This window comes from Sinocyclocheilus anshuiensis, unplaced genomic scaffold (assembly GCF_001515605.1).
Source record: "Sinocyclocheilus anshuiensis isolate Anshui unplaced genomic scaffold, SAMN03320099.WGS_v1.1 scaffold840, whole genome shotgun sequence".
Lineage (NCBI taxonomy): Eukaryota > Metazoa > Chordata > Actinopteri > Cypriniformes > Cyprinidae > Sinocyclocheilus > Sinocyclocheilus anshuiensis.
In genome coordinates, this window is record NW_015552598.1 from 1,004,458 (window position 1) to 1,057,174 (window position 52,717).

The 52,717-nt window shown below is 36.4% G+C and overlaps 4 protein-coding genes across 6 annotated transcripts in view; 3 read left to right on the plus strand and 1 right to left on the minus strand.

Moving 5' to 3' along the window:
• LOC107665728 (lactadherin-like) overlaps window positions 1–6,110 on the plus strand; it is a 24,944-nt gene extending 18,834 nt beyond the window's left edge. Inside the window, exons 8-10 of one of the 2 annotated variants that reach the window (XM_016456735.1) lie at window positions 998–1,200; window positions 2,146–2,301; window positions 4,416–6,110. In XM_016456735.1, the coding sequence (XP_016312221.1) occupies window positions 998–1,200; window positions 2,146–2,301; window positions 4,416–4,559 (503 nt within the window). In that variant the 3' untranslated portion in view covers window positions 4,560–6,110. The remainder of the gene's footprint in view (window positions 1–997; window positions 1,201–2,145; window positions 2,302–4,415) is intronic. The other variant, XM_016456736.1, reaches the window with a different exon arrangement.
• A 3,825-nt stretch (window positions 6,111–9,935) lies between these two features.
• On the plus strand, window positions 9,936–14,122 carry LOC107665688 (hyaluronan and proteoglycan link protein 3-like). The gene is made up of 5 exons (XM_016456671.1): window positions 9,936–9,994; window positions 10,428–10,603; window positions 11,601–11,972; window positions 12,316–12,618; window positions 13,104–14,122. The coding sequence occupies exons 2-5, from the start codon at window positions 10,471–10,473 to the stop codon at window positions 13,388–13,390; spliced, it is 1,095 nt and encodes a 364-aa protein (XP_016312157.1). The 5' UTR covers window positions 9,936–9,994; window positions 10,428–10,470; the 3' UTR covers window positions 13,391–14,122.
• A 4,933-nt stretch (window positions 14,123–19,055) lies between these two features.
• On the minus strand, window positions 19,056–26,140 carry LOC107665744 (aggrecan core protein-like). The gene is made up of 17 exons (XM_016456757.1): window positions 26,064–26,140; window positions 25,602–25,985; window positions 25,315–25,489; window positions 25,013–25,140; window positions 24,630–24,923; window positions 24,093–24,389; window positions 23,679–23,862; window positions 23,427–23,554; window positions 23,051–23,344; window positions 22,867–22,962; window positions 21,615–22,769; window positions 21,403–21,516; window positions 20,875–21,033; window positions 20,705–20,787; window positions 20,457–20,601; window positions 20,024–20,206; window positions 19,056–19,914 (listed from the first exon to the last, which is right to left on the minus strand). The coding sequence occupies exons 1-17, from the start codon at window positions 26,137–26,139 to the stop codon at window positions 19,829–19,831; spliced, it is 3,981 nt and encodes a 1,326-aa protein (XP_016312243.1). The 5' UTR covers window position 26,140; the 3' UTR covers window positions 19,056–19,828.
• Window positions 26,141–35,493: 9,353 nt separating this feature from the next.
• Window positions 35,494–50,118, plus strand: LOC107665739 (inositol hexakisphosphate and diphosphoinositol-pentakisphosphate kinase 2-like). 2 transcript variants are annotated; one of them, XM_016456751.1, is made up of 16 exons: window positions 35,494–35,585; window positions 39,728–40,135; window positions 40,216–40,408; window positions 40,747–40,837; window positions 40,928–41,013; window positions 42,078–42,232; window positions 42,302–42,403; window positions 42,476–42,637; window positions 42,737–42,858; window positions 43,775–43,876; window positions 44,007–44,093; window positions 44,377–44,452; window positions 44,854–44,963; window positions 47,609–47,694; window positions 48,817–48,942; window positions 49,701–50,118. In XM_016456751.1, the coding sequence occupies exons 2-16, from the start codon at window positions 39,983–39,985 to the stop codon at window positions 49,820–49,822; spliced, it is 1,773 nt and encodes a 590-aa protein (XP_016312237.1). In that variant the 5' UTR covers window positions 35,494–35,585; window positions 39,728–39,982; the 3' UTR covers window positions 49,823–50,118. The 2 variants fall into 2 exon arrangements, with proteins under 2 accessions (XP_016312237.1, XP_016312238.1); XM_016456752.1 differs by lacking the exons at window positions 47,609–47,694; window positions 48,817–48,942; window positions 49,701–50,118 and adding an exon at window positions 46,289–47,010.
• Window positions 50,119–52,717: the final 2,599 nt, after the last annotated feature.

Genomic DNA, 52,717 nt, shown 5'->3' on the forward strand with positions numbered 1-52,717 from the left:
GGTATCTGCTTAGTACATTTCGTTCCTGTTTTCTGCAAGCGTTTAAGAAAGATCAAGTCTTTTTTTTGATTGTTTGTTTAAAATATTATTTTATATTATATTATATTGTATTATATTATTCTTATATCGTAAAAGTAGGGGTGCACTGATACATTAGAATATTTTGGCTGATATGATAAACTGATAATTATTTTAATGTTTTGGCCAATAAATTAGTGAATAATTATACAATTTATTTTAAAATGATAATATTTATTTATAATAAATATAAAATTATTTTTTAAAAATTTATACAATTTAATAAATTAATAAAAACTGCATAATGAATTAGAAAATTTAAATGTATAAATTATGTAATTGGCCAATTTTTATATTATATTATGTAAAAAACATAACTAGTTTAATATTATAATAATATACTAAACCACTGTATACAATTATGATCTCAATTGGCATCTCAATATTATAATGTACAGTATGAACAATAGATATTCACTTTCAGATTAAACATTTATCAGTGTTATTAAATTATTACTGTTTTTAAAGTTTAACTTAAGCGAGTTTTACATCATGGAAATGGTCATCTAAATGTAAAAACAGAGGAAATTAGCAAGAACGATTAAATATTGAATATCAATGATACTTATAATTTAAAAAAAAGTCCAATATCAGCCGATATGGTACGTTATATTATGCATCCCTACATGAAAGTCTAATTTCTAATCACTGAAATGGTGCAGATGTCAATGTTTCATTCACTGTTCCATCTGTGTCTCTCAGGCTGTCCATCACAGCACGCTTCACACACCGCCGGCTCTCGCCAGCATGCGCTTCACACACACCCCATCACACACAGTGTCTTGCCACACCTGCTCACCTGCATGAAACTTGCTCAGCGCTGATGTGGTTTGTGCCGCTTGTGCTGACACGCTTCCCATCCATCTCTCTGCCACTTCCTGTCCCGTCCCCTCCCTCTTTCTGTTGTCTCACTTCACAGTCTATTTGAACACGACAGGTTGCTCCGAGCTGCTAGGTATCAAGTCACGGCTGATCGATGACAGGCAGATGACAGCTTCCAGCACTTTTCGCACCTGGGGGATCGAGTCGTTCACCTGGCACCCGCATTACGCTCGTCTGGACAAGCAGGGCAAGACCAACGCCTGGACAGCAGCCAGCAATAACCGCTCCGAGTGGCTGCAGGTGAGATAACAAACTTGTAAGCCTGTGAAGTGACAGAATCACTTCAGATATTTACATTTACAGTCATGTGTAACATCTGGAGTGAGTCTTTAACTGAATGAAGTTGCATTTTTCTGTAGTCTTATATTTTGTAAAGAGGCAATGCAAAGGCAATAATAGTATGGAATATTATTACAATTTAAAATAACTCTTTTCTATTTGATTATATTTTAAAATGTAATTTATTCCTTTGATGCAAAGCTGAATTTTCAGCATCATTACTCCAGTTTTCAGTGTCATGTGATCCTTCAGAAATCATTCTGATATGCTGATTGTTGCACAAGAACATTTCAATTTATTCATATCAGTGTTAAAAACAGCTGCTTAATATTTTTGTGCAAATCGTGATACATTTACAAAAAGTGAAATAAAAGTGGCATAGATTTAAAGTAGAAATCCTTTGTAACATTATAAATGTCTTTACTGTCACTTTTGATCAGTTTAATGTCCATGATAAATTTCATTTCTTTAATTCATTTTTTTTTTTTATTAACCTCAAATTTTGAACAATAGTGTATATATCACTCCAACTTTAACCAAAGTCATTTTTATTAAGCGGGAGTATTGCCTGGATACTGTCCAAGATGAGTTTGAGTGTCTTCCCTTCTGTTAACGTCTGGCAGTGTTTACATAGGAAATGAATTAATTCTTGATCGTTGCTTTGGGATCCTAGCACATTTACACATTGGATGACCTTTCAGGGGCTGAACGCAGTCAGATCGCCCTGATTTTCAATCTGAACTGTCCTGAGAGGCTATCATTTACAAACAGCAAACCTCTTACAATTATGCAATTATCTGGAGGCCAGTAGTGAATCTGTCATAACATGGATCATTATAACTAAATGCCAGTTTTTTGATGCAAGACCACTTGCTGAGTTGTTATTTTTTTTCTTCTTTCTTTTAGGTGGACCTGCTCAGACCAAAGCGCATCACAGGGATCATCACGCAAGGGGCCAAAGACTTTGGCAACGTGCAGTTTGTCTCCGCCTTTAAAGTGGCTCACAGTGATGATGGCAAGTACTGGACCATACTCAAAGACGACAAGAAAAAAACAGATAAGGTTGGTTTTTAACCATGATTTGATTCCTCACTTGAATTGAAATCAAAATTGACCCCTAATTACCTAGTTCCTTTTGAATCAAGTCTTATCCTGACCTACAAATTGAAGGTTTCACTCAGAACACAAATGGGTTGAAAATCTTTGTCGATTTAACTGACATTTTTGTTTTTATGTTTTAGTGGCTGTGATCAGTGTTTTATTAAATAAAATAGTTTTTGTTAAAAAAACATTTAAAGTAATAGTATAAGAATACTTATTATTTTAATATTCCAACGATGGAAAAACTTACGTAACATAATTTTAGTCAAGACAACTCTCGGGATAGATTTATTAGTGTAAATAGGTTTGGTTTTGGCAGACTAGATCTTAAAGGGTTAATTCACCCAAAAATGAAAATTCTGTCATTAATTACTCACCCTAATGTTGTTCCAAACCCGCAAGACCTCCGATCATCTTTGGAACACAAATTAAGATATTTTTGATGCATCCCGTTAGCTCTCTGACCCTCCCATAGACAGCAAGGACCCTTACACGATACGTGCCATTTTGGAGAGTATCCACTGAACGTAAACAACGTATGCTATTCTGTGTCAGCTGTGTCACACGGATATGTTGTTTTCGTTCAAATCAACGCGTAAACAACGTAGAAAACAGTGAGCAGCTGACACAGAACAGCATACACACAAAAAGTATTCTCGTAGCATTGTAAAATTACAGTTGAACCTCTGATGTCACATGGATTATCTTACAGATCTCCTTGCTACATTTCTGGACTTGGGAACATTTCAGTTGCGTTGCTGTCTATGCAGGGTCAGACAGCTCTCAGATTCCATCAGAAATATCTTAATTTGTGTTCCGAAGAAGAATGAAGGTCTTACGGGTTTGAAACGACATGAGGGTGAGTAATTAATGACAGAATTTTCATTTTTGGGTGACCTATCCCTTTAAGTTTATGATCTGAGCATTTAGCAGATTTGCTTCTGCTAAATGTTCAGATCATAAAATGAAAAAGAAACATGCTGCAGCTAGAGAGAGGAAGATCCCCCGTAGCAGATCTAGACAGGTGGTGCTGGGGAAGAGGTGGGCTAAGATGAGGACCTACATAGCACGCAAACATAGTATTCATTGAATATGTCCTGGTTATATAGGTAAACAGTAATGAGTATGTAAATCCGATTGGCTGGAAACAGTGAATCGAATGAACCAATTATAATGCAAGTAAAATTTCATGGCTGAACTATTGATTAAATATTATGTTTCATACTATGTTTGTTTGTATGTTTTAGTGCCAGTTTTCTGTGTTGTTAACCTAAACTATTAAAAATTGTCAAAAAATAAATAAAATATAAATATTTAATGAAAAACTTGGGAAAAAAAGGAAATTTAAGAAATTAAATTTAAGAAATATTGCCTTGATTGAAATAACTGAAATAAAATGTGTTTAAGTTGAAGTGCTAAAATTACTAAAAGTAAAAATAAATAAATAATTTAGTTTAAGAATAAAACTAACAAAAATGTAAGCACTAAATTACTTAAAAAAATGAAAATATTAAAATGAAAGCAATTTCAAACTATAAATACATACTATAATAGCATATAACTAATAAAATAAAACAACTCTACGATGTTTATGTGCTCAGCATTGGTCTACTTTTAGGATCTGTGAATTCAGTATGTCAATATGGAACTGTGAATTCTATATCAATATACCGATCAATTAAATATGTCAACTATTATAAAACTTAAAGGGATAGTTCCCATAAAAATGAAAATTCTGTCAGTTTATTCACCCTCATGTCATTCCAAACCTGTATGACTATCTTTCTTCTGTGGAACATAAAAGAATATATTTTGAGGAAATGTAGTTTTTTAAATGGACAAAAAAGTTGAAACATTCCTCAAAATATCATCTTTTGCATTCCACAGACGAAAGTAAGTCTCTCAGGTTTGGAACGACATGACGGTGACAGAATTGTCTTTTAACAGATTCTGAACTTCCCCCACATCTTTTCAACTGGCCGCACATCTTGTGTACATTATGCTTTTTTCCCCCCCTATCCGTCTGTCACGTCCTTGTCTCACCACATCTTTATTTCCTTCTGCTTCACCTGCAGATTTTCCCTGGCAACAGCGACAACAACGTGCACAAAAAGAACGTGTTCGAGCCCCCCTTCTACGCACGATTGGTCCGCATCCTGCCGTGGGCGTGGCATGAACGCATCACCCTGCGAATGGAGCTGCTGGGCTGCGATGAGTAGAACTCCTCCATCTCTCTCTCTCTCTCCTTCTCCTCTTTTATACTTGCCTCCATTCCTTCTTCCCTCAACCACGCCTGCACCGCCTCACTCTTAGCAACAGAGGGCACCATCGCCACACCACCCTGCACAGCTGGGGACCCATGTCACAGCGGCCAGCAGCAAATGAAGCTCAAACTCACAGCGTGACGCATTTAGCATTAATTATTTTGTACTAAAGATAGTCTGATGCAATGGCCATTTGAAGATGAAGTCAATGCTAATGTATATTAATGTTTATTTACCCTAGATGACCATATTAGGAAATAGCTTAAGTTTTTAGAACTTTATTGTGTTACAAATGAGTTGTAACAATTTTATTTCGTTTTCTGTCAGATAAAACTCAAACTCAATAACAATCAATTGGAAAAAAGACTGTACATATTTATTTATTTACACAGGAATCAGTGTGTTAGATTGGTTGTAAATGCAGTCAAGCTGTTTTATATCTTATCTTATGAAGTAGTTTAAATTAGCAAGTGATGAAGTCACAAAATATGGTTGTGCTTTATGCTAATTTGTATATTATGTAATGAAAGTAGCCATTTGATCATTTGTTTCTTGTATAAAATATTTGGTTTAAATCAATTACATTTTTTTTAACTAGGCTAATGCATTTTTTACCTAAGTATAAAATGTGACAGTCAATCATTTATTATTATTTGATTACTTTTGTTTAATTTGAATGGCCACGGATCTCAGGTGCAGTTCAATCATTTGCAGTGTGCTACTGAATTAAAAAAAAAAAATTTATTCCATCATAATTCTGTAATAAACCACCTTTTTATAGTACAAAAATACTTAAAAGCCAAAGTGGTCTCATGTTTTTCTTATTATGATGTCAGCAAATGTGTAATATTTTTTTTAAATGGGGCCACACTTGCGTTATAAGCTTTGACGTACCCTGTCACAAGCTTGGTCGCATAATGAGATTCAGGATGGGTGCAAATCTAATTTAGAATAATTTTTACGGTGGCACTGAATCTCTGACATGACCATCCAATCTACATAATGTTTTCAAAATGATGCATTGTGACCCCCTCCCCCCAACCCATCCACTCGAATAAATTTACAATTTTGGGCTTGTGCAATATGATACGAGTATTAATATGAATTAATATTAATAGAGCTTTAGGAGAAAATATATGGGCAGTATTTCTCCGAGATATTTTCTGAGAAGAATTGAAGTGGTAACAAACACTGAAGAATATTCTAATAATCCAGCATGATCTCTGCATTTAGGCTGCATGCATTTTGATTTTCTCTGGTATGGATTCTGTACTGATGTTAGCATTTGATTTTTCTCAGAGAGTTGTTTACATTGCAGTAAAGACACATTGACTTTGTTATTTCTATTCAGTGTGCTCTTAAACGTTTTGTCTTTTGTCATTTTTTAATGCCTCATACTGTAGCACTCTTCTTGTGTTCAGATTGTTTAGACTAGATGCATTTCCTTAGTATTTCTTGAAATATTTTCCTCATGTTTTCAACTGTAGAAACAAATAAAGAATATAATAGATACTTATGGCCTATCAAGCATGTTGTGTCTTGTTATGAAACCTCCATAATATGCTTTTATTAAAAAAAAAGTTCAAATCTTTGGATATTTCCCCAACTAAACAAACTGGAAATTCTCGACATTCTCGAGTCTTCTATTAACCACAAAAAAAGTCACAAATTAAATATAAAATATGAATATTTTTCATATTAAATAATATTATATTTTATAATAATGATGTATTTATCATAATAGAATTATTAATAATGATATCAGTAATAATAATATAATGAACATAATATATAAAATAATATAATTAAAAAATATATAATTATGTGTGTTTATGTATTTATTTGTACCCTAATAATAGTATAAAATAACAATGAAATATATTTAAAAATAATTATTTTAATAACACGTTTAATATTTTATTTTAAGTGTGTATATTGAAAAAAAAATATTTGAGAATTGTATTATTATTATCATTTATTTGTATCTTTGCCAAATAGGCCCTTAATACACAACTCCCTTTAGTTCTGATTGACTGGGACACACTAATATACAGGGCTTTAGAGGCTCAAAGCAGGAAGGCAGGAGAGAATCAAGTGATAGTCTAAAGAATGGCAGGAAAACAGCAGCGCCCAATGGGCAAAGCCAGGAAGGATTCTTTTCTGGAAAAACAAGGCTATTTTGGATGAGGTATTGTGGCAAATATTTTGTCAGGAGCAAACATTCTTTGCTTTCTAATAACATCTCTACAAAGGAAATCTCGCCTCGTTCGCCTCATTGCTTGACAAGTTTATGAGGGGTTGTAAACTGGATCAACATTTTTTAAATTCACCCTCGCTGTCAAAATCATCAGTATAAAAAGAAGTATTACTAGAGTTTCACTGCAAGCTTTTTTGATGGAAACTGCCAACATAAATCAAAAACCCACAAAACTGTGTGGCTGAATTCCATTCATTCACATGCATACAGTCATTCAGAAGATGATGTTTGGAAGCACTTACATATATTGTTCAAGCCCTTTCAGCGCAGTTATTCATAGGGAACACAATCTCTTAATATTTTATTTTAAGTGTGTATATTGAAAAAAAAAAATGTGAGAATTGTATTATTATTATCATTTATTTGTATCTTTGCCAAATAGGCCCTTAATACACAACTCCCTTTAGTTCTGATTGACTGGGACACACTAATATACAGGGCTTTAGAGGCTCAAAGCAGGAAGGCAGGAGAGAATCAAGTGATAGTCTAAAGAATGGCAGGAAAACAGCAGCGCCCAATGGGCAAAGCCAGGAAGGATTCTTTTCTGGAAAAACAAGGCTATTTTGGATGAGGTATTGTGGCAAATATTTTGTCAGGAGCAAACATTCTTTGCTTTCTAATAACATCTCTACAAAGGAAATCTCGCCTCGTTCGCCTCATTGCTTGACAAGTTTATGAGGGGTTGTAAACTGGATCAACATTTTTTAAATTCACCCTCGCTGTCAAAATCATCAGTATAAAAAGAAGTATTACTAGAGTTTCACTGCAAGCTTTTTTGATGGAAACTGCCAACATAAATCAAAAACCCACAAAACTGTGTGGCTGAATTCCATTCATTCACATGCATACAGTCATTCAGAAGATGATGTTTGGAAGCACTTACATATATTGTTCAAGCCCTTTCAGCGCAGTTATTCATAGGGAACACAATCTCAAAGAAACACCCTTTTAAAAAAATGTAATAAAAAAATATGCCACTGATTCTGCACATCGAGTGTAATTTGTGTCCCTCATATACTGTACATGTCTGTAGAAAAAAACTAAAAAAAACTTTATATAGATTCACTAGTTTGGAAGTTTGGGATAAGTACTTTTTTTGTTCATTTTATTTTTATTTAAAGAAATTAATACTTTTATTCAGGAGGTATGCATCAACAAAGGTTAAGTAACGATTTCTATTTCAGTTAAATGCTGTTATTTTGAACTTTCTATTAATCAAAGGATCTTGAAAGACACAAAACTATTTTAAATATTGATAATAAATGTTTCTTGAGCAGCAGATCAGCATATTAACTTATGAATGATCATGTGACACTGAAGCCTGGAGTACTGATGCTGAAAATTCACTACATAAAAAAAAAATATTAGTTTTATTTTTTTTATTAAATACAGTGGCAAGTAGAAGAAACATCTTTCAAAAACATTTTACTTTTAAAATGTATTAATTTTTCTGGAAAATGCACAGTGCAGCTAATTAACATTTAAACGCTTTATTTGTGTGATATATTTAAAATCTTAAAAATTGTTCATTTTCCAATAACCTTTTAAAATGAAGAGAGTTTTTTTTCTCAGGCAGGCTGCAGTAACTACTGACAAGTGCGTCAGGAGAATCTAAAACCTTTACATCCAGCCAGTTTAGACCCATTCATTTTGGGCAAACAATTAGAGTACAATGTTCTTCCAAATGATAGCTGCCAAAATCATGCTTCTGTGAAACCCACAGCTATTCAAAGGGTCTCGGCGTTCCTTGCCTAAGGCGACGGCTTTCATCTTGGCTGTGGGGACTAATTGACGGGGATCTTCAAATGCGTCGCTAATGTTGTGAGCATCTGTGAGAGAGACGATGTAAATGTGCTCACTCTTGCCTTTTAAAGTCCATGATGTATGATGAAGAACAGCTCACATAGAAGTTACTTTCAAACCAAGCAGCGTTTTGTTGGTCAACAGGGTGAATTCACGTAAGCAACTTGAACATGATGTGAACAAATGCCTCCCTGTGTCGATTTCTATTGAAATGACTGGATTTTGCCTGAGAAAATTCGCCGAACAAAAGTAAATGTGACCGAGAAAGAGAAAGGGTGGCACAGTTTGGGGTCATAATATTGAGTGATTCTGTCAGTACAACATCCTGGTCCCTCCAAAGGCCGCCTACCAGTCTTTTCCTCTTTAAATATTGTGATTTAGAGTTTACATCAACTGTATCGCTAAATAACAGGGACAAAAGGTCAGCATTTTGGAAGAGAGAGATAAAAGATGAACACTATAGCTACTGGCTGCTGCACAGAGGTGTGCTGACAGAGAACAACAAACTTTTGAATCCCTGGCGGTCACGAGTAAGAGGAAAATTTCACATCTGCAAGGCTATGGATACTTTCCTGTGCTATTGACTTTGGAAAATTAGCACACTTTGGGGGTTTTCGCTGAGGAGAAGAGGAATTTCGACCGCTGACTTTCCCATAGTAATCTTTTTTGAGACTTCGGTCAAAGGTCAAGTCATGTTTCTGGTGTGTAATTTCATATGCAGTGGTAATTTTTTGTTTTATTTTAACGCCCGTGAAAATATCCGGTCATACTATTATTAATATTTTTGATTGTACAGATTTTAGGGTTTGTTTTCTACCTAAAAGGACATAATTTATAACACAGTGCATTCGGAATGTAAAAGAAAAATAGGTATGTGACAATCTATTATTACCAACTGTGTTATTAGGCCAGGCAGCCTCTGAGGCCATTAAGAATTGTTGTTTTTTTTGTGACAAACCCTCGTAACAAGAGACCTGGGTGGAATATATTCTCGCTGACACCGTGAACACAAGCTCTAGTTTCAGTTTTGGGAAATTATCAACACACCTTATGCTGTAAAATTATACCGTGATGATGGACAGCAGCCCTTGACTGCTTAGTAGACCCCACAATTATTATTGTTCGCGAGCTGGAGAACTTCAAAAGAGATGCCTGAGTGACGTCACCTCACGGTCCCACAATATTATTACAGAGAGAGAGAGAGAGAGAGAGTGAGAGAGTGAGAGTGAGAGTGAGAGAGAGAGAGAGAGAGAGAGAGCTTTTATTCCTCATCTCGGACGATGAACAGAGTAGTTGTAGCAAAAGGAGCCTGAGAACGTATTTTACATTGGTAAGTTGCGAAAATGCTTTTATTATTTAATGAATGTGCATATTAGCAGACTCTTTGCATGCCACAATTAACTAGTTGACAACAACAAACGCGTTTGCGACTTTAAATCTGTTTTTGTATAAATCTGATAACTTTTTATTACATACGTTTTACCATAGTCGTTAAACTACTTTTTATGTGGCTTAATTGTATAGCTAGTTGTATCCTTTTGACTTACGCCTCTGCAATCGTTTAACCAGCAACTTAATGCAGTTCTTGTAGAATAGCTAGCCTATCTGATGATTATGTCGTTTATGGCGAGCAAGTCAAACTATTTTTTTTTTTGAATAAATCAGACTTAAAAAGTGCTAAAAGCTAAATATATGTTGGGTTATATTTGATTGCTGAACTCCTTGCTGATCTTTACTCATCTTGGGTTGTCTTCAAATTCAAGGACGCTGCTGGAAAGCTGTGGGATACAGGGAATCATCGTGAATATGTGGATTTTACGCCATCTGCTGGTGCTTTTAATGCACCTGGTCCTCGGAAGCCTTGCACAGCGATTCTCCAATGGCTATTATTATCAGGACATAGTTAATGGAAATGGAAATGGAAATGGCAATGGGGAGAGTAAGTTAGCCTAATCATTTCATGTTTTCATGTGTGCAAAATACTGTAACAAACCAGCAAACAAAAGCTAGTTTGCTGATACTATAGTATGACATGTAGCCTACGTAGAATCAACAACATTCTAACTTTTGTCACTTATCATAGAATAAAATTGATATAAATTGTAAAGTTTTTGTATATATTTTTTAATTGTTTAAAATTTCTGAACAAGCATATTTGTTATAAACTCAGTGGGAATTATAGTTATACAGTATATATTTGTATAGTAATAATCAGTGTTGGAGAGTAACTATAGTTAGCCTACATACAAAAATTATTTTAAGATTAACTATTTTTTCCAAGGCATTGTTAGATGCCAGTGTTACCAGCTGTAGCTATACAAAGATTTGATTTAAAAAATCATAACTATTAAACTATATCTTATGATTTTAAATCTGTAGCCTATTTAACCTCGGAACAATCTCAAAGTAAAAAGAAGTGTGACTAAAGTCCAATTTTGTGGTGGCTGTGCTTTAAAATTAAATTATTATAATTTTAATTCAAGTGATGAAGGATTTTGTGTGTTGAGTACTACTGTAATGTTTACCCTGCCTGATTTAAATGTTTGAAAATGATGAACATTAAATGATGAATGAACAGTTAAAAACATTCTAATTTTAGAAAAGCAATCAAAAAGTAATCAAATGTAATTAGTTACATTATTTTGATAAAGTAATTGAAATAGTTACAGTACTTATTACATTTGAAATAGGTAACTTGTAATCTGTAACCTATTAGCCTACATTTCCAAAGTAACCTTCCCAACACTGGTAATAACATAGTTTTAATATACATTTAGGATGGTTAAGACATCACAAAAATGTGAACTCTATCACAAATCCATCAAAAATTCACTTTTGCATAGTTGAACAAACAAACATAGCCTACAATATAACAAATAATAGCCTACTTTACTCTCTTTGAAGAGTTTATTCACTTACTTAATGTTTATTTTTAGTCTACTTCCACAAGATCCGTCTTCACGTTGAGTCTCCTGAAACTCTAGTGTCGGCTGTCCAGGGGAGTAACGCTACACTGCCGTGTCATTACCGCTACGAGCCTGCGCTCAGCGCGCCGCGCAAAACGCGGGTCAAGTGGTTCTGGCAGCCGGTGAGCGGCGAGGGGCAGGAGCGTGACGTCATGGTGGCCATCGGCACACGTCACCGGAGTTACGGAGACTTCAAAGGACGAGTGCGGCTCCGCCGAAGCGCCCCGGGCGATGCGTCTCTCGTCATCAACCCGCTACAGTCCGACGACACCGGCCGTTACCGGTGTGAAATTATTGATGGTCTAGAAGACGAGAGCGTGACGGTGCAGCTGAAGTTTCGAGGTGCGTCACAGATTAACTCCTATCTAAAGCAAAGTGCGTTACAGCTACCTAAACACTATCATTTTATTACTTTAAGATGTAGTATTATATTATCAATTATATATTGTATTAATATAGTATTTTATATAGTATTTATATAAAATGTTTATATTAACAATTTATTGTCTGATATTAACAACTACAAAATCTATGTAGGCCTATATTTGTAGCCTAGCCTACTTTATTTATTTATTATATAATTTATCCCCCCAAAAATTGGCAAACCCTAATTATCTAATTATATTTAATGATCTTTTATCTTTAACAAAATTTTGCTAATCTTCAGTGCTCTTGTGCTCCACAGGTGTGGTGTTCCCCTATCACTCCTCTAGGGGGCGCTATCTGATGAACTTTCATGAGGCTAAGGAGGCATGTGAGAAGCAGGATGCACACCTGGCTACTTTTGAACAGCTCTACGCTTCTTGGGATGAAGGGCTGGACTGGTGTAACGCTGGGTGGCTCATGGATGGGACGGCACAATATCCCGTCGTAGAGCCACGAGAGGCTTGTGGTGGCACCGAACTGGCACCTGGTGTACGGAGCTACGGCGTTCGGGACAAAAGTCTGGACCGGTTTGATGCCTTCTGCTTCACTTCGTCCATTAGAGGTAATAACGTTTGTATATATTTAGTGGAGTTTTTATGTATCCTCATATAACTTCATCTAGTCCTGGCTTATGCTGATTGGTTTCCGTGAAATCTGGTCAGACAAACATTTAAAATTTTCCATAGCTGTGCTTTAACAGGTGTTTTACTTTTTTAATTCGGACAAAGATGAATTAATGGTAATTTCGGCTCAGGATACAGTACATGTGGCTGCAATTGCTCATTCTGGAAAATGTTCCTATTTTAAAAATACAAGTTGAGGATGACAAGTTGGGTGAACCTGGCAACAAGGATTAATTATAAAATGGCCGTCTTCCTTGTTTTCATCAGTCATGCATATGTTTTAAAGCTGTTTGCCTTGATATGTCAGTCGTATTTTGTTACCTTGGGTCAATTATTGGCATTAATTTCTGAGGTTAAGTCATATTTATTTTTAAGTTGCCAAATATGATGTGACAAGTTACTTTATGTCTTTCTTCAATGTCAGGAGAGGTCTACTTCCTGCAACATCACTTCAAACTAAATTTCACAGAGGCGGTGGAGGCTTGTCAGAGCGATGGAGGTCGTATTGCTAAAGTTGGCCAGTTATACGCAGCCTGGAGGTTTGTGGGATTGGACCAGTGTGATGCAGGCTGGTTGGCTGACGGTAGTGTACGTTACCCAATCATCCAACCCAGGATGAACTGTGGTACATCAGAACCAGGGGTGCGCAGCTTTGGCTTCCCTCCAAAGCATTTAAAACATGGCGTGTTTTGCTACAAAGTCCGCTGGTAAAATATACAATTCATTTTAAATGTATAAACACTTTTGTGAAAACCACAGTGAATAGTACTTCTTTTTCTACACTATTGATTTTCAAATCATAATAATGTGTTTGTATTGTGTCTTGTTTTGATTTGAAATGTCCTGGAATTCCTACCAAATTTACACTGCAAAGCTGGCACAGAGGTGCTTCTGAAGTGGCATTTACACAGTTTAATGCTGCTCAGAGGTGGCATAAATGCATTTACACAGCAAATACAATTGTATGCTTGGTATTAAGAGCTGAGGTAGGTCAGAGCCAGCTTAATTTAGTCTTTAGTTTTATGCAGCATTATGTCTTTACACACAATTTTGAGCAGGCACAGAACAGCCCTAACTCAGCTGTGTAAAGATGCCTAAAATGTTCTGTTGGAAAATTTAATTTCAAGTGCTAACTTGGATATTTACACTTTAAAACTTAAAACAGAATGAAGGTTAAAACTAACTTTGTGTGGTCATCACTTTTTATACAGCATGTACAGTTCTACTATGTTTTAGGCCTAAATCCTGAAATTGATGGTGGGTGATTCTTTAAACACTTTTGTGATCTGATTGCTTGTATTATGTAGCATTTTAATGCAAATAATCAGTTAGTCGGTGCCATCTGCTGGTATGCATGTATGCATGACTTCTTACTATTATCTGAGACGTCGTAATCCAAAAAGCCAAATTTCATGTCAATAAATATTTTTTCCTAAATAAACTATTCTGTACGTGTTTACTTTAGTCATTTCAAATGTTCAGACAACTCAATAAATCAGTGCGTATTTGTGTTTTGGAACAAGTCAGCCTTGTCCCCATAGATAAGCATGATATTCAAGTAAGTTTCTTATCCTGACCAGCAGGCGCACCAAAGTGAGTCAGCGGAATCCTGCCAAAGCCACTAGAAGGCAAGCCTGCAACCAACCATTAGCCGAAAAAGCGTAACGGCTAAAGCTAACGCTTCCGGTCTGGCAGTAGGTGAGAAAGGAGATCAGAGGCCCTTTTTTAATGGATGCCAATGGAGGAGAGGCTTCACTACGCTGAATAAACTGCTTTTAGAGGAAACGGCTTATCATGTAATGAATCGACAGCCTATCTGCTAATCTTCAACATGTTTTACACGAAATAATACTTTTGGATTGAACTATTTTTAGAGTTTACCACAAAAAAAAAATCAGTTTTATAAGAGAAGTCACTGACTTTTTGCGACAGGTGGGATTCAGCTTACGGCACTTCTCATTCATTCCTATAGAGCTCCGGACGTCACGAGACCCATTCTGTTTACACCACCATGCTGGCAGGCAGGGACAGCCGGGAGCGAGTGAATATGAAATGAATGGCGCCAGCATGAGTTTCAAGGCAACAGAGTTCACTGCATACTTTAATTCAAAAGACATAGACCTGTACATAGCATAACAGATCCCTATAATGCCCCTGTGGTGCTTTTAACGTGTTTCAATAAAGTAATGGATAGATTTCCTGACCAGTATCCTGATATCTACAACCTCATCAACTTTCCCTCCTAACGTTACTCCGGAGACTCGTTAAAAGCCTACAAAAGCCTGGAGGGGTACAAATGGATGCAATCTAATTTTTCGATGAATATTCAACCTGCTATGTCGTCACTGGAAGGGTAAGTCAACTGTGTTGTTAGCTAACGTAATCGACCCTAGCTGTCCTTGTAGGAAGCCAGCATAGCTATATCACTGTGAGTACAGTAGACATCATAAATGTCATGAAATCTTACCCGTTTAATCCCAAATTTTGTGTTGGTTAGCATGTTTTATTGCAGTGAACCATTTTAGTCGTCTATCGGGATCCTTAGGAATACGATAAAATGATTTCCCCTTTGCTTTATTGGACAATCGCGTATATATATATAAAAATACGACATTGCGAAAATTGCGACATTGGCGTATTATATATATGAAAATGTGTATTTTTGAATTAAAGATAAGTTATAGATTTAATATGGGCTGCTTTTGGTGCTTGACACTTTTTTTATTGGTCATTTTGTGTGTTTTACGAATAAGAGTAAGAGAATAAGACTATAAGGTTAAGAAGCTTACATTTTACGTAAATGTAAATTGTTATTTCTCTATTTTGCAATAAAAGACGGCTTCCCTGATTGATCACGTCTCGGGTAGATTGCATGTTTTCTTGCGCGGCTGGATGTTGGACTCATGAAAAATAATCACGTAGTTTGTATTTGCCAAAACTGATTTACTGAAGTCAAAACATGGACGGAATTGGCGTTAGCGCGAGCTCTGCTTAATTGTGAAGTGGGAGCGACCAGCCAGCAGAGGATTCTGCAGCCTTCCTCAAACAGTTATGTTCAGGATTTTCTGATTTACTTAACGAATACTGCGTGAGGGGGCAAGAAACAGGCCAAGGGAGGTCACGTACGGGACACATAAATTAAGCCCAATTATACGGGATGGTTGGCAACCCTAGCCCCTGGCATCCTTGCGCCCAGCAGCTGTCCACCATGTTGAAATAGTAAGGTTTGTAAGGTCTAAATAGTCTGGTTTTAAATTATTGTTGTACAACTGTCGATACCAATGCTACAGCCGCTCTAGCGCTCTCCTGATGGCCTGCCAAAATGGCGGAGTTTAGATTGCGTGACGTCAACCTCCGGAGCTCTATGGTATCCGTAAACGGCGATTGAGTGTCGCACAACTCTGACTGAAATTCAATGGCGTCAAGGCTGTAATGTGATCTGTTATTAAGGGACACGTGATCCAAGTTAGCCGTTATGCTTTCTCCAATAGTAAGTAATACAGACCCTCTCATCTCCCTATAGTAAGATAATCTCTGATCCCGCCGCCCCGCGTCAAAGAAGTAAAACAACAACAACACACACTCGGTTTAAGAGCAACTCAACATCCTTCATGCCGGTGTCACTGAGTTTCTCTTTAGCCTTAAGCCAGTTATGGGAGGGGATATGATTACCCCACCCTTTCCACAGGATTTCATGATCCCTTGGCGTCAAAGTTGTTCTTTATTTACACCTGCTTCCCAAACATGAATGGAAGGCAGGGGAGGAATAGCACATGAAAAGCTAGCAGTGTTCCTCAGTCTGGCTTTTTCACTCTGCTAACTGCTCATAAAAGATGCACAGTGTTAGGTAAGAGAGGTATATAAAGAACTTTTAGTTTTTTTCTTATCCCTTGAGAAAATGTCATGAAGTAGGCACTGTTTTGTTTGCCGTATAATTGAGGTCTTGGATGTTGAGTAAATGTTGGGTCATGTTCACATATACTGTCCTTTTTTTGACCCGTCTCAACAATATACGTTCGATAGATACTATGTATGTAGTATATAAAAGGCTCTATGTGTATATGGTGTAAATACATATATGCAGTGGCCACAAAAAGTATTTGGACATTTAAATTAATCATGCATCATTTGTTGCAAATGCCACTTGATTTGATAGGCTATATTCTATCTAAAGCAATGATGTACTTGTCTAAACATTATTTGGGTGCACAATGTACAGCATGAAAATTTAACATTTCCTAATTTTGTAAATATTTTTTCCAGGCATGGAAACAGTGACAATCAATGAAAGTGTTAAAAAATAATTGAAAAGTCATGTAAATTTGTGTTGATATTGCCATTGTTTGTTCAGTCTCCATAAAATCTGTATCTAATCACAAATAATTGAAAATGTCATGCCGGAGAAGTTATGTAAATACATTGGTCAGGTTGTGGGAACCCTGAATAGAGTAAACATTCAACTTAATCCTTATGATAATTTGGGGTAGAATTACTGTTTATATATTGACTAAATAGAGGCTAAGTTCCAAGCATAAGTTTCTCTTAACATTTCTCTTTCTCTCACACAAACTCACCATACAACCACTTAAATATTAAGTGCATTGTTTTTTGTTATGCTAAAATGTTTTCCATCCCAGTTTAATATGCAGAAAGAACTACAAGTCAGTCGCTGATATGTTTATTTCCCAGAAAAGTGTGAACAGTGTGGCTCTGTGTGTTTAAGCATCCCGATCAGCCCGACAACAGCAACATTGGCTCATCCAATAGCAGACATTTTGGGTGGGACTGTCTGTTTGTTTGACCAATGGCAGAGGGAGAGAATGTTTGGAAAAGCTTTTTGAAAACAGCCATTAATTTTGCAATGCAGTTTGTTGATGCTAGTGGCAAAGAAATTACACATTTCAGCTTTAATACCACTCTCTGGTATTAAAAGAAAAATGACTTTATTCACACATTTAGTCTGTTTATTTTAAGGGTACTAAGACAGATATGAGCTCAGCGTAGAGCTGACAGTGACAGAGTGCAAAATGAATGAGAAATTGCTCTATTGGAAACGATTGACTCTGTCAATCAACATTGCGGCACACACTATGTGTGTTGGCTTTTTAGTATGGACTTTTAAACTCTTTTAGGCAATTTTAAAATTCCCATCTTGTAATCCTGTCTCATTTGAAAATGTATGTTTGTCTCTATAGGCAATATTAGAGCTTAAATCTGTTATGGAGGCCAAGCCGAATCATATGAACTTGTGAATTAATAAATCTTTCTAATCTGAGTAAACATTTGTATACTATTGCAAGTTGACCTAGAATCAGAAGCAAAAAGCTGGGGAATTTATCTTTCACAGTTTCACAGAAACACAACTAGACATTTAAACTACAACAAACAACAAAACACATAAAAAGACACATCTAAATAATTTGAAATACTAATGTACTTAAATGTAATTGTGTCCAGCTGTGGTCATTAAAGCCTTTTGTCTTGTTCTGAACTTTATTGTTACCCAGAGGTACACAGACAGTATTACCTTTGTGCTATCTAATGCACAGATGTTCACTTCGCATACTGTCTGCCCTAAATAGTATGCCAGGTAAGGATTTTTTTTGCATCCCAAATCATAATATGTTGAAAAAAAGTATGCCAAAGGTGCCAGGATGGTACACTATTTCTGGCAGATTTCCAAAGTTCATCTGTGCTCTTTGGGCTAATATTGCCCACAATCCCTTGTGTCCTCCTTTTAAACTGTATAAAATAAAAAGGAATGCAAGGCCAATGTTGCCACATGTAAATGTATGAACCTAAAAGTTAAGCTAAGGTAATTATGGAGCTCGATACAAACGCTTACATTCAAATGGAAACGGTATGCGACAATACTAAACACTAAAAAATGTCCAAAAACTGTTATTGTGTTTCTACATATTTAAAAATGTGCATTTTCCAATCATCAATGTAGAAAAAAAAAGTGTCTCATACGGCTCCGGGGGGTGAACAAAGGCCTTCTGTAGCGAATCGATGCACAAAGCCGACCTCCATACGTCATCCGCCCGGAACTTCTTCCCTTTACAACAGTGAGCGCAAGCTACATTAAAGTCATTATTACGTTTTAAATATGGATATTTTTCTTTCAAAAATGCATCGATTCGCTACAGAAGGCCTTTGTTCACCCCCCGGAGCCGTGTGAGACACTTTTTTTATGGATGGGCGCTTTTTATTTAATTTGTTTTGGACTGAAGCATGCAACACCTGCCGAGTGCCATGAAACAGCTTGAAAGATCAAAGACAGATTTTTATATAACTCCGACTGGATTCGTCTGAAAGAAGAAAGTCATATACACCTAGGATGACTTGAGGGTGAGTAATTTATGGGCTAATTTTCATTTTTGGGTGAACTAACCTTTTAAGTATGAAATAGGGGCGAAATTGGGGATTGTAGAGGCAATGTTTATTCTGCATAATTCTGCACTACCTTTACTATTGCTGCAGTATGTAGTATGTATACTGTGCAGAGTATGCAAATTTTGTCACCTTTGCTCATATGCCGAGTAATAGGTCATGTGATGGTCATGTCAATGCCTACTCTTTCACTTATTTTTATTTATTTTTTTAAATGGTAGGCAGTATACTGTGCCATATTCACTAAGTAGTAAGCTAGTCTTCCATTCTGAACATACATAGCCACATCACAGTTTTGGATTGTGCCAATTGTTAGAGAGAAAGTGGGAAAATGTCCACACAAGTAAGCATTAGTGTTACCTTGTGGCCTGGAGGAAAACTTTTAAGACTTGCACTAATGGTAAAGTAAATTCCTGTGCTTTGCTTTTATTTTAGGGACTAAGTGGTGATTATGTAATAATTAAAGTGAAAACTCAAGGGGGGCTCTGTGAAATGTAGTCTATTCTTTTTAGATTAGATTATCTCCTGTGGCCCAGGAGTTACGTAAGCGGGAGGAATAAAATCCTATTTAAATAAATTTAAATAAACCCAGATATCTTTCTTTTCCCCAAAACATAGCTCTGAGTAGCACTTGTAAACCAATCAGCCAGACAGACTAAGTAAAGTTTGTCATTACATAAGTTATTCCCTTGTCTTTGAGATGATCTTTATTAATAACAGTCCTCTGGATGTTTTGAGGTGTGTTTTTTGTCTTGTTTAGAGGACTTTCCTCCACGTTCGACTATTGACTGCTTTGGGACGTGTCTTGAGGGATCTTTTCCGTAGCCTGTGGTTTGTTTTGCCTGTTGAGGGAGGTAATAACATTGACACAAATACTGTTGTTGTTGGAACTTTACACTACAGAGCATAACATAGTAACTGTGCCATCTAGTGTCTGTGGTGTATACTTACCTCCTATGCATTCCACTTTAGGCTCCTCCCACTGACCGTCAGGTAAGCAACGTACCACTGAAAGGTGGCGCTGTGTGAATCCACTGTCACACTGGTATCGAATGATGGAATTAACAGGGTAGCGATCTTTGCTGTTGCCTAACATCCTGGCACTCTTCACTTCAGGAGGCGATGGACATGTGACTACAGTAAAAAGAGTAAAACAGCAAAAACATTTCTCTTCCTATTAAAACAAGAAAATAGAAGTTCCTTTAAGTTTATAGTATTCATGGTCTATTGATAATTACACAAAAGTATCTTGATGTAGCTGCACTATACTTTCCGTAAATTAACACAATAAATTAAATAGCTATTGTGATAGGCTAATAGATCACTTAGCTAATTGGGTAGGGCTGACTTGGTGCTGAAGTTAATGTCTGTCACCTCTTCTTACCAGGTCCACTCTTGCAAGTAAAAGGAAGATGATAGTTGCAGGGTACATCATTCCACTGGCCATCCTCATGCCATATCATTACAACACAGTCTTCTCCAGTGCTGAAGTAATTATCTGGCTGATTGGGTCTCCAGTTTTCATATTCCTGCAGAGAAATTAGCACTGGTTGAAACAGTGACTTACTGCAAATGCCTCAGAACACAGTCGGCGCTCAATTTGAAAAGAATCTCAGAGGAAGGTGTTCTTACCAAAGGGCTTCCGTCTGTCCAGCGAAACTGATTTTGCACATCCTTGTCATTTAGTCCAATCCATTGATAGTCATGAGCTTGATCTAGGTCATTTAGAAATGTATAAGCACTTTCATTTAGATCAACAAGCAGGTACATGTCTTTTATTCAGATTATCAGATCAAACTCACTTTTTACAAACTCTTGTTCTTGTTGGGAGGAAATGCTAACCAGGTGAGAGTTTAGCTCTTGACAGTGCTTCTCCGCACTGGTCCAGGTCTCACGCTCATCAAAATGGATATAACAGCTGCCCATGAACTCCATCCACCCTTCAGTACATCCCTGTACCGCTGACAACACAGAAGATACAATTAATTTTACTAGTTTTTATTATGTGTTCTTTAAGGGTGGCTAGTTATAGAAGACTAGCAAGACTGACAGGCTCCCTACCTACTGAACAGGGTATGTCTGTATACTTCATTTGGCAAAAAATATTCCTTTCAAATGGCCTAGAAAATCCTCATTCATAAACGTACCCTACGATTTATAATTTCATGCAAGATAATCAAAAACCCTGTGATGTCCAGTTTGATTATTCCATTACTTGCCAGTAGGAAGTAACAAGGCATTCAAGACAAAGGTGGTTAAAACTGTCCTTAAGTCACAATAAATGCATAGCATGATATCTTTGTTAAAATGCTCCATGACTTTTCACTTACGTGTTAAGCAGTTTTCCCCGCTGAATCCTAAATGACACTGACATACTGCAATGCCACCTTGTAGAGAGCATAAACCTTGACCACAGGGGTTTGGATTGCAGGAATTGGCAGAAGCTGTTAAAGACATATTCAACTTAATTAAAAATGTTAAAAAGTATGTTGTTGTACACCAGTTAAATAACATCAAAATTATAGTTTTGTTCAGCTATTACCATCAGTTAAAGATAGCTCCATAGCTTTTGGTGTTTGTAGTAAAGCTGAAGGTGAAGTAATGATTATAGAAGTGGTTGGCGGTGTTGTGTTCAGTGGTGACTGATCAGTCACATCAAATGCTTCAGTGATGACATTAAGTTGCATATGTCTTTCTGGTAGGAGATCAACAGTTTCATTGACACTCCAATAATCTTCATATGAAGTACTATTAGAAAGAGATATGGAGAGGTCCTCAGCATAATGTTCTTGACTACTGCCCTCTCCACTGATCTCCACTGATCCACGACCCTGTTCTGTTCCGATTGTAGGCCTAAACGTCAACTCGACCTCATCGTCCGTTAGAATGACAATCTTTCCATCCTGACTCTGAATGTGGCCAGATACCTCACCTGAGGGATGACTGGGATAACCTGAAGCTCCGGAAGCAGAGCCAAATCCAAAGCTAATGGCAGAGCCAAATGCAAAGTCAATGATGGTGCCAGATCCAAATCCAGAGGCAGAGCCAGATCCAATAGCAGGGCCGGAAGCAGAGCCGAAACCACTAACATCAGTCAAGTCAAACGGAGAAACCCCAGACAATTCCTGTTCTCCAGAAGGACTTGCAGTCAGATCTATAATTTCTGTGTTTATAAATGATACACCAGAGAAGCCTGACCCACTCGATTCCTCACCACTGAAGAATCCACTTGTTCCTAAACCACTGGATCCACTGCCAAGTCCTGATGGACGGCTTGATTCCTCACCACTGAAGAATCCACTTGTTCCTGAACCACTAGATCCACTGTCAAGTCCCGATGGAAGGCCTCTAGCTCCACTTTGTTCATAAAAGAGTCCAGATTTCTCTCCAGATTCTTGATCCCCTGATGATACTGAAGTAATGATAACACCACTGCCACTGCCACTACCTTCTCTTGCCTCCATAGAGCTGCCCGAGGCAGAAGTCTGCCACATGAGTGTATCTGCACCTTCTTGGTACCTCAGAAGGTGACCTGATCCATCACCACTTTGGCCAGAACCGGATATGCTCCCACTGGGTATGCCACTCCCTGACATGTACCCAGAACTGGAATTAGGATCACCTGATGCTGATGCTGAGCCTGAGCCCGATCCAGATTCAGACAGGTCCACAAGCAAGGGAGGTACAATTGGACGAACTGTAACACACATCACAGAAAGTTATCATACTTAAATAAGACAATAATGCAGTAAAGATTAGCAGTAGCAAGTGGTGATATCCAACATATCTCATACCAGGTCTCAGCAGCTCTGTTATGTCCGTCATGTTAAGATCCTTCCCCATCTTTGTAGTGTTCAACATATCTTCATCAAGCAGCATAGACAGATTTGCTGAAAAATAATCAAGAATCTCCCAGATCAAAACCCAGTCTTGCCTTTCATTGCAAACTCATACATACAGGCTTAAAAGCTGCTATACCTTTGATGCAATATGCATCATATCTGGAGTATGGGTTTGGGAAGCCTGTTTGGTTTGGTTGAGCATAAATAGTATGCACTCCTGTCTTGTTTTCACCACAACCAAAGCCTGGGTTGCGGACAGGATAGCGGACACTGCGATCAGACAGCCAGCCTGGACTGCACTTGTGGAAACCCTGATTCCATGAGGCGTACAGTTCTCCAGTTGAAGCAAGAGTAGAACCCAGTTTTCTGCAATAGGCAACAGCTTCATAGTAGGTGAAGCCTGCTAATGAGCTCACATGGAAGATCTCCCCTAAGGGATAGAGACTGAACAGTGAGATCATAGAGGATTAAATAAGCGTTAATTTTTATGTCATGAATTAATCTTTACTCACCCTTTATCTGGTCCATATAACAGTACACATCGTACCGCTCATGTGCAGGCCTAACATTGTAAGAGCGTATACCAGGGAGGTCCTTCTGATCTCCAGAGCACTTCTTTTGAGGATGCACAATTGGATATCTGAAAACAGTGTTGAATGCTAAATAAGGTGTCAACAATATTTGATCCAGGATTCCAGTTAATTCAACAGAAACAAATGCAGTTAGGAACATATAGGGCAGCACTTTGTAAAAAATAAGCTTACCTGACAGTCTGGTCCTGTATCCAACCTGCACTGCATTGATGAAGGCCAGCTTCATAAGCCACCTGAAGAAGCTCAGGGGTGGCTATGACTGCTCCCAGCTTCTGACATGCCACTTGTGCTTCCTCAAAGGTGTAAGCATAGTGTCTGGAGTCAGCGCGATAGTGGAATACCACTCCCTTAGTTTCTAGGGCAAAGAAAGGTTTGGCCATATTTAAACTCTACTGTTTGCACATGGTATTAACATCTGCTTTGAAAATCAGTTGATACACCATTGATTTTGTCCCTGTAACTCTTGCAAATCCTTGTTTTTGCTCAATTACTTTGGCTCAGTTACCTTCAGTGGTGTTTGGGTGTTTACACTGCTAATTTGATGTGGTTTGATGTCATACACTGGATCCAGTTTAGTTTACTTACCAGCAGTGACATTGTCCATGGGAATCTCATATCCCAAGTAAGGCATAGCCGTGGCCACATTAATAATGTCCTCCTCAACCTCAGTTATGTTGGGAGGTAAAGGTAGAGGACTCTCTATGCTTGTGGTGTTAAGAGGCTCTTCTGTCACTAGCTGGCCACGGACCTCCCCTTCTGTGGTCACCTCTTCAGTATAGTCTGAAGGGCTTGAGGTGACTGTAGCCACACTGAACATGGAATCCGTGGTAGTGTATATTTTAGGAAATGGTGAGGTCTTTGTTGAAACCTTATCGTCTTTTTCTGAAAAATAATTAACAAAGTTTGTGAGAATTGACAGTCTTTTGAATCATAAGAGGACACAGACCTCCTTGAATGCTGAAGTTTGGAACAATAAAATGGTGAGTAAATAAGTTTTTATTTTTTGAGTTTCTGTTCCTTTAGTGACATTATGATATGATTGTTCTGAGGTGTGTAAATGTGAAGTGATTTAGCAAACAAAGTCCAAAAAGCTAAAATATGAATTACATTCTCTGTGCTTACCTGCATAACAGATTGCATCATAGCGGGAGTCTGGGTATGGATAACCAGTCTGATTTGGAAACAGGTAAACCGTTCGCACTCCCAAAAGCCCCCCACCACACTGGGGTCGAGCTATGTTAATGGGGTACCTCACACTCCTGTCTGCTAGCCAGCCAGCATTGCACACATCCATACCAGCCATCCATGCTAGGTAGAGTTGCCCTGTGGTGGCCAGTTGGGCTCCCAACTTTGCACACTGGTCTTCAGCCTCTGCAAAGGTGAACTTCTCCACAGACATAGAGTAGAACACACCGCCTGGGTGATGATTAGAATCCATAAAGTAAAAACACAGCAAAAATGCACCAACTAGTTACATTTCAGTTTGTAAACACTGCCTGAGGTACCTGACATTTTCTCTGCAAAACAGTACACGTCATAGGTCTCATTGATGTCTCTGACTCCATATGTTCGTAGCCCTGGGAAATTTTCTTTGTCTCCATAGCAAGGCTCCCTTGGCTCATGAATGGGATACCTATGGAGAATTGCATAGAATCTTATTATAGTTATAACTTAACTAAATGGTTAATAAATATATTAGTATTGTTTACATTGTATTCACTGCGTCTTATACACCTGCTCATGACCACCCATGTTTGTAAGTGGTTTTTATTTATGTTGTTATTAGATATTGACCTTTTCACATTACCTCACAGTTTGGTCTGAAAGCCAGCCAGCATCACATTGATGGTATCCATCATCATAGGCAGCTTGCAACTGTGCGGGAGTTGCAATAACAGCACTGTTCCGGATGCAGGCTGCCTTTGCCATCTCAAATGTCAAGGTATATCGGGTAGATATTGCTCGGTAGTGAAACACAATGCCTGTAAAGATTTGACCCACTTATTTAATTCTCACTTTCAGTTATTTATATGTTTAATAAATGTACTTTTTGTGTGTCTGAACAGTTTGAAAGTCTTCAAACTGAAATCTTACCTTGGACTTGCATTTCTACAGAATCATAGTTATCTTCAATCCCCTGCATGACCTCACAGCGGTAGGTGCCGGAGTCACTGGAGTGGAGTTCTGAGATCTCAATGGTGGCGTCAGTTGGCACCATGGGGTAGTTTACCATATGAACCCGGTCCACGTAGTCTGTCTCAACCTGCACCATGCCCCCACTGGCAACAAGAATAAGAGATATTCTGCCCTTGTAGATGTAGCTCCACTTAATACGGTGGGGCAGTGGGGCAGTGGTTGGGGCGCCAGGGTCCTGGACAGTGTTTTCCTGGAAGTAGCAAGGTATAATCATGCTTCCCCCCAATAGGGGACGCAGTGGTGGTTCCACAGGGATACTCACACTAATGGGGCTGTCCTGATCTGTAAAACATAATTTCATTTTGAAATTCTCTTTCACTTAAAAGCAGTAAATCTTAGCAATCTAAAAAGTTCACCTACCAGCCATGTCCCCAAATAAGATCATGCCAGAAATGGCATGGATGTATGCATATAACAGGAGCCAAATCAAAGACATGTTTCACCTTAGGAAATATAGAAAAAGAGTGGGTGCTTTATATTATTATATATATAGTACCACACACATTTGACTAATATTCAACAGTGATGCATTGAACTAAATCCTAAGCAACTAAAACTGTCAGAAAGGCTGTCAGAAAAAATCTGCAAAAGTTATACTTTTAAGAATCGTCACGGGGCTGGTACCCTTAAAGGCACGACTTTGTTTCTAATACCCCTGTTAGAAACTTAGAGTAGGGGGTAAATAGGGGTAAATAAGGTACATAGATGTCACTTTAAGACTACTGGCCCAGTAACAAGCTGATGTACCCCTAAAGGTGTGGCATGTAGGGCACACTGAACTGAGCAAATCACTCAAGCCATTCCAAAAGCAGTTTCTCCGTTTCCGAGGCTTTACACGGCCTTACTGAGCTACTGTACTCCTGGTGGAAATTTGGAATAGATTGGAAACATGACGTCATTAATTCACTCTCCCATTTAAGCGTTCACACATACACTCTCTTTCTCCCTGTCTCTCTCTAAAGAAGAATAGTTCACTGTTTGAGCCACAGGAAATGTTCTGGGCTTGGTAAGTTGAATTTTAATCAATGGTTACTGTGAAATCTGCTTGGGAATTTTTTTTTATATTTCCCTGTATGATTTATAAATTCTAAAGTTCAGTTTGATAATGAACACAGTGCATCATTCACTACTTTGCTTAATTTTTTCCCTCTTGGCTATTGCTCAGGTTTTCTGAATCAAGCTGCTTTAAATGCACTGAGTGACTGTAGGAGACCTCCATCCTGGCACGGCCCTGAAGTAGCTTTTTATCTCCCACCTCTAATGCCTTACTTACTTCTGTTTTACTGGTTTATATGCCAGTAGGATCAGTAGTAAGAACAAAAGACCACTTCCTATACAAGTAAATGAGAGCTTAAACATGCTTTCACTGTGCTCAGACAAAAACAGTACAAATATTTTAATATGTAATACTGTTTATTCTATCTTTAATAGATTCTGTACAGAAAATGTTTTTACATCACACACACACCAACACACGCAAATAGGTTGTGTGTGGTGAGAAGTGCCACATTCAACATATGCTTGACAGACGGAAATATGTTAACTCAGCTGTCTGAGGTGAGTCAAGGAGGATCTCCTCTGTCATGAAGACAAGATTACATTCTAGTCCAGAAAAAAAAAATGATTCCAATTTTTTCACAACCAAAATGAACAACTGCATTTTATGAATATGAATACAAATTCTTTCTTTATAAAGTATATCTGCCTACTGGCTAGCTTCAGTTCTAGTCTTGTGAACTGTGAAAGCGAACCACCTTCTTTAAAATGACCAGTCACATGGGCCTTTCAGATGCTGTTATATACAGCTATATTCTGGTCTTGTCAAGCAGGGGTGGAGAGAGGACTTCCACAGTATCTCCATTCAGCCAGTGTGGTATGTTCTCTTCCCATCAGGCACAGGCCAATAAGCAGAGTTCTGTTTCTGCTCTGGTCTGTGCTCATGGACGCAGAACTGCATTAAAGCCAATGTAAACACTCTGCTGTATTCCACAGGAGGCCCTAAATCACCAAAACCCCAAGAGAGCCACAGGACCAGAACACTGTCCACATTCAACACACAGAGTCGCAGGTAACTCTAGTACTGTAATATGGTACGGTGAAAGTATGTCATGTTAATCATGGACATACTATATGCAATCTGTAGGCATGCATTTGGTCATAGATCACGACTCGTATGCACACTTGCAAGCATTTTGGAAAGGTATCTTTACCTATGACACACCTTGCCCAGCCTTATCAGGAGATGAAAAGATAGAAAATAACTAATATTTTATATGCAAATTAATAAACCGCAACATTCATCTTGCATTGAAATTGTATACAGAAAGAAACAATTTACTTACTCAAACACCCATGTTACTCAAACTTCAATGTAATTACTTTCCTCAAAAATGAGAAAACAGTAGATGCTAACTAAAATTAAAAGGCAAGCATGCCAATATAATATTGGTTATATATTAATAAAATATATCCATTCTATCCATTCATCCAGTTTAATTTGAATGTTGAATTATTTCATGATACTAATTAACATGCTTTATAAATACTGAATATTAATATTAATAAAATAATATAATTTATAGAAAATAATAATATTAATATAACAAAATATTAGAGTTGCTAGACATGTAACCAATAAAATTGTATAACAAAATTCTAAACTTTAATAGACAAATTAATAAATTAAACATATGATGCATATATATATATATATATATATATGTATGTATGTATTTATGCATTTAATAGCTTTCAAGCAATATTATAATTAACTACAATAAATAAAAATAAAAAAACGTACCAAACTAGTAGTGTCCCTTCTTGTTTGCTTTTTGTAATGTCCTTGTGCCTTGCATTAATCTGTCGGCTGGGAAATTTCTAAAATCCTGTGTTTTTAGACTGCTTGCCTTCCCTGTGTGAGTCAGGAGCAGAAAGGGATCTAATTGAAATTGGGCACAAGTTTAGCAAAGTGAGTGGGAGAGAGAGACAGAAAAGGGCAGAGGGAGGCAGAGAGGTAGGAGTGGGGACTATTGAGTGCCACTGAGTGGCATTTTGAATGCTCAAATCATAACTTTAGGGTAGACTGGGGTTGATAGGTTGCAGGGGTTGACTGACACATGAGTTGTAATAAGATGCTGTCACAAAAATGTAATGTTACCCACAATCATTGATTCTATAAATACATTAAAAGCTCAAAATGTGTCAAAGTGAGGATAACTTTTTGATTTTTATGGGCATTTTTGCTTTGATAAAAATGAATACCTTCCCCTCAGCTAAACATGTTTTTAAAAAGAATTTACAGAGATATATTTTGATCAATGTTAATTAATAGATACAGGAATCTGTTATATTTTGATATATTTCTATAAAATAAAAAAACTAGGAAAACTTATTGTCATTGAATCTGTCTTGGTTATTCATTTTCATTTCATTTTCTTTTGCAGTTAGTTGGTTTGCCTTTATGTTTGTTTCATCAGAGATAATCAACAAAAATTAAAATGGTACCAAGCAACCCCACCCCAGTTTCCCCTTACCCATAATATCAGTATTTTAGATCACTAATATTTTCTAGCTAGGTATTTTTAATTATTAATTAGGTAATTAATAATTTAATTAATTTTAATTAAACTCTATACAAGAAACCAGAAAAGGTCATAGGGGTCATTGCTTTATTACTTTGTGTTTGTTTACAATTAGAGTAGTGAATATCATGAAATGTGCATAGTTTATCAGTCTTCATCATCTGTTGTGCATCAGTTGTCAGTTATGTGGAAATATCGGTCTGGGCTTCAGTTTCCTGTTTAGTACAGGTTTTATAGCTCTATTGTGGGCCTTTGGTGTGTGGTATATTTAGAGACACTGGTGAATCTTGCAAGAATCTCTCAACCAAATATCAGTCTACGTCTGATGGTGCTGGAATTTCACAGTTCAAACTTTAAAGTGATGACTCGCCAACAGAAGCTGCTTTTCTGCACTTTCTTGAAGTGTGAGATACACCTTTAAGACTCTCCTGTCCTTATACAGTAAGAAACTTGCTTTGCCCAATAGGCAGTTAATATCCTTTACCCAAACAAGTTGATTATCTTGGCTACGCAACTCAACTTGCCTGCTATCGAGTGTAAATTCAGTAAAACAATGGGATGGAATCCATCACCCATACTTAGGTTATATATGGTCAGGAAATGTGAAATTATATTGTTTTAAACCCATGAGCCCAGTCACTTCTGTGCAAGGAATGTGTCACAGGAAGTGTGATAAGACTGGCTAATTATGTAAGAGAAAACTCTGCAACGGCCAACATTTCAGACATTTAAAAGAGCAGAGATTCAGTACAAGTTACATAAAAATGGTCTGGTTACACATTGAACGTTTTTTGCCCGTCCTTTTCTGCAGACGTAACCATTTCGATTGTTCTAGTAAACGTTACTTTCTACAGATATATCTACAATGTCTTGAGTAGGGACCTCCAATGAGCCGGTACACCTCGTTACACGTGCAACATGAACAAAACCTGCAATATATTCACATGTGTGAGCTATAAACCATGTGTGTAAAACAGAAATTTAATTTCCAGGAAAACCATGGACGGCTCAAACGAAAACATTGTGTCTGGTCACACAAGCTGTGCTTGTTAATTCTCATACTAGCACATTGTTGCTCTAGTGCGTACATTATGAATCAAACTAACAACCTTCGAAGTCTTGCGAGTGACCATTGAGGTATATTTCAAAATATAGTAAGAAGTCAGAGAATTGCAAGTATTGTCTGCTCTTAACGGTGGAAAGCTGACCCTTATAACATACTTAGTCTATAACAGTTGTAGTTCAGTGAGGAGTTTGAATGAGGTGGAGGATGGAGTGAGTTCATTAGGGCCAGGATTTTACTCGTCCCTGGATACTAGTTAACAGTCATGAACCGGTAAAGCGATGACATCATCTAAATAGCAATATCAATAGTATATGTGTTGTACTGCATGTTTAAATGCTCTTAAATGTAATTATTGTTTAATAATTAAAATTACTTGAGTAGACTACAGGTCAAATGTTTGTAGTAGTTAAGGTTTTTAATGTTGTTAAAATAAATAATTATATTCAATCTTTTATACTCCACACTGAGGCTTGTTTGATCAAAAAAGAGTAAAAACTGTAATATTGTAAAAATCAGTATGTTTTTGTTGAAACTGTGATACACTACCATTCAAACATTTGGAAAATGAATAATTGTATTCGGAAAGGACACATTAAATTGATCAAAAGTGACAGTAAAGACATTAATAATCATTATCTAATAATAATAATAATGATAATAATAATAATTTAATAATTAATTAAATATTTTCTATTCATCAAAAAATCTTGAAAAAATATATCCTTATTTCCACAAAAATATTGAGAAGCAAAGTCTGTTTTCAACATTGATATTTATTAAGATATGTACAAGATGTAATAATGTAAAATAAATAAAAATTGTAATATACAATTATACATTATATAATGTAAATGTATGTAGAGATCCAAGAATTCTTCATGATTCTGATTCAGTGGGTCTCAGAACATAACTTGAAGATAAACTACCTTTAATACTAAAAGAGATGTCATTCAGACTGTCGTGGCACAGTACACTCTTAAAAATAAAGGTGCTTCACGATGCCATAGAAGAACCTTTTTGTCTAAATGGTTCCATAAAGAACCTTTAACATCTGAAGAACCTTTCTGTTTCACAAAAGGTTCTTTGTGGCGAAAGAAGGGTCTTCAGATTATAAAAAGGTAAGAAAGAGATGGTTCTTTAAAGAACCTTTGACTGAATGGTTCTTTGTGGAACCAAAAATGGTTCTTCTATGGCATCGCTTGAAGAACCGTTTGAAGCACCTTTATTTTTAAGAGTGTATTTGATTGTTCACAGCAGGAATCCTGCAAATCGCAATGTTTGCTCAAGTTCCTCTCTAAAATGAAAACGAGAAACATGTATTCATCAGAGTGAACATGCTTCATTGCTTATTTTTCAGACCAGCATGTGGATGGAATGGAAAACAGTAGTGTTTTCTTTGAGGTGACAAATTTCAAGCCAGTCAAGGACTGCCAACGCTTCATTTTTCATTTTTCGGCATGGGATAGAAACATTTTTAGTGGCTAATGTTCACAAATTACTGAAATATGGCTCAGAACCTCTGTCACATAAGTATGTCACAAAAGAGAGAGAAATTGCCTCAGAATTAATGACATGACTAAGGATTCGAGTCAATTTGTGAATCATACTTGATTGCCCTTGACATTAATGATCGTATTTTGATGATGAAGATGTTCCTTGATGATCGCTTGACATATGATGAAGGTCCAGCACTAAAAAAAAAAAGAGAAACACTGACATAAAGGACACAGTGTAAGAGATGAAGTGCACTAATAGCCCCCGAATTGGTCATATTTGAATCATGTCACAAATGGTAATATTAGACCTCGACCAACCGCCAAACCTAAAAATTTGTCAGATTTCTTTATGATTAATTCTTCCTCTTTGGTCAATCCTAGTGCCAGTGTTTTGAGCCGGCCTATCTTCACATTAAGCTTCTGGCAAACGACAAATGGAAACATGATTCATAGTGCACAAAAAATACTTGATGTCTGCTTCATGTCTTAATTTGGCCTTTCTACCTATGAAATGTTTAGAGACCATGTAATTGTTGATTCATAGTCATCAGTGTTCTGACATCTCTTGACATCTCAAGTTAAAAAAAAAAAAGAGATCATATTTAAAATGATTAATTATTGTGTGTGTGTGTTGATTGGAAACATACATACATGTTCCAACACAGTTTTGTTTCTCTGTATTTTGTGGTGAACCGAATGACGTGATCAATTTTGTATACGTGCTGTAGAGAGTCACACATAACTGATTGTCCTCTTTGACCCCAGCACAGGTCTCGAACCCAAACTCTCATCACTCGCCTCAATATGACGCAGGGCCTGGATTTGAACAAGCTTGCTTTGACTCACTTCCCATTTGGCCTGCTCAACAGGGCATTGACAGCTTTTCGGCGTCCGTTGAAGGGGGAAAGCAGTCTTTTTTACTGGGCTTCATTTGAATGAATGGAGGCATTATGGAGATGTCACAGCTACGGACCCCTTCTGCTGTATATAAGCACTCAGTGAGCAACTGGCGGGTTACGGAGAGGTTATTTTTTAAACTTATGTATTGATTTAAATGTATGCAGTGACATTTATGCAGCAAAAGTTCCATGAAGACTAGAAATTTTTCTTTCATTTTCTTATTTATTTTTTTTAATCAAATGATTTATTAAGCTAATTGCTTAAGATTTACACAGTTATTTAATTAATTGATTACTATTTTACTGTTGTTGATGTTTTATTTATTTTGTATTTATTGAATTGTTTATTTAAATTCATTATTAAAAATAATCTGTAGATGATAATTGGTTTATGGACATTTATGCTTACGGTAGCACACCAAAGTAATTTGCATACTGTACTTGCATATTACAGCTATTAAAATAATCATTATTGAAGTACTATAGAGTCATATAGTTCTACATTATGTATCTACAATACAGTAGTTTAAATATTGTTCTTTTTTAAAATAAAATTATTTCCTAAAGTAGTTTCTGTAGGAATTACACAGTTAAGCAGTTTGCTTGTTTATAATAATAATTTTATTGTAGTGTCATTTTTAAGAATTTTATATTAATTTAATTATACATTAATTTAATTTTGTCATTATAAATAATATGTAGGTATAGTTCATATTTGGCCTATGAACATTTGTATTTATTTTTATAGTAGCGTACTATTGTATTTGCATACTTTTTTTTTATCTCATTGTAAAGCTAAATATCCCACATTGCATTTAAATTGTACACAATACAATTAGTTGACAGATTTAAATATTGCATTATTTGTTTGGTGCATGTCTTTTTAAATTACTTTAAGATCAAACAATAATTAGTCACTTTCTATTTTCTCTATTTTTAGCCTTTATTATAAAAATGGAACAAAATCTATTTTGAAAAGCATTTTATAGACTTGTGTTTCTATCACATTTCAATGGCCATTTCATTTCATATTTTTCCATCAGGGACCCTTTTACAATCTCTTCAGGCACCTCAGTGGAGCCAGAGCTGCTCTCTCAGTCTGGGCGCCATTACATAATCACAAGCTGGATGACTGAGTGTGTGAGGTTGTAGAGGTTTTCCCTATTAATCTGTAATATTACACTGTAATATTATATTACAATAACACTGTAATATTATATTCTAGTACAGAACCATCTCCCATGTATATTGTGTATATTTATAACAGATACATATCAGATAAACATTGGTTTACAAAATACAAACTGGGCATAGAATGAAACCTAATACTTTTTGTATAAAGCCAATTCACCATGCACCGGTGTAACTATAATTTTTCATGAGAAAATACAATTTTAATAAACATTTTATGAGAATGGTGCCTAATAGTAGCTCAGTTTTATTGTAAAATGCATAATTGGAGTACACCATGATAATTTGAAGGGTGGGACAGACCTGTCAACATAATATTTTACTCTTCTGACCACTTGACAGTTCACACGTCAGATTAACTACAATATTAATCTACTGTATAAAGCCTACTGTATCAAATGTGATACATTCATTTCTAAGGCCTCTAAATTGTCAACATTATCAAAACTGAATGAAAAACCTGTTGTACACAATCTGCTTACATGCCTTCTGTTGTCTGATTGATAGTTTACAGGTGCATCTCAATAAATTAGAATGTCGTGGAAAAGTTCATTTATGTCAGTTCAACTCAAATTGTGAAACTCGTGTATTAAATAAATTCAATGCACACAGACTGAAGTACATTCTAATTTATTGAGATGCACCTGTATACTTGATAATATGTATCAAGTAATCCTTTATAATTTATTAGCAAGGAAAAATAAAAATCCTGTCATCATTTTCTCACCCTCAGGTTGTTTCAACCCTATATAAGTTTATTTCTTCTGTTGAACACAAAAGAAGATATTAAAAAAAAAAAATGTTGATGGTCACCTTTGACTTCCATAGCATTTTTTCCCCATTCTATGGAAGTCAATGGGGACCATCAAATGTTTGGTTACCCATATTTTTCAAAATATCTTCTTTTGAGTTTAACAGAAAACAGAAACTCTTACAGGTTTGGAATAACTTGAGGGTGAGTAAATAATGGCAGAATTTTCATTTTTGGCTGAACGGTCCCTTTAAGTTGATTATATTTGATTATCCATTCATTTTTTAATGTAAGTATCAATATGATATGAAGATTGTTTATTTGTACATCATTTAATAACCATTGAATTGCATTGCATTATAGTAAGCATTTAATTATGATATCATGAGGTATAGAGTGACAAGTGATATTTATATGCATTTATATTCATTTTAATGCATTTTTTTCATTAAGTAGTCTGCTAATAGTGTTATAAAAATCTCTTAAATTTGCATTACAAGCTCAGAATTTCGTCTTTCTATTTGGCCATATAATACAGCAAATTACATATTCTTGGATGTGTTTTTACTCCTTGTTGTGTGTGACTATGAGCTCCATGTTCTCACTATATAGACCTTAAAATTGTGATGTATAAAATATAATGCAAAACATAAAAACTTTTGATTTAGATTTTTAATAAACAATAAACTGTTCATCAAAAAAATGCCAGGCGTTAATACTAAAGGGTCGTGTTGTTTCGCCCGTTCTGTAGGTGGCAGTCCTCTGTGTGTAGTTTCCGCATCATGGATCACGAAAGACAGCGCTGGTCAAGTGTTTTGTTCACGCGGAGCTCCAGTTTCATTCTGACAGCAGATGAGGAAATCAAACTCTGTCCGAGACCGAGCTCCTCTTTCAACGAGTGAGTATCCTGCAGTATGGACCGTGACATTTCGCAGTCATTTCTGTGTATCATTTATTGCTTTATAAAGTTTGTGTTTGTAGAGTTAGTTCGCTGCGTGAGTTTAAATGAAGTCGGTTGAGTGATGGTTTGTTTGATTTGAGTCAACTGAATCGCCTGATGATGCGATGCGATGAGAGGAGGATGTTGTATTCATAATGTTTTGCGCAATATAATATACCACTTTCTGTCTGTAGCTCAAATTTGTCTTCCCTGTTCAGTCGTCATTGTGTTTTATTGAAGAGAAAAAGATGCATAAGAGCTGTTAGTTATGAGGTGCAGTGCACTGCATTCCTGCTCGACTTCTGTTCCATCGTCCAGCAGCCTGGCATTTGGGCTCTGTGTGTCCTGGCCTCTGGTGACTACTTTTAAGGCAGTGTTAAAATGCAGGCATCAGTCTGACAGCTGCAGATGTGACTCTCCACAGTCTGACACGCTTTCTGTAGATCATGCTCTACTTGCATGACATGTTTGCTCATTGTGGTTAATTTGTGAGGTAGGTTGGTATGTGCCAGTTGCATGCTTGTGAAACTGAAAAGTGGCCTAAAATGTTTACAACTCTCAAAGTTGAGGTCCAAAGAAGCACTTAAAGGGATAGTTTAAACAACACACACGCACACACACACACACACACAAAGAGAGAAAGAGAATTGCTTCCTGTATGACTTACTTTTTTTTTGTGGGATATTGAACATCATTCTATTCACTTCTCCACAGAAGAAAGTAAGTCTTAGGCTGATGATACACTGGGCAACTTTTTGAGCAATGTTGCCAGGCAATTTTGGAAAATGTTGTGGTCAACAGGCAACCAGGTGAGACATGGAGCCCACGACCAATCTAAAATATCCAAATCTAAATTTGTTACCCATTCTCAATGGGAAAGTGCCCAAGCAACATTGCTCAAAAAAAGATGCCCAGCAGAATTGGTCAAAAAGTTGCCCCGTGTATCATCAGCCTTACTGAGTTTGACTCGAGGGTGAGTAAATGATGGAAAAACTTTATTTTTTTTCAGTGGACAGGGTTTTTACCATATGTTCCTAGTTTGATTCTACCTTCAACAGTTTGTTTTTATTTAGCAGTATAATGCTATAGTAATGATTTTTACTATAGACTGGTAATGATTAACTTTCTAGTTAATTATTTACCATTTTGGGATCAGTTAGGCAGTTTAGCATGCTTTATATTCTGCAAATGCAAGCTCTTTTGATTGTCTCAATTGTATTGCTGTGCACATTATTAATTATTATGTAATTATTAATAATTACTGTAAATTATTCACTTTAATACTTGCTCTTGCTTGCAATTAACTTTAAATAAATACATAAATTACAATTTTCAAAATGTTGAAATTTTTTTTTGGTTTGCTAAGGTCTTTGACAAAAAATAAAAAACAAGAATGCACACCAAAAGAATTATATCTTTAAATAAATCGTTTTATTTTTCACAATGTTTTAAAATTTGGTTTGGTTTGCTAAAGTCTTTGGCATTTATCATATTGTTTAAAAAAAAAAGGAAGAAAAAAGAAAACTGAAACATTTTTCAATAAATAAATAACTTTTTCAAAATGTTGCGAAATGTAATTATATATTCTAAAACCTTTGACATTTGGCATATTTTTGTCAGCAAAAACAAAAATGAGTAAATCAATAAAATAAATTAATAATTAAATGAATGAATAAATAAAATATTTTTTTCCTCTAAAAATAACTTTGTCATATTAGCTCAATAAATCATATAGTCACGTTCTGTCATTGATATTCAATTGCAAGGTTGTTGCAGTGCTGCTCTTATCCTCTTTATCTTAATGATAATCATTTATGACAGAAATAACCTGTTAAATAGTGGCAGTCCTCCCGATCATAATAAAAGCACTTCACAGGATATGATCTCAAAGGTCGTTTGCTCTCTCCGTTGGTAGCTGCTGGACTGCTAGATTCATCATCACAGGATCATGTTGCTGATATGTACTGGACTCTGATTTGTTTCCTATGATGTCAGATGGAAATTGGCTCTCCATTGCTCTGATTTGGAAACAGAAACAAGTTCATCCAAAAATGTTGTCACCATTCAGTCATCATGGTCAATTTGGTCTCGTTGACTTACTTCTGTGGAAAAGCTGTTTTTGCACATACGGTGAAAGTCAATGGGGTCACACAACTTTGGACCCCATTGACTTTCATTGTATGGACAAAAACAGCTTTTCCACAGGAAAAAAATCTCTTACTTTTATATCACACAGAATAAAGAAATGTTTTCAGGTTTGAAATTGAGAGTCAGTAAATGCCACTAAAATTCCAGCCCAGCAATGTCGGCTCAACCAATGGCATGAGTTTAGGGAGGAGCTATCTTTTTTTTTCCGACCAATAGCAGATAAGGCCATGTTTAAAAGTATTTTTTTGCAGTTCCAGAAATGATTTCACCTTTTACAAGGCTGTATAGACATAAACATAATGAAATCTGTCCACTTAAGGCTGAAAAATGAATAAACACATATAGACATTTACATAGTTCATGTTGAATGTTACATACTTGGACATACTTACTTTGACATGTTTGCTTAACACAAAATCAAGATTGCACAACACAGGAGAGGCCTTGCAGAAGAAGGCAATGAGTTTCTGATCAGTGTGAGTTAGGATGTTCAAAAATCCCTCGAAAGACTTAATATCTTATTATCTTGCAAGGATATTGGACTCTGGTTGCTTTGTGGCTTTTTGTAAGTGATAGTAGCATTTATTTATGAGTTTGTTTATCCATGTGTGTGTGTTTTTCCTGATCCTGGGTCGCTGTAGACGGCTTCCTCTCAACTTAATGTTCCCTGTCAACACATCCACAGCGTGATGAGTTATCGTTGGAAGCCGTAGACCTCAGCATTTGATCCAAGTCTCACCCCTCCCCCATATTCACCTCTGTCAGGGGCCCGTGGCTATTATTATGCCCTTGATTACATGCAAACAGTTTGTAGTTTGTAGTATTCTTACAGACCGTGAAACATATCGGATGAACACATTGATTCTATATCTGGGTGGCTTGATGGGAGTTTATAGATTGTGTAAAAAGTAGCCCCGGGATAGTTTGGATTAAGAAGCAGTGCAGTGTTTGTTTAGAGGCATAGCTAGCATGACCTGTATCAGCATGGGTATGGAAATGTGATATGGAACAGCATATATGTCCAACACTGCATGCTTTCCCTAGCAGTCAGCATATTGGAAGACATGGCGTAACTCTGGAAAATGTAGGCCAAGTGCAACTAATTTTTATTAGTATTATTTGCATTATTTTAAAACATCTGTAAAATGAATGAATGTGGTACAAAAAAGTGTTAGCACTTTAGAATAAGGATACATGGATACATCATATATGGATACATATAAACATAACATAGTTAATGCAATAGCTAACATTAAATAATGAACAGCAGTTTTTCAGCAATTATTAATCACTGTTAATGTAAATTATTCTAATATGCTGATTTGCTGCTCAAGAAAAAATATTTCTGTCATGACAATTCTCAGAGGGATTGGCATGGTAATGTATATGACAATGTTAATGTATTTGGTCTTGGCGGAATAGATCTGCTACGCTGCTGCTGCTGTGGCAGAGCAAGTACTGAGACTTGCTACTGCCAATACATCCACAACATGCTGCTGTGAGCATGTAAGAAATATTGCTGCTGCAAGCATAACATACATGAAACAACCCCATATAGCGTACATGAATCACCTCGTAGCAGATCTATACAGGCGGTGCTGGGGAAGGTGGAGGGTTTCTGAAGCAAGCTGCAACTGTTACGGCAAGCACTAGTCATATATTTGAATGTTGAGCAGCGAGCTCATTGGCTACCGATACAGGAGAGAACCAATCAGCTGTGCCATGTGATAATGAAGTCATTAGGTCAGACTGAGTTAGACCTATCGGACTGCGCCATCTAGAGTTTCATGCCAGAACTCTGTATATATAAATAATACTCTTTGATCAATTGAAAGTTTGAAAGGACTGCATCTGAAATCTTATAAATGTCTGTACTGTCACTTTTGATCAATTTAATGCATACTTACAAAGTATTAATTTCTCATATATTGTCTATTGGCTCTTTATTGCAGGTAAGAACAGGAATGGATTTTGTGAGAGAAGTTGAACAGGATTAACTCACAACATGTTCCTGGTTTTGGAAGGATGACACCAAATTTTTAAGGATTAAACACACTGTCATTTTCTCAGACAACCTTGGCATTAAGTCACTTCTGGACCCTAATCTTACTGGATTACGCACCTCATCTGTCTAATGTTTCCACCACTGAGCTTCAGCACGAGATGGTGTGCTGGGAATTTGGCTGTTTGACAGAGACTCGACAGAAATGTCGAAGTCAAGCGGACAGGGGATGTGCAACAGCGAACTTCCCCAGTTCCTTATTGGAAGTGAGGGTGGTGAAAGCAGAGAGCTGGATGACATAGACATGAGGAAGATCTCAGGACATTACAGGGAGGAGGAGGAGGAGGATGAGGATCAGGTACAGAAAATTGTTAATGGACGAGTGAGCTTTTTTTTTAAATTTGTAAGTGATGCTCATGCGATATCTTCTTCTATCAGTCAGAGCGTCAGATTATGGTGGGGATCTGCTCCATGATGAAGAAATCGAAATCCAAACCAATGACTGAGATTCTGGAGAGGCTCTGTAAGTTTGAGTACATCACTGTGGTCATTTTTCCAGAGGAGGTTATACTCAGTGAACCGGTGGAGAAGTGGCCGTTGTGTGACTGCCTCATTTCCTTCCATTCCAAAGGTATCTGACATCACACAGTTCACACGCAATCAGCTTGAAATCTTGATGTGCCATATTGTCTCAGTATTATTAATGCTGCCTTCAAAACAGAAATGAATTACAATTAAATATCTAATAAAAAAAGAAAACAATTATTTTGAATTGTGGTAATTTTTCAAAATTTTTAACTTTTTGCTGTATTTTTGATCAAATAAAATAAATGCAGCCTCAGTAAGCATAAGATAGTTTTTTTTTTTTTTTTTTAATCATAATAGAAAAACATTTCAAAATCTGACAACCCCCCCAAATTGGATGTTAACTGATGCAAATGAATACAATATTTTTTTCTCATCTTGAAGGATTTCCCCTTGACAAAGCAGTAAGTTATACCAAACTAAGAAACCCCCTCCTTATCAACGACCTCAATATGCAGTATTTCATTCAAGACAGGTGTGGTAAATTATTCTCTGAAATATTCTTGACAAGTAAACATTGTTATGAGAGTTGACTGGGACATACAGTATATGCTCATGGCTTTAGGAGGGAAGTGTACAGGATTCTACAGGAAGAGGGCATTGACCTTCCACGCTATGCAGTGTTGAACCGGGACCCCGACAGACCAGAGGGTAAAGATTATTACTGTGGTCATAATTTAGAAGATTTTTTCTGCATGCTTCAGAGTAAAGCGTGGCACTGTTCATTTGCAAGCGTGCAGCTCATGATCCCGTGTTTTCAGTGTCTCAGAGTGGCTCTGTGTTATTTTAGTATCATTGATATGCTGTTATTGTTTTGTTAATATTTTAAAATTAGATTTTATTTTTAGATTTAAAAAAAAAATTGTAATGAAAGTTTTAGTTATTTTGTTGTTTTTGTCGTTTTATTTTTTTATGTTTATATATTTATTACATTTTAGTATTTAGTTTTAGTTTATTTAGTTTTAATTATTTTAGCACTTCATCTTAAACAAAAAGAAAATGAGAAATGTTGCATTGGTTGCCTTGGCAACTTGCTGAAATAAAATAAGTTGTAAATAAGTGTTTTTATGTTTTATTTCATTTCATTTTTATTTTTAATTTTTGTTTTAGTTAATGATAATAACCAATCATATTCCCAAACTTGTAATGAGGAGTGCTTATAACCTGGCAACAAAATTGTTCAATAAAAGAAAAGCTTTAATGGCTCCTTGCGGTTTTCATGAAAATAAAACTTGAAGTTTTAACATTTAAAAATAAAGAAATTAAGACAGATATTAATTTTGTCATTTTACAGCTGCTATACTATAAAATACAACTATTATTATTATTAACTATTATTATTACTGTTATTGAATACTAATTTTTGTAGTAGTAACATTTCTTACTTTATTTTTTTTATTTAGTAATAGTAATAACCACTACAACAACTACTATCATTATTATTTAATTTTATACATCATTATTTAATTGTGTAGCCCTGCAAACAAGCAGAGCAAACCTAGAGATTTAAATCGATATTGCAATTTTTATCAGAGAAATCTAAATTACATATTTTCGCAACATCATGTAGCCCTAATATACTTTCCCTTATGTCGTTTCAAACCTGTATGCTGTTTTATTTTTTGGGTTGAACTGTGCCTTTTAAGTTCCTCATAGTGGGTACCTAAATACTCTGTATTGCGAAAGATTGTGACATTTTGATTTTGTGACATCAGAATGTAACCTGGTGGAGAGCGAGGACCATGTGGAAGTGAACGGGGAAGTGTTTCACAAACCCTTTGTGGAGAAGCCCGTCTCTGCCGAGGACCACAATGTCTACATCTATTACCCAACCTCAGCCGGCGGTGGCAGCCAGCGTCTCTTCAGAAAGGTACAGTACTGATAACTTTTAATAACTTTAGATTTGTTTGGTGTGGAGCTCAAATCGTCCTTTCTGTAGATCGGCAGTCGGAGCAGTGTGTATTCTCCTGAAAGTACCGTTCGTAAGACTGGATCTTACATCTACGAGGAGTTCATGCCCACAGATGGCACTGATGTTAAGGTAAACCTGTATTTCATGACACTACTGTATGTGGTGGCTGGTTAGATTGTTTATTCCTGATGGATGTTTTAGGTTTACACAGTCGGACCTGATTACGCTCATGCCGAAGCCCGTAAGTCTCCTGCTCTGGATGGGAAAGTGGAGAGAGACAGTGAGGGGAAGGAGATCCGCTATCCTGTGATGCTCACCGCGATGGAGAAGCTTGTGGCCAGAAAAGTGTGTCTTGCATTTAAGGTGAGTCTCGCAAAAGAAAAACACAGTGTTTTGTCAGTAGCTGCAGGTTATGAATGATAATGAAAATGTTTTTTGTCTCATAATGTCTTTCCAAACCAGCAAACAGTCTGTGGTTTTGACCTCCTCCGAGCAAATGGCCACTCTTTCGTTTGTGACGTTAATGGCTTCAGCTTTGTAAAGAACTCCATGAAGTATTATGATGATTGTGCCAAAGTTCTGGGGTAGGTGAGGCCGTGTTGCTGTCTTGTTGTCTGTGGTAACTCGAAAATCTCGTCTTCACACAATTTTTACATTTTACAACTACATAACTGCATACACTGTAATTCCCCCCCACTGTAATTTTATTTAATTGTAAATAAAATTAAGATTTTTGGAGTCTTTATACTTCAAAATGTCATATTTAATAAATGTTGTTACTTGCTGTTACTTGTCAAATAATTTTGCCATTTCTCTAAAATTCAACACATACATTAAACTAACACTCAGTTTTATTTTTTATTTTATTTCTCTTTGATCTAAGCTTTGAATTTAAAACGCATCTTTACTGAAAAAATCTAATCTGTTACCAATCTAAACTGGTTTACTAGTTAACCAGTCTAAATTGGTTTACTAGTTAACTAGTCTAAACTTGTTTACTGGTCTCCCAGCCTGTTAAGGCTGATCGGTTGACTGGTTTTAGAGTGGTTTTGGGCACTTTTCAGCTGACCAAGCTAAACCTGCTAAATACTTGGCAGGCTGGGAGCTAGGATCAGCTTGAGCGAGTGAAGACCAGCAAAACAGCAAGTTTTTTATTTATATAGCGCTTTATGCAATTCAGGTCGTTTTAAATCAGCTTAGCAGTAATAAACAAAAAAATAATAGTATTAATGTTACAAAGTTCTTAAATTATGAAACTAATACAATTTCTGTTCTAAAGCTGCTCTAAAAAGACAATAGTGTCATTATCCAGTTCAGTTTAGTCCAGTTCTTTAATAGGGTGAATATTGCAAAGTTCATTAGTTATCAAGTGAGCTCAGTTCAACTACAAAGCAGCTCTATAGAAGGCAATAGTGTCATTATTCAGCACAGATGTATTCATTCCTGTCGTATAAGGTAATTTATAGATATTTTAGCTCATATTTGATGTCTTTCATTCAGGAACATGGTGATGCGAGAGCTGGCTCCTCAGCTCCACATTCCCTGGTCGATCCCCATGGAAGCAGAGGACATCCCTATCGTCCCGACTACCTCAGGAACCATGTGGGTGTACCATTCTTGTCCTAAGGATATATTTCTGTCTCAAAGCTGTTTATTATTAAAACCAATGAGGTAGAATTAAATGCTTACTATATGTGTTGTTGCTTTTGAACATGTCATCTCTTGTCTGAAGGATGGAGCTCCGTTGTGTTATTGCTGTAATTCGCCATGGCGACCGTACGCCCAAACAGAAGATGAAGATGGAGGTCAGGAACGCCCTGTAAGTGACAAATTCTAACAGGCTGCTTTTACACTGCAGCTACATATTGTTATCACTTTTAATCTGAATGCTTATATGTAAAGTAAATTAAATAATTAAACTCAATTAAACATACATTAAGCAACATGAATTAAACAAATGAATTAAACCGAAGTGAACTGAATGATAATTTAGAGGACTCACTTCTGAATTTAAAGTGGTTGTCACATCATGGCAGGGTCAAAGTTGTATCTATGATTGAAGTATTTTATCTGCTGGTTATGTCTGATTCCATTTCTCTCAGGTTTTTTGAGTTGTTTGAGAAATATGGTGGCTATAAGTCTGGAAAACTCAAGCTGAAGAAACCAAAACAGCTCCAGGTGGGTCTGTTTTGAAGTACAAGTGATCTATGCGGTTAATTTATTTTTCTGACAAGTGCTACTTGTTCTGTAGATGCAAGAACCAACATAATATTTCAGTTTCATAACAGGCTTGCCTCCAGCCTAATGATTTACTTTGTACAAGGCCAGGAATTTGCGCCACAGGGTCAAAGGTCAAACAGGATTGAGCTGTCTTTTTTAAGACACATGTAGTGTTATGTCTGGAATGCTTCAGCCTTGAGACTCATCGGCGTGTCATGCATCTGTTGGGTTTTGTGTGAAAATTGACCATGTGGACAGTTGGCTTAAGCTTTGACCTGTTTGATCTTATCGGTGACAATGTGCAGTTGTGATTTGTACATCATTATAAAAACCTGAACACTTTATTTGATGTTTTACAGGAAGTGCTGGATATTGCTCGTCAGCTGTTGGCAGAACTGGTCCTACATAATGATTGTGAGATTGAAGAGAAGAAATCCAAACTAGAACAACTGAAGACGGTTCTGGAGATGTAAGTAAACTGTTCAGTAGTACCAAAACCCTCCATTTCCAACACTGTGAGATTATGGAAAGCTACTGTACACACACCATCATCTCATCTCAATCATTTCTAAAACATGTTGGATTCCTTCTGTCAACTGAAAATTCTCACTTCTCTTTTCACATCTTCGGGCAAAGGTCTTGCTGAAAGTATAATAATTTCCAGACATATATTGTATTTTTGATTAACTTCACTATTGATATTAGTAGGCCCTCATGGAATGTGCACAAATGCTTGCATATTTTCTACACATAGTTTTATCAGTTTAGCCAAAATGGAATAACTGGAATAGAATTAATTATTGGTTACTTTTGAAATTAAAATGTAAGATTAAAAAATAATATTATGTCGGCATCGATAGCCTCATGGGCAGCGCGCCGACATACAGCATCGTTGCACTACGGGCCTCTCGAGTTCGAATCCTGGCTCGAGGACCGATCCCGCCCCCCTATCTCTCACCTACTTCACTTCCTGTCATCGCCACACTGTCCTATCATAATAAAGGCAAAAATGACAAAAATAAATCTAAAAAATAAATAAATAAAATAATATTTTAAAATAATAATAATGTAAATAAATGATTTTTAAGTCATTAAAAAATATTTAAAAACTTACAAGTAATAAGTTTGACTTACTTGAAATATATATATATTTTTTATTCTCAGATGTAACATCACTGTTAATGGTTGCTAAATAAGCTAAACTCAATGCATTTAACTGTAACTAGATACTGTATAGATATTTCAATTTTGCTCAGTACAGAAAAGTTGATAATTAATTGTTTATTTTATGGTCAAATAGTGAAAATGAGCATGTACAATAAAATGTCCAATATTGACCTCTACCGATAAATGTAAAAAAAAAATATTTAATATCAGCTGGTTAAATACATGATACCGATATTTTGCATCTCCCTAGTTGTACCAGTGAAATTTAGCTTTTAAGTTTAGAGTCTTTAGAGTTTAGAGTTTTAGGCAAAACCATAAAGAAAAATCAGTTTGCTGACCTTCTTGGGAATCAGGGCAAGCCTAATCAGACTTGATTTTGTTGTTAACATGACACACATAGCCAAAATTTACTATCATATCTTCTAGTCTTAAGCATCATGGATGCGTATTTCAGGAGAAACCTGATATTTCATGAACAGCTGAGTGTATGTAACTGACTTTATTGTGACCTTGACTCATTTGCTTCCTTAGATGTCCTCATATGGATGAGTTTCTTAACTTCATTCCTTTTGTCTCTCTTCTCCTCTCTTTGTGTCCCTCTTTGTGTCTTGGCCGTTCTCTCCAAAGGGAATCCAGCCTGAATAATAATCAGTGCGCACCCTCATATCCCCTGTCTCTTTAGAAAGCAGGCAAAGTGGATCATAACCCTCATTAACCCAAGATCTTGTTCAAATTACTGACACTTTAATGAGGGCTCCAAAATTGACCGTACCTTGGAGATGAATCCCTTTTGCAATTCTGTGTGGCATCTGCATGCCATTTTGTTTCTAATCTCTCACGATCCCTCACTTCCTCCAGACCCCCTCACATAGCTTAAATGTGGCACCTAATCAACACATTATCGGTTGTTCGGGGTCATGGATTAACTAGGAAACAGGTGCTTGGGGAAGTGCCTTGCTTTGGGTTGATTAAACATAATGCAGCAGAGCAAATTCACTCCAGAGTCCGTTTCTGGCCAGTGAGAATAAGAACCACCTTTAGACCCGATTTAGACCAAGTTGTATCAAATTAGAAATATTCTAAACTACGAATACACTGATATTACAAATCTGGCCAATATTAATTAGCCAATAAGTATTTGGATATTATGGCTTATAACTGATATTGGTCAGTTATCGGTTATTAGCCATAATATCGTGGAATAAATTGTGGAGATAAATTGTAGAGACCAACTACAACCAGAATTTCCACTCTCCACTGTATTGTGTAACCTAAAAGCATGCCAGATGCCAATAATTATTTAAAGTCTCTTGTGCTCACCAAGGTTGATTATATTTGATAAAAAATACAGTAAAAACAGTAATATTGTGAGAGATTATTACAATGTAAAATATCGGTTTTCTATTTAAATATATGTAAAATGCTATTTATTCTTGTCATGCCAAAGCTAAATTTTCACGTCTTTCAAATGTCTTTTACTGTCACTTTGGTTCAGTTTAATGCATCCTTTCCAAATAAAAGTATTAATTTCATAAAAAATGTCTTACTGATCCCAAACTTTTGAACATATTTTGAAAATATGCTTTATATAAAAGATATTTTGAAACATTTTTCAATAAATTATAGAGACCAACTCTCCAGAATTCCCCACTCTCTGCTGTATTGTTTAACTTGAAAACGTGACACTGTTGCAGATGCCACGTTTTATTCCTCCCAAAGCTTGTCATTCCTGTAGAGACAGTCCTGGTATGGCACAGATTAACCCCTGCCAGCTTGGGAAGGTCACTCAGATACATGTTTCCAGAAACATGGAGGCCACAGAGCACTTGCTAGTGGTTTGAGCGCAGTGCTATGTCTGATGCGTGCTGTCTGTGTTGTTTAGTGGGAGAATGCTCATTAAGAGGGGGTGGTATGTTTATGTCCCCCACCCCGTGTATTGTCTTTCAGGTATGGCCATTTCTCAGGGATCAACAGGAAGGTGCAGCTGACCTACCTGCCAAATGGGCAGCCCAAAGCATCCAGTGAGGAGGAAGGTATGTGCACAGTAGGCTTGCTGCGATAGACGGTGTTTTCGGTTATACCGGTGTTAAGCCGCAACACCGGTTACATCATTTGCCTACTGTGGAACCGCCCCCCCCCACCGTCGTTTAATTTTTTTTTTAGTAACAAAAATAATTTAGCCTAGTTCAGTTAGAGGACAGACACTTTTAAAAACTAAACACACAATGGAGCGTGCCGAACCGTGCGTGAATGACAGTGCACCACGGAGCAGGAATCAGATTTTATTTATCACATGAGGAGAGTGAGTCGAGCTGACTGACGAGGGAGTTGAGAAAGACAAGACGATGGCAGAAGATTGTTTAGAAAGGAAATGCAAAGGCTATGTTTGGCAATATTTTAGATTTTGAAAAGCCTATTGACTGGAAGTTTTTTTAAACATTCGTTTCTTATTTATTTGGTTCCACAGTGTTTGCTGATTACTTCATTTAAACTTTGTGTATTTTATTTATTTTATTTTACATCAAGGTGTATATGCCGTGCCTCCAAGCTTTCTTATTCGTTTTGCTAATAAATGTTCTATGTTTCTTATTTATTTGGTTCCACAGTTTTGCTGATTTGCAGTTTTATATACCTATTTAAACTTTGTGTAGCCAAAGTAATTTGTTATTTTATTAGGCATATATGGTGTATTTTTATTCGTTTTGTTAATAAAAGTTCTATGTTTTATATATAGGCAAAAGTGAGTTTGACGTTGTTGTTGCTTGAATTGAGTCAATGCGGAATTGCTGCTAATTTGAAAGTGAAAGTATAACGTGCACGGCGCTTTTTCTAGCTATTTGAAAGCCAAGAAATCCGAGGAAAAGAGGGAAAACTCAAATGAACAATTGCTTGACGCCGAATTGCATCACTTTGAAAGTGAAAGTAAAATGCGCACGGCACTTTTACAAGCCATTTGAAAGTGAAGAAAAGAGGGAAACTCAAACGAACTAACACCCCCCCTCCCCCAACAGTGATACCGGTATTACCGGTGTTGTCACACGTCGATTAACCGGTGGGAAAACTTCCTCACCGTCACAACCCTAGTGTACAGTATGTATATATGTTGACTCAAAATAGCTGTTGCATCACTTTTGACCTCTCTGTGTCTATGGCAGACACTCTGAAGGAGGGCCCGTCTCTACTGCTGGTGCTGAAGTGGGGTGGTGAGCTGACGCCAGCGGGTAGAGTTCAGGCTGAGGAGCTTGGACGAGCCTTTCGTTGCATGTACCCTGGAGGACAAGGTATAACTCTATGCTTGCACCAGCCAGAAAGCTGTACTGATAAACTGATTAGAAATACAGTGGCCCTAAAAAGTATTTTGAAAATAATTTTGCACATTTTGCCACTGAATAAAAAAGGTAATTGCGAATATTTATCTTGCAATTCTGAGAAATGAAGTCAGAATTGTAAGTTTATATCTTGCAGTTCTGATTTTTTTCTCAGTATTGCATGATATAAACTTGCAGTTGCAATTTATGAAGTCAGTACTGCATGATATAAACGCAATTCTGAGAAATGAAGTCAGAGTTGCGACATAAACTCACAATTTTGACTTTTTTCTCGTATAATGATGCAATTGCGAGAAAAAAAGTCAGAATTGTGAGACATAAACTCAGAATTGCAAGATACAGACTTGTATATCTTGTATTTTAACTTGCTATTCTGACTTTATAACTCACAATTCTGAGTTTATATCACACAATTCTGGGGAAAAAAGTCAGATTTGCGAGTATATAACTCGCAATTCTGACTATAACTCTAACTTTAAAAATGTATTAAAATATCCTCTTATAGTCAGAATAGCCTCAGATCTAAAACCCAAAAATATGTATACTTAAACTTATACAAATAGTATTAAATATTGAAGATATATTGAGACATTAATGTTATAAAAATTGTAATTTTTGTGAATCCAGCCTAAGTTGTTAACAGGAACAGTTGTTTTGATAAAGATCTTGATAAATTGGATGCTTTGACAAGATATTGTGTCTGTTTTTAGGTAGTGGGGCAATGATGCAGTTTTTCAAAGCTCATAGCTTTGGGCAGGAAACCTGTTCCACCTGCTTGTTGAGTGGGATTGGCATACAAAAGCATGTAGGGGCAGGACTCAGGGAGGCATGAATACTTTCTTTACCTCAAGTAGCACCTTTAACTTTCAGTACGCCAGCACAAAAACTTCTTAGTCATGCTGTGGATTCTTTCCTGTGTAGTTCCATCACTTCCCCCCGGACCTCGAATTTGAGTCCATATTTGCATGCTGCAACTAATTGAGTGTAACTCATTAAATGTTCACAGACTTACAAAGACCAAACCATTTTCTCTCATTAGACTGAGTCAGCAGCATCTTGCAATGCTGGTTAATGTGGTGTTCTTTTACCCTGAATTGTTAACTAGACAGCTGCAGGTCCCTTGGCTGTGAGTCCCCTATTGACTGTGGTAAGAGATTTTGGATTTGTGCGTGGTCTTGATATTGGGTTAATGCATCATCTGCCCCATTCATCAATTTAATTGCTTAACATCCATCTCATTAAACTAATCCAAACAGAAGGATGCCACAGGAACATTCCATACTTCGCTTTTGCCACGGTTTTGTGTGGAAGATTCCATGATATGGACATTGGTCATACTTTGACATACTGAGATAAATTATCATAGTTCATGAGATTTTTATTTTTTTACTTAGTAAGTTTATTTTTGTCACCATAGAGAGTTTGAAATTGTAGTGTTACAATTTTTTTTCTACAGATTTCTTTGGAGATTTTCTTTAAAAACCTTTATTAAACTACTGTGCCATTATTTTAACAATCTGTGGCATCAGTTTCAAGGCATGTCAGTCCAATATCTTGTCTAAATAGGTGGAATAAGACATGTCATCCAGATTTTTCAGATGGTTTAAACTTTCTTTTTTATGAAAGACTATTAACACCACATAAGAAAATTAAAAAAAACATGCTTTTGGCATAAAAAAGTCATATTTATGGGATGCAAAAGTCAAATTATTACATATTACTGTAAAGCATAATTATGACAAAGTCAAAATTGAGTTAAAAATCATAAGACATTAAAAAGTAAAGTTTGAGATTGATTTAATATGTAATAATTAGATTTTTCATCTCATAAAATACTTTTTTGTCTCAATTTCAACTTTTTTCATAATTATTACGTTATTTTTGCATAAAGTGTTGATATTTTATGTCATGATTATGACGTTTTAAATAATTTTTTATGTATGTAGTAATTAATAGTATCTAAATATGCTTTACCAAATTATGATTTACCTTTTTTTCTTATGTGGTGGAAATGGGCTACATAAATGCTACAGGACATGTTCTTGCATTCAAAACCAGCTTCATGAAGCACATTGTACATCTCAAAATTGTAAAAAAAAAAAACTGTCTTAAAAATGTTATATTTACATCGTAATGGCTAAATATCTCCATTTGACACTTGCTTACATGGACAAAAAGAACGGATGGACCACGAGAATGCATCCTGTGTGAATGGCGGTTTGTTTTAGGGGACTCATCTGTTCTCTCAAATGGACATTCTGGAATCTTAAATCAGAGTTCTGTTTGCTACTCAATAGTGCAATGCAACACTCATGTGAGAAGCACCTAAACCAGTGTTTCTCAACTGGTGGGTCGCGGAGAGTACGGCCAAAGAAATGCCATCAACAACAAAAAACGTAATTCTTAATGTTTTTCTGATGCGAGACTTTTATTTTAAAAGACGTGCATGAGAGCTGTTGACACTTCTGTCAGATGCAGTTTAAAGGGGTCATATGATGTTGCTAAAAAGAACATTATTTTGTGTATTTGGTGTAATGAAATGTGTTTATGCGGTTTAAGGTTCAAAAAACACATTATTTTCCACATACTGTACATTAGTGAACATTTGGGCAGCATTATGCAAATCTTCCCAAATCGTGATGTAGACATGTGGGGGTGTGTTAGAACGAGCTGTTTTAGGTAGGCGTGGTTGACTCTTAACTTTTATAAAGAATATCTCTTTGGATTTGAGACTTTAGTCTTTGCAACTTTACAGATCTTCTTTATGCACCAAGAGCTTGTAACACTCCAAAGAGAAAGGAAAAATTGAAATCGCATCATATGACCCCTTTAAGTAAAGAGTGCCTGAGAAAAGCGTGCTGTCCCGATTCAGTATCTGCGGTCAGATGAGTTGACAGGCTTAATGTCAGTGTCATTATTCAATCGTAATTTTCGTAACTTGCTATGAAATAAAAAGTCTCTAATCTTAGAAAAACCTGCCAAATGTTATACCGTGTTCGTAGCGCGCACTGTTCAAAAGCACGCGCGAATGCGGCGCTGCGCTGTATATCACTTCACTAAAGCGCAGAAACTATGAGCATGCATAGCGTGAAATAAAAGTACAGTACCGATAAATCAAATAACTGGTACTGCGTGTGTTAGCTGTGAAGGATTTGCATGAAGGTATGATATTCATTCTATTCAGGAGCAGTTTCCACGTTTCATTAACAGTTCATGTTAGTATTGTATATTCACCATGGTAACTGTTTCCATAACACAAAAATACCATGTTATTTTCACTTTGTCATTTTGTATATGTTTAAATGACTGTGGTGGGTCAAACCAACTTAACTGTATTAACAAAAACTAGTTTGGGACTGCTATTTAATAGCCTTACCTTATAGGCTGTTTATTCAGTATTAATCATATTCTTAACAATCTGAACTTAATTTTTGTGAAATAAATTTGCTTTGATTTTGTATTTTAACAAATTTTATATATATATATACAGTACATACATACATACATACATACACACATACACACACACACACACAGCGGGTAAAATAAGTATTGAACACATCACCATTTTTCTCAGTAAATATATTTCTAAAGGTGCTGTTTTCACCAGATGTCAGTAACAATCCAAGTAAGAAGAGTTGTCCAAGAGCCAAGAATCACTTGTGGAGAGCTTCAGAAAGACCTGGAATTAGCTTGTACAATTGTTTCAAATAAAATAAGTACAATA

Excerpts from the sequence above, each read along its gene's own strand:
- LOC107665688 (XM_016456671.1), top strand. The coding sequence starts at position 10,471 with ATGTGGATTTTACGCCATCTGCTGGTGCTTTTAATGCACCTGGTCCTC. Across the intron at positions 10,604-11,600 it reads TGGAAATGGCAATGGGGAGA|TCTACTTCCACAAGATCCGT; the intron begins GTAAGTTAGCCT and ends GTTTATTTTTAG. Across the intron at positions 12,619-13,103 it reads CTTCACTTCGTCCATTAGAG|GAGAGGTCTACTTCCTGCAA; the intron begins GTAATAACGTTT and ends CTTCAATGTCAG.
- LOC107665744 (XM_016456757.1), bottom strand. The coding sequence starts at position 26,139 with ATGTCTTTGATTTGGCTCCTGTTATATGCATACATCCATGCCATTTCT. Across the intron at positions 25,986-26,063 it reads CTTATTTGGGGACATGGCTG|ATCAGGACAGCCCCATTAGT; the intron begins GTAGGTGAACTT and ends TATGTTTTACAG. Across the intron at positions 19,915-20,023 it reads TAAAGTGGAATGCATAGGAG|GCAAAACAAACCACAGGCTA; the intron begins GTAAGTATACAC and ends CTCCCTCAACAG.
- LOC107665739 (XM_016456751.1), top strand. The coding sequence starts at position 39,983 with ATGTCGAAGTCAAGCGGACAGGGGATGTGCAACAGCGAACTTCCCCAG. Across the intron at positions 42,233-42,301 it reads GCCAGCGTCTCTTCAGAAAG|ATCGGCAGTCGGAGCAGTGT; the intron begins GTACAGTACTGA and ends TCCTTTCTGTAG. Across the intron at positions 48,943-49,700 it reads CATGTACCCTGGAGGACAAG|GTAGTGGGGCAATGATGCAG; the intron begins GTATAACTCTAT and ends GTCTGTTTTTAG.